Source organism: Octopus bimaculoides, chromosome 2 (genome assembly GCF_046866305.1).
Source record: "Octopus bimaculoides isolate indiv1 chromosome 2, ASM4686630v1, whole genome shotgun sequence".
Taxonomy (NCBI): domain Eukaryota; kingdom Metazoa; phylum Mollusca; class Cephalopoda; order Octopoda; family Octopodidae; genus Octopus; species Octopus bimaculoides.
The window spans coordinates 116,335,820-116,407,908 of record NC_142929.1 but is presented as its reverse complement, the minus strand read 5'-3'; the positions used below and the strand labels follow the sequence as shown (position 1 = coordinate 116,407,908).

Genomic DNA, 72,089 nt, shown 5'->3' with positions numbered 1-72,089 from the left:
ACTCAGGGAAAATAGAAAAGTCTTTTATATTTTGAGCCTATGCTCTTCGACAGAAAAGATTAAGAGGCAAAAAATGAAGAGAGAATGGAAAAAACAGTGAGAGAAAAAAAATGTGCAGAGTTCAACGGTCCAACATGGCGAGATGACTGGAAAAAAGAGATTGGAAGGGAGATAATAATAATAATGGTAATGGTGACCGCAACAAACTACAGTGTGCAAGTATATGTATGTGAGAATGGTGTGAGGTTACAGCTTATGCTCTCACTTGGCTTGCCGGGTCTTCTTACGTACTGCATATTTCCAAAGGTCCCGGTCACTAATGATTGCCTCGGTGAGGCCTAAAGTTCGAAGGTCTTGCTTCACCACCTCATCCCAGGTCTTCCGGGGTCTACCTCTTCCACAGGTTCCCTCAACTGTTAGGGTGTGGAATTTTTCACACAGCTATCCTCATCCATTCTTGCCACATGTCCATACCAGCACAGTCGTCTCTCTTGCACACCACAACTGATGCTTCTTAGGTTCAACTTTTCTCTCAAGGTACTTACACTCTGTTGAGTATGCACACTGACATTACACATCCATTGGAGCATACTGGCTTTGTTTCTTGCGAGCTTACGCATGTCCTCAGCAGTCACGGCACATGTTTCACTGCCATGTAGCATGGCTGTTCGTACACATGCGTCATACAGTCTGCCTTTTACTCTGAGTGAGAGGCCCTTTGTCACCAGCAGAGGTAATAGCTCTCTAAACTTTGCCCAGGCTATTCTTATTCTAGCAGCTACACTTTCAGCGCACCCTCCCCAGCTACAAACTTGGTCACCTAGGTAGCGGAAGCTATCAACTACTTCTAGTTTTTCTCCTTGGAGTGTGGCAAAGGTTGTTTTCTGCACATTCTCAGTGTTTATTGCTCCTGAGCATCTGCCACATACAAAAACTATCTTGCTAGTTAGCCTTCCTTTGATATTGCTGCACTTCTTAAATGTCCATAGCTTACACTGGATACATCTTATGGAGTTACTACCTATGCCTTTTCTGCAGATCGAGCAGGGCCATCTACCTGAAGGGGTTTGTGTCTTGTCTACCTTCCAACTTATTAGGACTTTGATTTTAGCTAGGTTGACTCTAAGGCCCTTCGATTCTTGTCCTTGCTTCCACACCTGAAACTTCTCTAGTTCTGATAGTGACTCAGCAATTAGGGCAAGGTCATCAGCATAGGGGAGCTCCCAGGGGCATCCTGCCGTCTTGAATTCCTGTGTTATTGCTTGTGAATTCTTGTGTTATTGCTTGAGATGAATTCCTCAACAAGTTGTTGAAGATAATGTTGAACAGTTACTCCCTTTTACAAAAGTTAGAATTGATTATCTAATATTAATTGTAAATTAGAATGATTTGGTGGTTGCAATGTCACTGGGCCTAATAACATATTATGGACAACTGTGTGAAAAAGTCTCACACCCTAGCAGTTGAGGGAACCTGTGGAAGAGGTAGACCCAGGAAGAACTGGGATGAGGTGGTGAAGCACGACCTTCAAACATTGGGCCTTACCGAGGCAATGACTAGTGACCGAGACTTTTTTTTACTTCATATTTTTTCTCTCTGTCCATTTGCTTTGTGAATATAAGAAGGGGTATATGAAATAAGTTGAAACAAATGTACAACTATGAATCCTTTCCATTTCCATAAAACTACAAGAATTTATGATTACCTACCTTAATGAAGGTGTGAAGACAGGTTGCAAGTGAAAGGCGGACACTAGTGTTATATTTTTTATCATCTTGTAATGACCTGACAAAGAAACAACTTTATTACAACGAGAGTTTCATTTATCTGTTCAGAGGAGCAGACAAGTAAAATATTAAAAGAAAGTTATCTTAACATGATTTCATATCTATGTGAGAATAATGAATATGTCTAGCTGGTTCTGATATGTATATGAGACGGTATTAGATGACAGCCCAACAGAGGTATATGATGGTGGTTTGGATCTGAGAGGGAAGCGAATGGTAGAGGTAGTAATGATGGTTATTGTGTGGACATGTGATAATAATGGGTGGTAGCAGAAGCAGAGGTAGGTGAGGGCAATATAGACATCTAGCAGTATGTAGAGTAAGGGTAGGTGTTGATGGTGGAATTATACTTAGAGCTGAAGCAGGGTATAGTAATATGGATACACTATGAGGATTATTTAAACAATATTCAGAGAATGTAGAAAATAAGTTAATGCAGATGTAAACCAAAAGGATAATATACAGACAAAAAGAAAAATATCAACAATAAAAGTATTAGCATGTTAAAGAATTGACTGATATAAAGTGGTGTGAAAATTATAGGCTATTAAAATGGTAATTTTTGTATAAAAAATTATATTTCAACAAAAGCAAATAACTTACCAAATAATTTTAAAGAGTTGCAGAGCATTGAGACGATTTTCTGAAATCTTTGATGTAGTGTCATGTTCATCTCCAGATAAATGGGGCAGGATCATCGAAAGGAAGTGAATACATTTCTGGCAGATAGCTGGGTCTCGCCAATGTTGTTTCATTATGTTCCTATTTGTTAGAGAAAGAGAGATAATGAGAGATAGCAGTTAAGAGTTAGGTGGTCATTGGATCACATACACATGATGTTAATCACACACATGATCATGATGATGATGCACATACAATTATATTCTGCTATTTTTGTATAGGTTTCAGCCATCTGGGTATATTTATGCTAGAGCATTCTGAAAGTATGTGTTTGTGTGTATGTGTTGCATGTGTGTGTGTGTGTGTGTATATATATATATATATATATACAAGGCCTGGCTCTCCATCAGTTATGACAATGAGTGTTCCAGTTGATTCAATCAATGGAACAGTCTGCTCAGGAAATTAATGTGCAAGTGGCTGAGCAATCCACAGACATACATACACTTAACATAGTTTACATGGAGATTCAGCATGGCACACAGAATGGGACAAGGCTGACTTTTGAATTACAGGTACAACTCATTTTTGCCAGCTGAGTGAACTGGAGCAGCATGAAATAAAGTGCTTTGCTCAAGGACACCAGGAATCGAAATCACGAGCTTATGATTGTGAACCAAATACCCTATTCATTAAGCAATGCTTTGTCAAGATGTATGTATACATCTTGACAAAGGACCAAGATCTGATGATATGAATTTCTCAAAAAGACCCACCCTCCTCTGCAAAACTGAGGACTGGAACTGCTATATTTGGGGTTCTCCCCTCATGTACTATTCCTACCTCTTGTCCTCCCCCAAAGCAAATGTATCATCTTTACTACACTTGCTACTTATGCCCCCACCACCACCACCACCACTTCTCAGGATCCCCCTACCATATCCTTTTAAACTTCTCCATTTTGGTAGTCTGCCCTCTCTCCCTCATTCACCTTCCCATACAATTTTAAAAAACACTCACCAGCCCTCTTCTACAAAGCTTGTACTTTGTGGGGTTATCTGAGCACCTTATCACTATTATCTAGGTCTTACAGCTCCTACTACTCATTTTCTCTCTCCCCAACACATTTATTTTCCCATTTTTTTTTTTTGGAGTAGCCATGCAGATTCCTCTGTAAGAACTTGTTCTGCATCACTTCTCTCATAGTAATTCCCTTGTCCCCTAGCATAAAACAAACCCACCACCTATCTTAGGACCTGTAGTCCTGCAAACTGCAAGGTGACCTCAATAGTGCGGATGACACAAAAAAAGTACGCAATCCATGCTGTAAAGTGTTTGGTGTTATGAAGACCATCCAGCCATAAAAACCATGTCAAAGCAGACATTGGAGCTCAATGTATTCCTTGGACACATCAAATTCTCTCAAACTGTCTAACCCATGCCAGCATGGAACATGGACATTAAATGATAATGATGATGATACACACACACACATTACTGTTTTCTCTTCTGGTAACAAAAGGTTTCTTTCTTAGATCAAAAGGCAGATTGTATGATGCTTGTGTACAAAGTGTGGTGCTGCAATATAGTGAAACACAATGCTTGAAGGCAGATTTACAAAGGCTAGAAAGAAAGAAAGCAAGTACACACTGCTCAAAACACATGAATTGAGAGAAAAACTGAACTGACCATGAGATAAATCAGATGAGGTGTGCAAGGCAAAAGACTGCGCAAGTGTAGACATGATGCATATGGATATTGTCAGTTGCATAAAGCAGTGCCATATACATTCAAAAGGATTGGTTGCATAGAAGAGGAAAGACTGAGGAAGATTTTGGGACCACAATTACTGGCAACCTGGCTGCTGGAGACCTATTCACCCACTTAAGTATGGCAAAATGAATATTAAAATGGGTGTGGTCATGGAGATTGAGATTTAGATCAACATTCAACACACCTCTACCATCACCTATCGGGGTGATGGGGAGATGGGTGGCAGAAAGATGAGTAACAGAGAGATAAGTGATAAAGCAATGAGCCAATGAGTATATGAGAGGGTCAAAGGTGCATGGAAGACAGCTGGTGTTGAGTTGACAGGAGACACACAAATATACCATGTGAATAAATATAGTAAATGGAAACTGTAAGAAGTCTGTCATAAGTGTGTGTGCAAGCGTATGAAGGTGTGTGACTATTGACATTCAACTGCATGATACCATCAGTTACATCCTTTACTGACATCATGACTAGTTGCTCGGCACTTTCAAAGCCCTATGGAATAAAAAGATCCTTTACTTTATAAACAGACAAAATCCTACCTCAAATAAACCCCTGTCCAACCCATGCTAGCATGGAAAAACAGATGCAGGCAAGGGTATGTGGTTAAGAAGTTTGCTTCCCAGCCACTGCATGGTTCCTTGGACAAATGTCTTCTACTATAGCATGGGGCCAACTAAGGCCTTGAGAATTGATTTTGAAAATGGAAACTGAAAGAAGTCCATTGTGTGTGTGTGTGTCCATGTTTTGACATCATGTGATAGTTGTAAATGGGTATTCCTGTCATACAAACAATATCATTCATTTCTGGTATTTTGTGAAAAATTGAGATGACCCAGCAAGTAAAGTGAGATCACAGCTGTAGCCTATACCAGTATCGCATAACCAGCCCATTTAAAAGAACCCTTGAATCATCGGGCAATATGCTGCGCTTGAGAAGACCTATTGAGTCAAGTAAAATTAAAAATCAAAATCAAAATCAAATCAAGATCGAAATCAAAATGGAAATTGTAGTTGTGCCACCTGTGCTGGTGGTGCGTAATAAGCACCATTCAAGCGTGGGTCGATGCCAGTGTCGCCTGACTGGCTCCCCGTACCAGTGGCACATAAAAAGCATCATCCGAGTATGGTCGATGCCAGTCCCCCTCCCTCAACTGGCTCCTGTGCCGGTGGCATGTAAAAAGCACCATCTGAACATGGTCGATGTCAGTGCTGCCTGACTGGCTCCTGTGCTGGTGGCATGTGAAAAGCACCCACTACACTCTTGGAGTGGTTGGTGCTAGGAAGAGCATCCAGCTGTAGAAACCTTGCCAGATCAGATTGGAGCCTGGTGCAGCCTACTGGCTTGCCAGTCTCCGGTCAAACTGTCCAACCCATGCCAGCATGGAAAACGGACGTGAAAAGATGATGATGATGTCAGGTAAGGATTGGTAATAAGAAGGGAATCTAGAAGAAAATCTGCCTCAATAAATTGTGTCCAACACATGCAAGCATAGAAAAGTGGATATTAAAACGATGATGATGATGTTGATGATGATGATGATGATAACATGCATGCACACATACACAAATACATATTAGCTACCATTTTGATTAAGTCTTACTTTTAAAAGAGTATTAAAAAAGTGGTAATTTTACCTGACTGTAAGCATCAAACATTCCAGATTAGAATCAGTGAGGTGTTGGTGTGTTGAGCAAAGTGTGGAGACAATAGTTTGAAACTTGCAAGAAACAAAGATTAGAAATCATTCAGTATATACATATAGCTTGTAAACCACTTGTAAACATTTTAGATATATCGTAACATGGAAGAATATATTTAGCAGGATATGTAATGTGGATTTGAAAGTCAGGTTATTTATATAGAGCATAAGACATGTATTATGAACCAAAGCATATCAATATCAAAAGTAGGCAAACAAAAGACTTGCCAAAAATCTCTACCACTTACCATTTGTAAATGAAATGATTTCATGATATTGAGATTTTCCAAGATTTCCATGATTTTATCCTGGAGGTTGTCAGAGAGGTATGATGTCTGCCGTTTGTTATAACTGTGCCACAAACACAATAGCTGCATAGCTTGGCAGCAGAGAGTTTCCTCAGGAGAAAGAACTTGAGAAAAGGCATCTGAAATGACGAAAGAATAAAAATAGAAATCGATGTAATGTGAAGTTATATTAGATGGTAGGATGAACTAGAAATTTAAAGGTGAAGAATTGAACATAAACTAATTCATTGAATATTTTAAATGTCTGTGGCTGTGTGCTGATTAACATGCTACTATTTGCTATTGTTCTATCCAAGTAAAATGGTGCTTATTTTATCGCCTCCAGAAGTATGAAAAACAAAGCTGTTCTCGGCAGAATTTTAACATAAAGACAGATGAAATGTCACTAAGTATTTTATTCAGTGTACTAATGATTCTGCCAGCTCACCACAGCAGCAGCAATCATCATAATTTTTTTTTTTTTACTTTACTTTCCTATGTACTCAACAGGTACCTGTTTCATTGGCCCTAAAAGGATGAAAAGGGAAGTCAACCTCAGCAGAATTTGAAGTCAGAACATGAAGATGAATGAAATGCCACTTATGCATTTTGCTCAGCATGATAATGATTCTGCCAGCTTGCACCTTAATAAATAACAATAATAACCCTTTTTACTACAGGCTCAAGTCCTGAAATTTTTCATGGGGGTGGGGGGTAAGTTAATTATATTGACTACAACTCCAAAGGAATGAAAGACTAAGTCAACTTCAATGGAATTTAGAAGAAGGAGGAGGAGATGACAGCATAAGCACAGAGTGAGTGACATATGTAACCTTTCAGAACTACCTTTTATGGCACTCTCCTTAAATTCATTATTTGTATCATCTTCTTCATCAAACATGTCATCTAGAGTATTGTTCCCTGAACAGGAAACAGGAGATTCACTTTCAAGTGTAAGAAACCTCTCTGACTGTCTATTCACAGAACTTGGAAGTATCTGGAGAAAATAGAAGAAACATTAAATATTTACTTAGTGATAAACATTGTAAAAAGTTGTGGATCTCTGTTGGTTATTTCATAATCAACTGAATGACCTGCTCAGTGAATCATTAGGTTGTTTCACTTGAAATGTCGTATTTGAAAGGTAACAATAAAATGTTTCAGAAGTGTTAGAGAACTGATTTATTTAATCAAAGTATGACCCATGTTCATTTATGACGTTTACATAATGTTTTGATAATGTCATATATTCCATTAAAAAAAAAAATTCATCTTTTACTGTGATAAACTGTCCAAAGGCTTCAATTACTTCTTCTCTATTCGAGAATGTTTTATTGCTTATGGAAACTTCAAAATGCTTAAATAAGTGATGATCAGTAGAAGAGATATCAGGGAGGAATAGGGAGGATGTTGCAAGATTTCATAATTCAGGCTTTGCAACTTTTGGACCATAGCTTGAGGAGGAGTGTAAGGATGTGCATTGTCATGGAGCGAAATTGGGCCATCTCTATTCACTAGTCTGGGTTGCTTCTTTTTCACATTCTCATGCATACAATCGATTTCCTGGCAATACGATGTTGCTGTTACCGTTTTTCCTTGTTGCAAAAATGAATAACGAATAACTCCCTTTGCAGACCACCATACAGTGACCACTAGCTTTTTAGGGTGCAATGGTGGGTTTGGGTTAGTGTTTAGGTGACTCTCCTGCATATAATGACTGTCCTGTTCTCCTACTGTTGTCAAAGAGTATCCATTTCTCATCACAGATAATGATTTGATGCAAAAATGGTCTTTTTCTAGTTGAGAAAGCAATAAGGAGCACCCAGTTTAATTTGTAAAGTGGCAGGCATTAAGAAAGGCATCCAGCTCTAGAAACCAAGCCAGAAATGGAATGTATATGTAGGACACGATCCACCAACACATCTGGGAAGGCAGTAACTGAATAAGAACTGACTTGGAAAGTGGCCAAATGTATGCCAATATGGAAAGCAATGTAACGATGATGATGATATATCAGTATCATTTTAACATCTGCTTTTCTGCATGCAAACATGGGTTAAACAAGACTTATGAGGTAATTTTTCTATAGTCAAATGCTCTTCCTGCTGCCAACTTACAATTGTAGGTACTATTTCTTCTGGTCCTTTATGATTTTGTAGCAGATATAAACAGTAACATTGTTTATGCAGTTTCAATGAATTTCATCTAAGCCATGCAAGCATGGTAAAAGTCATTAAAACAATGACGTGTGTGTGTGTGTGTGTGTGTGGAGAGAGAGAAAGGAGAGTGGTGGAAAGGAAGAGGAAGTAATGGCATAAGTGATTTACCTGTTCTTTGACCACAGCTATAAGACTGTCCAACACACCTTTTGGCATCAGAGAACGAAGTAAGTCAAAATACTGACATTTATAGGATTGATCAATGTTGTCAGCAGAGAAGTATTGGCAGAGAAGTGGTACAGCTTCATTGATGTACTTGCAGCGAACTTGGACATTTCTAGCCCTATGGAACAATTCTTCAAGTTTGGTCAGTGTTGTCTGTAGTTGGTTTGAGAGATTGGAATGTAATTCAGACAGTTCATTCATGCCTCTGTTGGCTACATAAGCAAGGCACTTTGAAAGGAGACAGCTGATGTAAGACGCTTTCTGAATACACCAGTTCTAAACATACATAAGAACAATAACAACCAAGGAATAAACATGTATCAGACAAAAACAACAAATGTAAACAGTTGGAAAGAAAAATTTAGAGAATCTCTTAAGATGAATGACACAATAATATTGCTGGTGGTGTGGCTTTTTTCTAGGGTAGTGGTGTTGCTGTTGATAGTGATGTTGCTATCCATAAAATTGGTATTACTATTGATTAACTAGTAGTGTTGCTATTGATGAGAGCTGTGGTGTTAGTGATGAGAGTAGTGGTGATGCTATTGATAGAGGAAGTGGTGTTGCTCTTAATGGATGTAGCAATACTACTTGTAGTGATGTTGTAGAGAGCTGAGTGGAGAGAGCAGTGGTGTTGCTTTTGACAGGTATATTGTGATTTACAGCTGTGGTTACTTCTGTGCAATGGAATCAATTCGTTCAGTAAAGGATTTATAACTCAGTAGATAGTGTTGCAGTTACTGATGTTGGCGTTTTAGATTTAGGTGTGACTTTTCTGTACATAAATAAGTTGCCAGTGAATGTGTAAATAATAATAATAATCTTTTCTACTGGAGGCACAAGGCCTCAAATTTGGCAGTGGGGGACTAGTCGACTGCATCGACCCCAGTGTTTCACTGGTACTTAATTTACTGACCCCAAAAGGATGAAAGGCAAAGTTGACCTCAGAACATAGCGATGGACGAAATACCAGTAAGCATTTCATCCGCTGTACTAACAATTCTGCCAGCTTGCCACCTAATAATAATAATAACGATGATGATGATGAGGGGGAGGAGGAGGATGAAGATGATGATGATGATGAGGAGGAGGATGAAGATGATGACGATGATGATGATATGCAAGAAAACTAAATTTAAAAATTAACAACTTACATCATCTGTGTTGAGATTCTGAATGTGCAAGACAAGTTTGTCAATGTGCATAAGAAAATGTTCTATCACAGTAAATAGAGGGCACTTAGCCATGTTTTGGTCATTATTTGTTGGGACTGCCACTGTGGAAGTTAATGTCTGGTCCTCGTAAAAATTCATCTTTAGATAAAGGGATTCCACAAGTGAAGGACTGGCATTGGAAGCTGTACTTAGAGGCAAATGATGGCAGAATGGATCAACAACAACTGGGCTAAGGAGGAGGGTAATGAGTAGTGAGGCAATGAGGTCACAGTCAGTCATCTCAAAGGATTGTTTCATTGATGACACAGTACTGGTTTCCTCATCCTTATCTTCCCATGAGGGAAGTAACCAGTCAATTAATGCTTTGCGTAGAAAATACAGGTGATTGCTAGGATTGCTGATGCTGGGTCTCGTAACAACACTAACCCATCCAGTTAAAAGTTCTGACTGGTAGTACTCAGGTAAATCATAGAAATGACAATAAGTTGCCAGGAACTGGACAGAATCTTTAGTTGGGGTCATGTAAAACGAGGTAAAGAATTTCCAGATGTCTTCACGAAAATTTACACAATGGTGATGAAGAAGTGTTGACATTAGCTTGAAGTTGCTGTCTTGACAATGTTGCAGGCTTATCTTCCTGTGGAGAACAGAAATATTGTTAGTCTAAAGGAACAATATTGAAATTGCATGGACAATTATCACAAGTATAATCATAACAACCATCAAAAACGAAGTCACAAAACACAATTTCTAATCCTAGATGTTCCAATGATATTCTAGATAGCATCACAAATACTTTAACAAAGTATCATCAGCAAAGCCATAGAAAGTATTATAGTCATAGAAATCATCATAGTCATAGAAAGCATTATAGTCATAGAAATTATCATAGTCATAGAAAGCATCATAGTCATAGAAAGCATTATAGTCATAGAAAGCATTATTGTCATAGAAATTATCATAGTCATAGAAAGCATTATAGTCATAGAAAGTATCATAAATGAAATCAAATGCATAGAAGGTAGCATAAATATTCATACAAGTTATCATAAGTAGTCAAAGAAGGAAACTTACTTGAGGCAATTATCCCAAACTTTGGTCCATATATCAGCATATTCTGTTGTCAACACAGAAGCCAAGATCTGGAGACAGCTTAGTAATAATTCTGTGACATCACATCTTTACATTAGGAGAGATAGATAGATAAATAGTTAGATAGACAAGTTACTTGACAGTTCAATATACAGGGCAGTAGACAGTCAGAAAAATACACAATTAGAAAGATGGACAGGCAGTTAAATAAAAAAAATTAGACAGAAAGATAACAAGATAGACAAACAATTAGTTAAATAAATAGATTAGATTAGATAGAAAGATGGATAAATGGGTGTTTGGCTGGAGACACACACACACAAAACAGTTCCCCAAATAAGATCTCTGCATCAATGGTCTCTATCTCTTCTGTTTCACATGAAGAATGCTTTCTAGGCATTGATAAAAACATATATGAAGATGCTGTGAATAAAGATAGTGTGAACCAAGAAAATTACGTCAAACTTAGAAAACTGTGTCAGTTAGAATTCTCATACAAGACAATATCCTAAATGTATTCACAGTACCAGGGCTGATACAAACATTTGGATGCTTGACTAGTCTATAGGGGAAATCCACTGAGAGCTATTCTATTGGACAGCTGTCTAATCATTAAAACAGTGTTGTAATGATGCAGCATTAAGTGCTGCAGCATGCATTTGTTGATCTTGGGAAATTCTCATTTCCCTTCTCTCTTGAAACTCCATTTGACATGCTACAGCATGCCTTTGATCTTGAGAAAGTCTCTTCTCCCTTCTCTTGAGACTCTTGCCTTCAGTTTTCTACAATCCTCCTTGCTTTATACTTGTTTCTGGAGAATTAAATGTTAATTTAAGGGTAAATATGTAATTGTAAATACCTTGCAACCGCTGCGATAATTATTATCTGATAACTGAACGGTAAATGTGTATTTTTATGTACTTTGAACCTGCCACCTCATTGGTTTTTTGTCAAGAATTTCACCTCCAGCCGTTCATTATGTCAGTCAACACATACACTGACATACCATTCCACTGTGGTGGCCGTAAAGACGGAAAGTTGCCAATGCATAATGTTGTTCACAATAGGATGTAAATTACTCATTTATTTCATATTTAAACCCATAATAACTGGTGCACTTGGGTTTGTGATTAAATACCCAAGTTACAAACTTGAAAAGCGAGGGTTTTCAGAAAAAAAAATCAACCAGCTAAAATACAACCTTTTCTTCAGTTGAAAATGTAAAATTGTTTTTGTTATCTACATTCTAAAGATGGAACTTTGTATCTTTCTTAGAAACCAACTAATTCCTTATAGCAAGACTTCAAATAATTGAAAATTGAAGAGAACATGCATAGACACTTAGAAAGACAATAAATCAGAGGGGCAATTATGTACTGCTCTGTCAGTGTTATGTTAAAATGGTAGCAGTATTGCATGCATTTTACATACTGATTAAGACTATTTAAGGTGGCTACCTGTTCAATGTCAGAGCTAGGTAATTCAGCTGAATAAAGCTTCTGAATATAAATAACTATGTACAACTATAGTGACATCATTAGTTAGTCAGTGATGAAGAAATGACAGGCTTGCCTGCAATGCTTAATTGCTACAGCAAGAAGAAACAAGATATCTTTTGGGCACTTGAAACTGAAGGATAGAATGCAGATATGATTCAAATGAGACTCAAAAATGGCATTAAATCATTTAAACAGCATGCAAAAGCATTAAAATAAAAATATCTTCTATCAGGTGATCCAAAATATAATGCTTGCATTAAATTCATTCTGCAACTTGCAAAAAAAAAAAACATGTTATGCATGGTATTGATGTGACAAACATTGATAGTTCAACATTAATTCATGAAACTGAAGCTCCAGGACAATTTGGGAAATTAAGTGGATCTAAGGCTAACATTCTTCCCCCCAAAAATATCAGGCTGTGTTATTTTGAAGTGAGATCATTGCCAATACACATTACACTGTTAATCATAATGAAGCTAAAGAAACTAATTAATGAAGATCTTTTAGAAACGGTTCTTCCTGGGAGGAGCAACCTTCTAAAAGAGGAACCTCGCCTTTACTAACTGTGCAAAAGGTGGATGGAGATCTCAGCATATATTGAGTCAAGTAGGCATAAATGAAAGAATTTGTTTAGATTCAACTCCAAATACTGAACTGATATGTAAGATGTCCAACATGTTCTAGAATAAAACTAAGACCACATTGTGCAGCAGTCATGCAATGGTAATGTAAGAAGTAGCAGTACTACAGTATTTAATCATGATCTTTTTGTATTTTTAGGACTTTAATGTTCAGTGTATTTTGCTTTTTTGATGATGGCAGGGTATGGTTTTTAGTAGATCAAGTGGCCTTGAAGAGACTCCCATGGTTATTAATGGCACATTAATTGTAGATAGAGATCAAATTGGTGTTACTAGTGATTAGTAGTTATATAGTGTGATTAGTAATGATATAGTATGTGCAGCAGTGGTATAGAGTGTTTAATGGTGGTGTAGTATATTTGTATAGTGGTGGCATAATGTGGTCAGCGGTGATGTAGTAAGGCTAGTGATGATATAGTATATTTAGTGGTGATATAATGTAGTTAGTGGTGATACTGTGTGTGTTTAATGGTTTAGTCTGTGTATAGTAGTATAGTGTAGTTAGTAGAGGCACAGTGTGTCTAATAGTGATATAATTTGTTTAGTGCTGATAGAGTGCAGTTGATAATAATATAATGTAGCAAATGATGGTAGTGTGATTTTTAGGGGTACAGCATAGTTTGTAGTGCTATAGCTTGATCTTATACATCTAATGAGAATAATGAAATGAAAGTATAACTGTACCATATTTTGGTAACTTGGCAATGTTACTGTGGTAACACAGCAGTCATGTAGTTGTAATACAGTGGTAATTCAGTACAGGTAATAAAAGAAATATTTGTTAGTAGTGGTATGGTTATCGTTATAGTTAGTATGGTGTTATAATTGGATAGTACATAATATGGTTAAAAGTTACACAGCGTAGATATATTAATGTTTAACAGAGTGCTGTCAGTAATAACACTGTCATTAGATGCTACTAACTACAGTTTTATTAGTGTTGATACAGTGTTGCAAGGTGCATGTAATTACTGCTGCCAACACTAATCTAGTAAGTTTATATATATACTCTATCTTACCTTTTAGCGTCAGACTGAAACTGTGAAAGGACCTGTAATAAGGGCTGTGCCTCTCCATCTTGGAAATCTGAGGGATGCCTCTCTAACAAGCAGTGCATTAGCTGGAGCCTGAAAACATAAATGGCAATAGAAATGAGTGGAATAGGGTGAATGGGGTACATAATAGCAAAATACAGTAACAAAGTGCAGGGTTGTAATTAATAACAGACAACTGGAAGCAATAAGTTGTGCTAGAAAAGTGAAGGAACTTTACTAACAGTGATAAAGCTTCAAGTCTTATCCCTTAGATGATTATTCCAACCGCTAACTCTACTTACCTATATATATATATATATATATATATATATATATATATATATATATATATATATGATGGGTTTCTTTCAGTTTCCCTCTACCAAATCCATTCACAAGGCTTTGGTCAGCCCAAGGCTATAGTAGAAGACACTTACTTGCCCAAGGTGCTATGCAGTGGGACTGAACCCAGAACCATGTGGTTGGGAAGCAAGCTTCTTACCACACCTGCACCTATAGTAATAAAAGTAATAACTATTCTAAAACAGTGTAGTTATAATAACTTTACTATTGCCAGTTTGAGATATTTTTATAAGCTAGTCAGAGGAAGAGGAGGAGCAGTACCCATGACCTTTGTAGGTTATCCCATACCAGTAAAACTGAAACATTTGATGTCCAGCTCAAACATCTGCAAGTCAATGTGTGAAGGAAAATCAGCCATCTAATCTGATATTTTGGAAAAGATGAAATTCAGCACTCAAAGACCAAGAGCGGCTGGCATGTTAAGCTCCACCCAATGACCTTACAGAGAAACAAGCAGCTATGAGCAAATATGTTTTTTGAGGAGGGTGTAGTTATAACAGCCAGAAATAAACAAAGTGGCATGGCACTTACAGTAGAGGATTATGTGATGGTGGTATGAAGTAGGTTAGTTAACTGTCATAGCAATGAATGGTTTGAATAATCTGGTGACTGGAAGTGGTCAACAAAGATGATGGTAGCAACAATAATGATGAGAAGAAAAATGATAAAGAGGATTGAACGACTGGTATCTTACCAAGGAATAACTTTCTTGTTTGCTCCCACAGAACTAATTTTCTCTCTCAATTCTGATAAACCAGATTCCAGACGCTGTTTCTTGGCAACAATCTCTGACTCAGAATCATGAGTAGAAGTAGAGGAACTGGTCATATAGAACATCTGTAGAAACAAAAGCAAATAAGCAATAATAAATTTGATTTAAGAAAAGAAAATGTCAAAAAATTAGTCATATTATCCCGCTTGCAGGATTTGAGAATGTATCATAGTTTATGTTTTATGTCTTTCCCACAGATAAGTATTTAACTGTAAATGAGACCAGTTTCATTTTTACTCAACAAAATGAACAAGCAGTTTTTTCACAAATGCAACCCCTGTACATATAAACATATATTACTGCATATATGCACAAGGAACAGAAAAAAAAAGAAAAGAAATAAGTCAACTTTAGGAGGTCACCAACATACCTGGTGATAAAGGTCAGCAGCAAACTGTACCAAATCCTTGCCCAAAACTGTAACAGAGTCACGAGAACTGAAGAAGAGAAACAGAAAAGGTGGTGGTTTGTAGTGGTGGTGAGAGAGATTTGATGGTAGAGGAAAGGTTATTTAGGAAGCAAGAAGAGCAAGAGAGAATTGAGAAAGAGTGCCAGAAAAAATGAGGAAGATATAAAGAAAGAAAACAGAAGGAAAATGGTAAAAAAAATGAAGGGCTGAATGAGAGAAGTAAGAACAAACACAAATAAAAGAGTGCAAGAAGAAAAGACAAAAATAAAGAAGAAAAAGAAAAGAGTAGAAAGAAGGTTAGAATTGATCCCTCAAGCTTTAGGATCTACACACTGACTTGAACCTGGAAGTTTGGTGTAGTTTGCAGACTCCTGATCTAGATATTTCTAAATAACAATTCAATATCATAAGGAGAGGCAGCAATTCTGTAATATCATTGTTCAACAGTAAAAGTTTCACAATAGGAAGCAGTTTTTGCAGCTAGATATAGACTATAGAAGAGGCCATGGTATTACTGCATAATCCCAAAACTTAAACTTAAATAAATGCAATCAACACTGAATATTATAGAAACTTTGTAAAAGCAAAATAACTGAAATTTTTTTCATACAGATAATCAATTTTGGCTCTCATGCTATGAGATAAAGCTGTTTACAGTCAGTGAATGACTCCTAGATGTTATTTTAGTTGTTGGACATATTCCTTAACTAAATGTGTGATTTCAGCCTAAATCTCTATAAAAAGTTTAATCTATATAGTTAATGTAGCAGATGGTTGTAAGTATTAATCATTTGACTTATTAAATATATTATACGGACCTTGATGACAACGTGTGACGAGAATTGCATTCCTCCAGGTAATTATGAACTATTTTATACATTTTCTTCAGCTGAGACTTGAAAAAAATAAAGAAATAGACATTAATCATAACAACAATTATGATATGATGATAATGGTAATGAATTGTAGGTAGCATGAAACTGAATTATTTCCACTTCATGATTGATATAGATTCCTTAGATGTAAAGTCATGTTTTAGGTTAGCAATAGATCATTTGTAGATTTATATTAATTCAAAAAGATAATAGTCTGAGAGGAAAAAGAGACATATTCATAGCTTTTCCACACACTATGCACACTGGAGGATAGGAATAACTAGATTTTGCTTTTTATAGTTTGTTAGTTTTAACATATATAGAACAGAATAAGATGGAAAAGTGAAGGGCTAGACTAATCTGTGTTAACTTAAATGGTTTCAGTATTTTAGTGTTCAAAAGTTCCATAACATTCTGTGGTCTCATGTTCCATTACCGACACTTCTGGTAGTTTAAATTTCCCTCAACATACAGAGTAAACCTCTTTCGTCATACATACAAATGCAAACTTTCCAAAGTAACATATCTCTACTGATCTCTGTTTTATGAAATACATTACCCTTCTATTTCAATGATAACTCATGTATATGCACACTGGTATATGTGAGGCATATAAGTATGCAAGATCACGTATGTATGAGCATAGATAGCTAAATGTGTGTATGTGGACACAACACTGGGAAGAACATGTGATAAGCAAAAAAATGATATGTATGAATGTGTGTGTGTGTGTGTGTGTGTGTGTGTGTGTGTGTGTGTGTGTGTGTGTGTGTGTGAGCAAACATGTTACCTCAAATGACACTAAACTATTAACAAAGAAAGAATATATTGTGAGTGTGTGTATGTAGATGACTATATGTGTTTGTGATTATGGAACTATCGTCTATGATAGGTGACTTTTCTATAACTAATTAAATTTTGCACCCTTAACCTTCCCAACAATGACAAATGGATGTCTTCTCACTTTCCACACAGTCCAATCTGCTGCAAAAGCACCCTCCTCTTCTGTTCTGGCACCAGATGGATTATGGATACGTAGTTGGAAACTCAGAAACACCAGAATTTGTTGCTGAAAGAAACAAAAGCAATGTAAATAAATGAAAATAAAACAGATCACATTTCAAACAAACATTAACTATAATACAGAGATAAGGGATAAAATTGATATTAAGTACAGCCATAAATACTTAAGTGCAGTATATTTAGGCATTACTGTCATTGCCATTTGAATAGTCTCTTTTCCATATTGAACTTGGAGTGATGTCATACAAGAATGAAAGGTACCAACTAACTCAACTGATAAAATAAATAAAGTTACTATATAAAGTTAATAATATACATACATAAGCAGCTGCTTATAAAAAAGAATATACATAGCTCTCAAAAGAAGGTCCTGGTTTCAAACCCATTGCATGACACCTTGGACAAATAACTTTTACTGTAACCTTTGGTTAAACAATACTTTGTGAGTGGAGTTTGGGTAAACAGAAACTCTGTGTGTGTGTGTGTGTGTGTGTGTGTGTGTGTGTGTGTGTGTGTGTGTGTGTGTGTGCGTGCGTGTGTACATCAGCTTTTCCATATTGGCATAGACTGAGTTTGTTATTATGGTCAGATTGCATTTGGAGTAACTACACTTAAGATGGGTTAAGGATCATGTCTTGCTAATATGCAACTATGCACATCTATATGCACGTCTATGTATATATATCTATACATAACAACTATACATATTTACACACATGCATCTGTATCCTTGTTTATGTTGTGTCCCTTTATGTCCAGTAACATGGCAGTCAATAATATAAGTACCTGATTGAAATATGTAAAGAGACTGATATGACAAACTAAACCAGTGAAGAAGGTGCATGAACATATCCACAGTCTAATGGCTTAAGCCAGTAAAAGAATAGATATAAACAACAATTTAGTGATATATTGAAAAAAAAACCCCAAAAAACAATTACTTGTAGCTGGTTTTGTTGACTCCAGAAGTTGAGCAGAAGTTGTATTGCTGACTCGCCTAACAGACACATCTGGTGTTGGTTATTTATAGCTGATTGTTGCACAAAAAGATTTGCTGACAGCAATATGTATTCAAGCACTTTCATATTTGCCTTCTTATTGCTGAAATATGAAAACAAGTGAGCTTGTCTTTTACAAGTTTAGATATTCCAATATTTTAACATATAATAATCCAGCTCTTCAGAGCTCAGCTCCTGTCAAACCATTCAATCCATGCCAGCATGCAAAACGGATGTTAAATAATGATGATGATGATGATGCAGCAGTATAATCCAATAATGGTTTAGAATGAAGAAACTGTACATATAAAATAAATAATAGTTCTCTGTTTAAACCCAGCTTAAGGATATGTATACATACAATCATCATCATAATTTTTATTGTTTTTCATGCCTGCATAGGTTAGTCAGATCTTCAACACAGCGTTCTGCCAACTGTAGTGTTCTTTCATCATTTCCTTTGGGAGGTTCAACTTCCTGAGATCAGTTTTCACCACTTTGGTTGACATTTTCTTTAATTTTCCACAAGTTCCTTCCACACAAATTTTCTAGCATTTTTTTTTACTCACCTTTCATTATCCATATACATTACATATTCATACCATGTAGCTATATCTTGTGCATACTACAAGTTATTCATATACCCTTGGCTCATTTGTGATATGTCACTCATGGACATTAACATTACATATTTGGCAGATCATACTTGCTTCATTCCTTTCTAACCTGCACACATCCACTGCATTCACTACCTACATCTCACCAGCAAAAATGACTATGAGATCAAAATCACACATAAATGGCTCCTTTTCCCAGAAAACGAAAGATTTGGTAGCTATTTCTAGCACATGCTACTACCAAGTAAAAGCTATTTGTCATAAAGAACCTAGCATTATCGCAAATACCTGTTATGTGGTAGCAGGGCGTGCTAGAAACAGCAGCCAAATCTTTCCTTTTTCTGAGGAAAGGAGCCGTTTACGCATGATTTTGATGTCACATTCATTGAAAGCATATGAAATAACCTGGAAAAGTAAAAAAAAACCCGCAAAGCAAAACTCTGTTGGTGGGGTCCTCGGAGTTTCCTGGGAAACTCCAAGGTCTCCACCACCCCTACTCTCTTTCTTTGCTGGAAGAAAGTGGCTTGCAGTGGGTTTGGTGGTGAGATATGTTGAATGCATTTGAAAAAAACCTGTGGAAAAAATTATTTCATACCGAAGTACAAACGGGTCCTTTACGAAATATTTACCCAAGATCGGGACAGGCATGCAAATAGAAGAATCGATGAGACTGATAAAGCAAGGGCTGAGCATCTGGCAGAACAGAGGGAAAAAGATAGAAACAGGAGAAATCAGGAATCAGACACTCAGAGAGCTTAGTGTCTGGCGAAACAGAGGGAAAGAGACAAAAGCAGGAGACCTCATGAATTGGATGTTCGTGTGAATACAAATAGTATATAACAAGTTTCATGTAAATCGGACCATGGGTTACCGATATACGCAGTTTTTTCAGGTACTTTTATAAATAGCGAAACCAGCATATAATGGGAAAAATGCTTTGAAAGTAAGGTACCATCGAAATGTGAATACAAGCGGAATAACACAAGTTTTGTGTAAATTGGACCACAGATTCCTGAGCTACGTGGTTTTTTCAGGTACCTTGAACTATTGGTGACCCAACGGGTCACAGATAGTCTAGTATCAACCCTACATTTAAAAGAATGGTAGAAGAGTAGTGAATGGCAGGGAGTGTTGCTGGTAACGTGCAGAACATGGGACTGCAGATGATGATGGTGGTGGTGAAGCTGCAACTAGTGATGATGTTGACGCAATACTGTTGCATATAAAGATAAAACAGCATTCTATCGTAATGATTAAAAATATAAGAGAGCAAATATGAAAAAAAAAAAAACAACAAAAGGAGTAAGAATTAAAACGTGCAGATTGGTGTACCTTGGTGTTTTGAAGAAATTCAAGTAAAAGTGAAGAAGTTCATCTGTTGGTAGCTCAGTCTGTAAAGAGACAGCCTGCATTAATGCATAGATAAGTCTTGTCACTAACAAATTATTCAGGCTATTGTTGTCCGACTGGAATATATCACAGTAAATGGAGAGAAGATCTGAAAAAGAAGGATAAGACTTAATAAATGACTGTGTGGCTAATGAAGTTAGCTTTGAAATGTTGTGGTTTTGGCTTTGAATCTACTGTGTGATATCTTGGACAATAATAATCCTTTCTACTATAGGGACAAGGCCTGAAATTTGGAGGCGGGAGATAGTGGATTACATCGACCTCAGTGTTTCACTCATTCTTAATTTATTGACCCTGAATGGATTAAAGGCAAAGTCAACCTCGGCAGAATTTGAACTCAGAACGTAGTGGCAGGTGAAATACCACTAAGCATTTTGCCCAGTATGCTAATGATTCTGCCAGCTCACCTTGGATGATGATGATGATGATGATGATGATGATGATGATGATGATGATGATGATTGTGTGTGTGTGTGTGTGCGCGCGCTTAAGAAATTCACTTCCCAGCCACAGGGTTTCAGGTTCAGTTCCAGTGCATGGCATCTTTGGCAAGTGTTTTCTAGCCTAGCCCTGTGTCAATCAAAGCCTTGTGAGTGGATTTGGTAGACGAAAATTGAAAGAAATCTCTCATATATATATATATGTATTTGTATGCTTGTGTCTCTTTGTCGTGGCCTTCATGATAGTTATAAATGACTGTTATTGTCATACAAACAATATCATTCATTTTCAATACCCTGCAAAAACATGTCTGGCCATGGGGAAATATTATAATGCTTGCAAACAGATGAGGGTTGATAACAGGAAGAGTATCCAACCATAGAAAATCTACTTCAATAAGTTCCATCTAACCCATGCAAGCATGGAAAAGCAGACATGAAAACAATGATGTATGTGTATTTATGTATATATATGCACGTGTGTGTGTGTGTGTGTGTGTGTGTGTGTGTGTGCGTGCGTGCGTGTGTGTGTGTGTGTGTGTGTGTGTGTGTGTGTGTGTGTGTCCAGTTAATATCAATGACTTAACGTGGGCATTTTGCCTATGTTAGTAATCAATATTAAAGAAAGAAGTATACCAGGTAAAACTTACCAGGCCACAAATTTGGGGAAATGTGGTTTATGTCATTGATGTATTTACGTATTGACAATATGTCCTTCAGTAGTAGACTGCTGTAAATAAGACCAAATGATTCTCTTAAGAAGTCCTCTTTCAATACATGGCTGATATGTTTCACAATTGTTTCACATTTCAATAAACAACCACCTGAAAAACAACAAATTCAGAACTTCAAGAAAAACAATTTAAAACCATTTTTTTTTTTAAGTTGAATTCATTGAGGAATACAACCGAGAGTTTAGTTTCTCATTCACATGCTTTTGCCACCAGTCACAATTACTGATGACTAATTTTACTCAATTCTGCTGGAGTTCATGTATAAGGTATGGAAGTAAACTAAGTGTCTCTTGCCCACCAACTGTTTCTAGAGCCAAGTTATATACAATATTACAGAGTATTTGATTATGTGGAGTAGATATAATAGTAAGGACATGTGAGGTGTATTTGGGTGTGTCAGGCACATATGCAAGATGGAGCATGCTGAGTGAAGTATAGTGTGGCAGTGAGGGCATATATGATGCAGAATGTGACATGTCATTTTATACAGAATAGCAAGTGGCAGTCACAGGGTGTTCAGGGAGGGGGGGGGGGGGCAATCTAGGCAGGACATATTTGCAGTCTAACCTGTTTAAGTATGTCCAAGAGGTAAAATCTCTTCCAGCATGGGTTGAATAGTTATCAAAATTTGTTTAATAATATTGTTTTCACAGTTAGACATTCACTCAAAATACCAATATATAATGATATAGTCTAACAAGAAATTTGTTTCTATATCAACATAGTTCACCACAATAAGCATCAGTAAAATCCCTTCAAAATTTTAATCACTTAAAGCACAACACTGGCCAATAACAACAGAGAGGGAAAAAAAATTCTCAAGACAACAAAATCTTCCAGAGACTAACAATAATGTTAGTTTACCAGTGGAAAGTACTTCAAAGTGGTTATCCCTCATATAGAAAATTTCTGTTTCTACAATATGTTATTTCAACCTCCAGTAATATCAATTTGACATGTCCACTTGTACTGATCTTAATGACATATACATGACAGCTATAACCACACCACTGCCACCACCAACACCAAAACCAATACGCTGCTGCCATTACCACCACCACCAACAACAACAATTATGAAAATAACTTACGCTTATTAGCAGTATTGACGACAAATTTGAAGAGAGAAGCAGTCTCTCGTTTCTTGTTTGAGGTCACTTGACTAGATGCTGAGGCCCTTGATTTCCTGATAGAATCACTCTCAATATAGACATATTGTATGACATTCTATAAGAGAAAGAACATAGATGGATAAAACTGTAGAAACACTTAGTGACATGAAATAATGTTATACACAATATATGCTATATCAAACCCTTCACCTCACACCGAAAGTCATCCTTCTAGAAATCCCTCCTTGCTCATATTTTTCCTGCAGTTATTGATTCAAGAAAAAAACATGAAACTACATTGACCTCATTGGTCTCAGAAAGCCACCAATGCATGGATGAAGGCAAGCATGTTGTACTATGATTGTGTTATAGTATTTGAATTACTGGATACAATTTTTATATAATTGTACAAAAAAGTTCCTCAGCATAACAGTTGTTTCTTGATTGATTTCAAAGTACACATTTATAGTATGTTTGCCGAGACCATCAACAAACATACTATAAATAACAGGCAAATATATTTGCCAAGAGTCACAGATGAAAGTAATCTACTAAAGCTTATAGATTTTAAAGAAACCAAACAACCAGCACTTATACTTGTTGTAGAAGCCAAACATAGAGTATGTGTTTTTGTAACCACCAACAACCATCAGCAGAGTAATAATTAGTACTTTTGCTTGAAAGTGAGGTAAGTAAAAATAAGTGTATTGACCCCACAGCCAAAGTCTCAACACCACCGTTTTCTCCTTTCTTCCTCCTGAGACAAAGAAGAAGGGCCAACACGTTAGAGCCTTTGGTAAATGAACTTATTAAACTTGCCAATTAATTAATTGTTGTCAACACAGACAATCACTAGGTTTCCTCAAATCTCAGAGATAAGTATCTCATCTTCAACTGAGCTAATTTTCAACAAAGCCTCCACAGAATTATAATGAAGTACTAGAAGATAGCTACAGCAAAAAGAGGCTGTAAAACAAAAGATAGGAGGACATGGGTTAAAATAAACATATCATATAACATAATTGCTAAAAGATGTGTAATACAACACTTCATAAAAAATATTTACTGAAATAACTGTGAGGTATGATTCAACAAAATGACTCAACTGTTGTCAAACAAGAATAACTGTCTGAAGAAGTGTTGGATCAAACATTATTCCATAATATATCATTGAGAAACACACACACACACACACGCTGCCTCATGCCTCTTTCAATGAGCTAAGAGTGAAACTGTAATAATAGGTGATATATACCTTCAGGATCTCATTCCAGTACTTTGGCTTACTATCTAGCTCTTCTATCACAGATTTCTTTTTCAACAGTTCTCGCAGCTGAACAACATTTTCCTGATTGGTACATTTGGAGAAATGAGTTAACGTTTGTTTTAAAATAAATAAATTTGTATAAATTATAAATGGAAGAGGCTCACATATGTAATATACTTGAATGACTTTGATCAGTTGAAATTATCTAGGTAATTAGGAGACAAAAACTCTTTCTGGGGGTGGTATACTAGAAATCTAAAATCAAACAAGGGAGATAAATTCAATAAAATCAGCTGATTGAAAAATATTTGGATGATACATGTATATGGGAGTAGAACTGGTTCATCCTAATTCTGTATTGTCCAAAAGCTGATCTTATTGAAGTTATTTTCCTTAAGTTTTCCTTCACTTCCCAAGAGAATTTTTGTTAACAAAAACTTTCAGTAGATCAAAACTTTCCAACTCACTATATAACATATCATGAGTTCGTACCACATTTGTATTTAATATGCAGAATGCTCCTCTAAGTATTTAACTTCAGACATATTGCTACATAATTTAATTTAACCTTATATTCTATGAGTTGATAATGCATAACACTGTTGTTTCAACTGATAACTCAGAGTTACACTAACTGATAACATGTAGCAGTTTTGCAAAAGACAAGATAATATTATTTAACAAATGTTCTGGACTGGCCCTTGTGCGGGTGACACATGAAATGTTTCGAGCGGGATCGTTGCCAGTGCCCCTGGACTGGCTCATGTGCGGGCGACACATGAAATCTTTCGAGCGAGACCGTTGCCAGTGCCCCTGGACTGGCTCTTGTGCGGGTGACACATGAAATGTTTTGAGCGGGATCGTTGCCAGTGCCCATAGACTGGCTCATGTGCGGGAGACACATGAAATCTTTCGAGCGGGATCGATGCCAGTGCCCCTGGACTGGCTCATGTGCGGGCGACACATGAAATCTTTCAAGCGAGATCGTTGCTGGTGCCCCTGGGCCGGCTTGCGGGTGACACATGAGGTTTTTCGAGCGAGGTCGTTGCCGGTGCCCTCGGGCTGGCTCGTGTGCGGGCGACACATGAGACTTTTTCGAGCGGGATCGTTTGCCAGTGCCCCCGGACTGGCTCATGTGCAGGCGACACATGAAATCTTTCGAACGGGATCGTTGCCAGTGCCCCTGGACTGGCTCATGTGCGGGCGACACATGATATCTTTCGTGCGAGATCGTTGCCAGTGCCCATGGACTGGCTCTTGTGTGAGTGACACATGAGGTTTTTCGAGCGAGATCGTTGCCGGTGCCCCTGGACTGGCTCTTGTGCGGGTGGCACATAAAAGACACCATTTCGAGTGTGGCCGTTTTCGTGCGGGTGACACGTAAAAGCACCCACTACACTCTCTGAGTGGTTGGCGTTAGGAAGGGCATCCAGCTGTAGAAACTCTGCCAAATTAGATTGGAGCCTGGTGTTGCCATCCGGTTTCACCAGTCCTCAGTTAAATCGTCCAAACCCATGCTAGCATGGAAGGCGGACGTTAAATGATGATGATGATGATGATGATGATGTTCAACATTGCATGATGTCATTTTAAAATGGAAGACTATCTAAGAGGATTTTATGCTTTCACCAATTTCTTCTGCACAAAACTGGAGTGGTTAAAGTGCTGGATTTCTTAAACTAGACAGTTTATACAGAATGACTGACCTCAAACAGAGCAGCTGAAACTGAAATAATTACAAGTTCACTGTGTAGAAGTTATTGTTTAGAAGTTGCTGTTCATTGTAAAGTAACTACTTCATCAAGAATAATGTCAGTCATTCAACATATATTGGCATAAATGACAAATATAAAATAAAGAAAAATAAAAAAGTAAACGATCATTAACGAGACTACTGTAATGTATGTCATACCTTCCTCTCAGTGACTTTAGAAGTTGTCAGGCCCTGGCTGATGGTGTATGCCTTCAATGTTGCCATCTTTCCTTTGACAGCAAATCTAAAAGACTGAGAAAGCATTTTGTTAATCAAACTTTTCTGCCACATATCTTAAATGAACATGAAAGCATTTAATTGACAGGCATAGTTCCCAGCTGAGGTGATTTCTAAACCATGATGAAAAGAGAGCTACTCACATTTTACAATGTTAAAGCAAGCTTTGTTACATACATAAAAAAAAACTAACAGTGTGGTAGACCTTAATCTCCAAAGTAAAGGATCATCATCATCGTCTTTTAACATTAATCTACCATGCTAGCATGGTTTGGACTGTTTGATAGGATCTGACAATGTCTGCTTTGGCATGGGCTCTATGGCTGGATGCCCTTCCTAACACCAACCATTTGACAGAGTGTACTAAGTGCTTTTTTTTGTGATACCAGCACTAATGAGGTCACCATATAGCTTGCAAGACTAAGATCCTCATTAGTAGAGAGAGAGGCATCCTTATGCTTGATGATGAAAGGTTAGAGTATGAAGGAAGGCAAGAACAAGTTTCTTTCTATAGAAGAGATACATAGCTGCTCATCATTGCCATCTTTATTTCTCAGAAAGAGAAATAAAGATGGTAGTGATGAGATGTTTGGGGTGGGGCATAGGAAAGGTAGAACAGTAAGAGAGGCTAGATTGAGTTAGCATGAGGGTACAGAGCAGTGTTTCCCAAACTTTTTGCACCAAATTGCAACATCACCTTCCTATCAACCCAAAAATGCTCCATCATCCACCTGTGTAAAAAAAAAAAAACTCTGACACAACCCTCACCAACACTAAGTCCTCAAGTGAATCCCCCTTCTATCATTTGACACACACACACTATATAGTAGACTCGTTGCCCAGTTTGGACTTAAATATACATAGTTTACAAATCCCTTATTGTGGGTTTAGTTTTGTCATTAATGTGAATAAAATTCTAACGTTAGTTCTATATTATGCAGCCAGATTAACTTTGGTAAACTTGCATTTTCCTTCACACTGAGTTTTATTTTCCCCATTTTGAACCATTGATCAGAACTACTGATGCAAAAATAATTAATGATTGTATTATAAAGGAAAAGAAAACAACTTTTTAATGAGTACCACGTATCTGGTGCAATGCAGCTAGTGCAGATACATTCGGTTTCAAACTTGTCAACTTTAGCTGCAAGTCTCTTTCACTCTCTACTGACAGACAACCTTTTTCTACACTATCAACTACTAACCAGCGAGCCATCCTTGTTGTTACTATCACTAGAATTGCTAGTGCCTCTTTAACAACATGTCAGGCAAACGAATAATATATGTAAATGATATTTCTTTCTTCTTGGTGTTGATTCTTCGATGTTTACTGGTTATTCCAATGCGAGAACCTTTAAGTGTTACATCTACATGCTACATTTAGTAGTGGGCTACATCATATCGAATTGATATGGCGTATCACATCCAACCCGCTACATATACATACACACATACATACATACAAACATACATATATACATGCATGTATGTATGTGTGTATATATATATATATATATATATATATATATACACACACATAGTGAAACTATTAAAAGTAAAACAATATAAAAGTGAAACAAAATACAAATATGTCTAACATATTGTTGAACAGAAAGGAGAGGAGAGAGTGAAGGAGTGAGAGAATATTTGCACTCAATTATAGGACATTTTATGAAAAGACAATTTTCATATTTGAATATAATATACTGTTTTACAAAATTAAATTAGAAAATTGGGCAAAACAGAGAAAATGATTGAAAAACTTAAAAAGAAAACAAAAGAGAAAAAAGAAAAGAAACAAACCAAAACAATTCAAAGATTAAGCTGTTGAAGTGTTGGATGCACGATTCGAATCGGTAAGATGAGCTAACTCTGAGCAAATATTGAAGCTTAGGGATCAAGAGATAATTCCTAAATATGAAAAAAATTTGATGGGGTTCAATAGCTTCAATATTTTTCAGCAATTGCTCAAGGGCAGCCACCTTCAACTGGAAGATGGACTCAAAGGCAAGGTCAGTGTTTGGGGCACCTAGAGAGCACCAAGCTGATGAGGGAGGGACTGCAATGGAAGGGAAGAACTCTGCAAAAAGGTCAAAAGTTGGTTGATGTTGGTTGAGGATCCAGAGTTCACATTTGGAGCTGTTTACTTGCAGACCCCAGCGGTCAAGCTCCCCAACCATCATGTTTGCAATGGCGAGAACCCTGTCCGGAGGTCCCCCCGAAACAAGCATCATCAAAATACCAGACATTGAGGTCAAGCTAGACCTCCATCTTGGTGATGTCAATAATGCCCAGTGCGAACAGAGCGGAACCGAGTGGGTCCCAATTTGGTGCCCACTCCTAGCTGAATGGGGTAAAATTCCTACTCCAATATGCTAGAGACCGATTGTAAGCACAGCTTTGCGGTGAGACGGCGAAGGGTGAAGCCGACCACTCCATCGAAGCTTTCACTTTCATTCTTGGAGTTTTGGGATGTAATACGGAACCAATGCCAAAGGGTGATCTTTCAATTTTAGCACAGTGTATATGACTTCTTAAAGCACGTGTATTTGTCTATGTTTCTGAAGAAGACCGTTGCTTTCCGTAAAATTTTTAAATTTTTTTTACATATGTGGAGTGAGGGGGAAAGGGGATCTTTTGAAGTCGGCGTAAAAGCGAAAGAGACAGAGAGAGCGTGATTGGATCAGGGAAGTTCTTTTAACTAATTTTGCCATTTAATTTGATTTGGTTGAGCCGTTTGAGAATGCATTGGGCAGACAGATACAAAGTATTATATAAATATATATATATATATATACAGAGAGAGAGAGAGACAGACAGACAGACAGACATAATGGGTGTACGTGTGTATTTGTGTGCGTGTGACTGACCACAAATACATAGAGCTGAACACGGTGCGCGAAAAGTAAATAAAAAAAATTACGGCAATTAACTAATAATTATGATCCCATATGATCAAGTTTGACGTTTATCCGGGTTAAAACGAAAGAAAATTTTGAAAATATAAAAAAATATATATATTAACAAAATAGATGACAACCACCTGAAGCCGATGGTGAACGGACTTGAATGGAGTTAACCGATATATAAATATGTAATAAAGAGAGAAAATAGAAATAAACAAAAACTGTACACTCCAATCGATTTATCTTATGAGTAGTTACATGTAGAGAAAACCACGAGAATCAGAGGAAATTATAGTCGGTGTACATAGGCAAAAAGTGTTTCTTACCAACAACACACTTCACATTTCTTCGTTTTGAAACCCTAGAACCAACCAAGTTTCACTATTGATTGCGAACAAAATTGTTAATGACATCAAATAAGGAAATATGACAACAGCTAAGTTAGCAAAATATTTTATCGTTGTTTATCAACAAATCAACCAAAGCTGGTAACAAAGTTAACCGAGTTTACTTACCTGTATATTTCTTCTATATTAATGGTGTTTGTCAAGGCTGTCGATGGTGAAGGGAGTATATTTAATAGGAAGTAATAATATAAGAAGTATGTACAATTGCTACATATAAATGATTTAAGAAAATAATTAACCTAATTCAACGAGGGAGGGGGAAACTAAACACACAAGTGTTGTTATATATATTTAATGGTATTTCCTATATTGCGTACAATTTTTGGTCGCTTTGAATATACCGGGTGAGAATGGCAGCCAAGCAAAATAGGGGAGATAACTCTACATAATTCTCTTGAATACTTCATACACGAACCATTCCATTTCATACCACACGGTGCTCTTAGTCCCGAATTACCCACAGTTTTTACCTAACCACTATCATATACTTGTACGCTACTATCACGCTTAATTTTAGATTGTCTTTATTTTTCTGTAGCGGATCCCAAGTATTAATTATTTTATTTTACTTGTTTCAGTCATTAGTCAGCGGCCATGCTGGGACACCACCTTGAAGAATTTTTAATCGAATGAATCGATCCCAGTACTTTTTTTAAAGCCGAGTACATATTTTATCGATCTCTTTAGCCGATCCGCTAGGGTACGGGAACGTAAATATAACAACACTGATTGTGAAGCGGTGATGGGAGACAAACACAAACACACAAACAAACATATACGATGGCCTGCTTTCAGTTTCCGTCTACCAAATCCACTCACAAGGCTTTGATTGACTCTTGGCTATAGTAGAACACACTTGCCCAAGGTTCCATGCAGTGGGGCTGAACCCAGAGCCAATGTGATTGGGAAGCAAGCTTCTTACCACACAGCTATACCTGCGTCTAGAATGAACAAAACGTTTATTAAAAAGTAAAAAAATAGTCTTTGTGTGTGGTAGGTGCACAAGAATAATAAACACTAGAAATGTATAGAAAACAGACTCCGCCAAATGCTAGTGAGGAATACCTAGAAATAGTTATCTAGGTGACTAAGTCAGTAGTGGAGGTGGATGCTAAAATAAGAATAGGCTGGAAAAAGGTCAGAGAGCTACATCTGTTGGTAACTAAGGGCTTCTCCCTCAGAGTGAAAGATTGTATGATGCTTGTTTGTGAACAGCCATGCTACATGGCAGTGAAATGTGGGCTGTGACCACTGACGACATGCATAGACTTGAAAGGAATGAAGCTAGTATACTTTGCTGGATGTGTTTTGCCAATGTACATGTATGACAGTGTAAGTGTCTTGAGAGAAAAGTTGGGCATAAGAGGCATCAGATGTAGTGTGCAAGAAACATGACTGTGTTGGTATGGCTATGTGATGCATATGGATGAAGACAGTGGTGTAAAGAAGTGCCAATCTCTAACTGTGGATGGAACCTGTGGAAGAGGTAGATCCAGGAAGATATAGGGTAAAGTGGTGAAGCATAACCTTTGAATGTTGGGCCTCATGGAGGTGATGACAAGTGACCAAGACCTTTGGCAGTATGCTGTGCTTGAGAAGACTCGTCAAGGCAAGTGAAATTGTAATCATGGCTAATGCTGGTATCACACGACTGGCACCCATGCCAGTGGCACATAAAAGCATGTTAAAAGCACCCTTTACACTCTTGGAGTAGTTGGTGTTAGAAAGGACATCCGGCCATAGAAACCAAGCCAAACCAAAAATGGATGTCAGAAACATCTAGATAAGATCCCAGGAGAAATCCAAAAGATTATGCTGACAACTACTACCCACATCCTTAGAAAAACCCTACCCATTTAAATGTCTATGTTGTATTACATGAAGATATTTTGCTACTGCCTTTGCCATTTCCCCTCCCTAAGCTTTCAGTCATACTGTAACATCTCTTATCTTTCACTCATCCTAGGATGCTACACCTATTCTACAGATCAAGCAGGGTCATCTACCTGAAGGTATTTGTGAATTGTCTGCTTCCCTACTTACTAAGACTTTGGTTTTCGCTAGGTTAACTCTACCTCACAGAGACAATGTGGCTGATGCTAGTGTCACATAACTAGCAGCCATACTGGCAGCACGTAAAAAGTTCCTTTCGAATTGCCTCATGGAAGCAATGACAAATGATCAAGACCTTTGGCATTATGCTGTGCTTGAGAAGAAAACCCATCAAGCCATGTGAAATCATAGTTGTGGCAGATACTGGTGTCACACAACTGGCACTCATGCCGATAGCATGTAAAAGCACCCATTACACTCTTTGAGTGCTTGGCGATAGGAAGGGCATCCAGCTGTAGAAACCATGCTAAATCAGATTGAAGTTTGGGCAGCTCCTCAGCTTACCAGCCCTGGTCAAACCATCCAACCCATACCAGCTTGGACAATGGACGTTAAATGATGATGACAATGATGACAAGCTTCTTCCAGTTTCTGTCTACCAAATCTACTCACAAGGCTTTGGTCACCTCAGAGCTATAGTAGAACATACTTGTCTAAGGTGCCACACAGGGGGACTGAACCTAGAACCATGTGGTTGGGCAGCAAGCTTCTTACCACACAGCCACTTCTGTGCTTATCTGTTTTACTTGTTTCAGTTATTTGACTTTGACCTTTAGTCGAACAAATTGATCCCAAGACTTATTCTTTGTAAGGCTAGTACTTATTCTATCAGTCTCTTTAACTGAACGGCTAAGTTACGGGGACATAAACACACCAACATCAGTTGTCCAGCGACAGTGGGGGTGGGGGAGACAAACACAGACACACAAACAAATACACACACACATATATATGTGTGAAAAGATTGAATTATATTTTGTCCTTTAATTTGGAGGATTCTAAAAAAAAAAAAAAAAATTCTAATATTGATTCTTCATATTTTGCTGGTAGCTTACTGGCAAAAGTTTGTGAATATGAAAATAATACTTGTATATGGTATGTTATGTGAATTTCTGGAAAGGTATCCCACAAAATTCAACAAATTTGTTAAAAATGGAGAAGAGATGTTAAAATTTAAGAGAAATTCAATTCAAGCATACAAACGTTTCAAACAGCGATATTAAAACATGCAAATTCACATATATATATGTATACAGCGGGCTTCTTTCAGTTTCCTTCTACCAAATCCACTCACAAGGCTTTGGTCGGCTCAAGGCTATAGTAGAAGACACTTGTCCAAAGTGCCACGCAGTGGGACTGAAGCTGGAACCATGTGGTTGGTAAGCAAGCAACTTACTACACAGCCACGCCTGCGATCTCATCATCATCATTTAACGTCTGTTTTCCATGCTGGCATGGGTTGGATGGTTCAACTGGAGTCTCTGAAGCCAAGAGGCTGCACCAGGCTTCAATCTGATCTGGCAGTGTTTCTACAGCTAGATGCCCTTCCTAATGCCAACCAATCTGAGAGTGTAGTGGGTGCTTTTTATGTGTCACCGGCACGAAAGCCAGTCAAAGCAGCACTGGCATCAGCCATGTTCAGATGGTACTTTCTACATGCTACCGGCACGGGGGTCAGAACTACAATTTCCATTTGGTTTGATTTTGGTATTGCTGTTGATGTTGATGTACTTGACTCAATAGGTTTCCTCAAGCATGGTATGTCACCCTAAGAACCAAGGTACTTTTGAGTGGGCTGGTTATGCGACACTGGTGTAGGCTACAGCTGTGGACTCACTTTATTTGCCGGGTTTTCTCAGTCACAGTATACCTCCAGAGGTCTTGGTCTTTTGTCATTGCCTCTGTGAGGCCCAATGTTTGAAGCTCATGCTTGACCACCTCATCCCATGTCTTCCTGGGTTTCCTTCTATTGTTTGGGAGCGGTACTTCTTCACACAGCTTTCCTCATCCATCTGTTGATGGTGTGGTCGCCAGCATCTCTGGATCTCAACCCTATCGAAAGTGTTTGGTCCAACATTAAACAAGATGTTTATGCTGATGAACGCCAATTTACATCAAAAGATGTCTTCTGGGCAACCATCAAAGCTGCAGTAGATGCAGTCCAACCTGCTACTATTAAGGAATTGACAGATTCCATGACTAATAGGGTTTTTGAAGTTATTTGTTGAAATAGCACTCATGTGGATAAATAATTCATTATGTCAATAAATGTTATAATGTCATGGTTTTCTGTTAAATACATACTCAGTGTATGCTTAATATGTATCATTACCCTTCATTTTCTGATAAAAAAATGTCTAGATGGGCTATTTTCATTCAAAAGCTATTAGCGTGGTTCACCCCAAAACTGAAGAATCTGAAATAAAAAAGGATGTTACACAAAATAATGAAAACATAACAATGGTGTTGCCATAGTGTGCAAACCAGCTGGGAAAAGTTTTTTCAAAACTAATTCATAGGAAACCAAGAAACCCTAAATTTTACTCCTAAACTATTAGTGTGGTTCTGGATGTATATATACATACACACACACACCATCATCATTGCTTCATATCTACTTTCCATGCAGGCAGGAATTGAGTAAGTCATCACAATCTGAGTCACTTATTTTAAGTTACTGCTCTCCAAGATGAGTTGGATGATTACACCTCACTCATTTCATTTTAAACTTGGTTCCTATGCTTGGCTGTCCTTATTAACACCAGATACTTTACAGTGTACAGGGTACATTTTATTGAGACATCAGCACAAGAGAGGTTGCCATGTCCTTTGCAAACTAAAGTGTTCTCTTAACTCCACACTTTACTAACTGTATTGGTGCATTTTATGGCATCATCATTAGAGAAGTTGCCATGTTCGTGACAAGACAAAAGGGCCCAGTTGACTCTATACCTTTGCTCACTTGCCAACCATTATACAGAGTGCATTTAGCATGGATATATTTCAGGTGAGAAACATAATCATTAATGAGAAAATCAATAAACAGGAACTTCCAAACAAAAATACCTTGTGGTATTTGCTCTGTATGAAGTGTACCCTATTCCCCATCATATTCACAATTGAAATTACAATAAATCAGTAATTGGCTTGTTAGAAAACTGTAGCCAATGACACTGTTGTTTACAAAATATATGTGTTGATGCTTTATATTCCACAATGAGCTGAGAGATAAAGAATATACTGTAGTTGTGTTATTCATCTATACTATTATCATACAATAATAATGTTTTAAAAGAAAACAACTATATCTACAAATGATAAAGAAAATGAAGACAATTAGAATATATCACAATTTAATAAATCAAAACAGCCTGTCTATAAATATCTTTCTTTGCTCTATGTTTTTTGTCAATTGGTTAATGCCAATTTTAAGAAAGTCCTGAGAGAAAAACTGGGTGATTTATTGGAAAGCATTAACGGAATAATGAAAATCTCTGTGTCATTCGTCCATTTTTAGTTAAAAGAGCTTCTTGGATATCTTCATAATTTGGCAGTTTATTCAGAGAGCCATATGCTGCTATTGCTGGTCTGCTGGTAAGCATTCGAGAAGCTGCACGCTGGATATCTTGAGCAGTGATTTTGCCTGGAAAACATTATGGTAAGTTGTTAAAGGATTATAATATACACAAATATTCTCATCATCATCAATTTTATTTAGTTTTTCCATTTTATTACTGTTTTTCCTAGGTTTGATGAATATTGTTGATGTAATGTCCTACTGTTGAATGTCCTTCTTGTCACCAAGCTTTACTTGTTCACATATATGCTGTTCATTTTGACTTTTGCATAACAGATTACACAACAGGTGGAAATTTTTTATAGCAGGCACAAACAATGGCACTGCCACCTAAATGGTGACACAGTTTGACATGAAATGCATGGGATGTAGGTTGTTGTTTAGAGCATAACCTGACATTTAATAAATTACATGTTAAAAATTCATATTTCTAAATTAACTATCAAGCATGTAGCTGCCAAAATTCAGTGTATTCTCAACACAATATCATCAATATCATCCAACTTAATACAACTATTTACTTACTGATTTCATCGTAAAAATACTGAGGTGGTTTGCGGTGATCGTTTGCTAAAACTTGACGTGCTACATCTTCAAAGACAACAGGACGAGCTTCCAAATTCATCATTAACATAGACTGGAGTTGAGTCTTGGCTCGATTTAATTCCTCCTAGAAAATATACATGAATTGCAATTGAGATATATGAAACAGAACACTAAAAGCGTTTTTAATATATAAACTTCATAGTTACTACCATAACAATAATGTACAACCAGGGTCATAGTGGCTACTGTCTGGAGACATGAAATAGCACACCAGTTACCCCAGCTATGAACTACAATAAAAGTCCACAAATTTGTGGAGAAGGATTGATTAAATTGACATCAGTACATGACAGACAGTTTATTAAAATATTTGTAGTTTTAGTAGATTGAAAATAATTATGTGGGTCAGAAAAAATATAGTTAGGAATGAAATAAGAGATGGAGATATAAGAAAATCTTTCTCACCTCACTTACTGAACCAGCAGTTAGAACCATTTCTCGAACAATGACTTCAACAACATGGCGCAGCTGGAAAAAGAGAGTTAAAATATCTAATGTCATAATACCACTAAGTTTAAATGACAACACAATAGATATAGCAAGGTCTAAATGATACACAGTACCAATAATGGAGATATGTAAAGAAAAATGAGGAAATGCGTGCAGAGTATCAGACAACTGGAGAGTGGAATCAAGAAGGAATGTATATGGCAGAAGACTCCGTAGCAGTTTGATAGTTTTTGTTATCTATGCTACAAGCAGTTGGACAAGGTGGTAACAAGGTTTTTCTCTCCTAGAGTAAAGAGAAGATTGTTTGATGCATGTGTATGAAATGTGATGCTGAATGCAGAGAATTTGCAAAAACTAGAAAGAAATGAAGTGAGTGTGTTATCCTGTGTGTGCAATGTTAGTATGCAAAAATAAGCCAGAAAAAAGATGTGGCATGCAAAGAGAACACTGTTGTCATGGGCATGTGATGTATATGAAAATATGTAAGTTATATAAAGAAGTGCTGAGCACCCAAACAAGGAATCTATGGAAAAAAGGAGTCCTAGGAAGACATGAGATGAAGTGGTGGAGACAATAATCTCAAAGGTCCTGGAAAGCAAACAATAAGTGCTAATAAATTCAGTGGCTTTGTTGTTTTCAATATACAAGGAACAATGGTATGTAAATACCTTACTTGGAAAGTAGAAAGTAAGAGGCTGTAGTAAATCTACAAGTATTGTCTAACTCAAGCGAGCATAAAAATGTGGGTGAAGGAACAATGATGAAAGTGTGAAAATGAGAAAAATGAAGGTAACAGAAAATATATTTGATACAATGTTAATGAACTTCTACAAGTGTTCAGTTTTATATTTATTTATCAAACAAAAGTGTTATATAAATTGTACTGAATTTTTACAAAGAATGTATTAATATAATTTACTTACTTGTGATGGATGTGCACTGGCATGAATACAAAACAGACCAGTGTCATCGTAAGCATGGTTATAGGCTGTAGCATTGAACATCCAATGATGTCTGTTGAACAGTGAATCAAAGATAAACAGATTAATATGCAGAACATTTACTTCTGTTGGACTATTTTCAGAAATATTTTCAATATTTATAGAAGTAACAATTACTCCTTTGGCTATATATACTTGTCTCCTAGCTACTCCCTTGGCTATATATACTTGTCTCCTAGCATCCCTTTTGGCTATCTGATACATTATCCTGTGACCTCCACTCTTCCAGGCCTTCCAAGCCTGTTCCTTTGCTCTAATGGCCCTGTCTACAGTACTGTTCCATCACCATGTTACCCTAGGTTTACAAGGGACTTGGCACCAGCTACAGATTTGGTCTGTGGCACTCAGTAAGCTGTCTCGCAGGAATTTCCAGCTGCCTTCTATGTCACAGGACTGTAGCTCCTCCTCCCTATCATCAAATTTGTTGATGGATACAAAAGTGAAAGAGAAGAATCTGAAGTGTGAGATTTTTGGAAGCTCCCAGAGATGAGAGGATCTTGGATTTGAAAAAAATTGGCAATGAAACTATTTGTGTTGCCTTCAAATTTTTTTTATCTAAATTAAATGCATTTGTGAACAATAACCTCATTGGATGTTTGAGCTTAATGACTGGGGCAACAGGCAATCAATGACATTAGGAAGGGCATCCAGCCATAGAAACCATGCTAAAGCTGATATTGGAGCTCAACACAGCAAGTCCTGCAACTTGCTGGATCCAGTCAAACTGTCCAACTTATGCCAGCACAGAAAATGGATGTTAAATGATGATAGATCAGTTAATCTAATAAAAACTGAAAATAGAATAAAAATCTTCATCACAGAAAATATGTTAGGTGCTTTTTTGTCTTTTCCAGCTGTCTTTCATAGAGTTCCTAAATATATGGTATTATTAACCAATGGTGCAGGCATGGTTTTGTGGTTAAGAAGTTGCTTGTCAACCACATGGTTCCAGGTTCAATTGCAATGTACTATACTTTGGACAAGTATCTTCATTCATAGCACTGAATTGACAAATCCCTTATATACAGAATTTGGATGACAGAAAGTAAGCAGAAGCTTATTGTGTATGTATATATGTTTGCACAAATGTAAAAATGTATGTATGTATAAAAAAAACCCAATAAATCATTGTTTTGAATAGAAATCCCTAGTGATATTTATTCAAACTCTCATCGTTCTCACTGTCAGAAATGCACTGAATTGGTAACTGGCCCACTGGAAGCCTGTAACCATTGACGCTATGGCTCCAAAAATATAATAAAAGAAAAAAAACCTATTTTAATGTAGTTATTTTGGGTTACAATTGCTCTAAATAATATATTGAAGATCTAAATTGATTCAGATAATTGAAATTTCACCATCAAGCAATACTTTATAGTTACAGTATCATTATCATTTATTGTCGATACTATCCAGAATCAACTCAAGGCACCTAGTTTAGAATTTCTTTCTATTTTGTCTTGCATGTATAGAAGAATTCATTTCTTTAGCAAAGTATGACATTGAGATAGAAATATTTTCTGCAACCAAGTGTCCTTTATAACCATTCAACTAAGATGTCAACTTGGTACACTTAGGTGAGAAAACCAATATACCTTGTGTAGGAGAACACATTGGTTACAGCTGTCAAGCTAGCTATATAATACTTAAATTAATTAAACATGAATATGTGTTGTTTGGCAGTAATTGTATGCGTGTGTGTGTGTGTGTGTGTGTGTGTATAATGTTTAGGCAGGTATGTAGTGTGTTTGGCAATCAATAAATCTGTAAGACAAAATCAGCAATACTTACTTATTCAAAACATTGAGGTAGAGTCGTGTGTACATGCCTTTTCCAGGGCCACCAGCTGAAAACGAACCTCCACCTCCCATCATCATGTTCAGCACACAGAAAGCAATGAAGTCATCATCTTTGTGAGAACAGCTTTCAAGACCCAGGACAAAATGAGCCAATTCTGGCATAGGTGTGGGTCCTAAACTGATATTAGACAAGTCTTTCTCAACCTGAATCAACAAAATAAGACATTTCAATATCACCTAAATCAGCTCTTTCACTGAAATGAATAGCATACTTTAATACCATATTCAATTATTTCACTGATATAAGAGTTGTATTTCATAAATGAACTGCATCGAGAAAAGAATTTGTAACAGTGACATTATTTTTCATTTTCAATTTAATGAAACTTTTTCAATGTTATTCTTTTCTACTCTAGGCACAAGGCCCAAAATTTTTGGGGACGGGGTCAGTCAATTAGATTGACTCCAGTACGCAACTGGTACTTAAGTTTATCGACCTCGAAAGAATGAAAGGCAAAGTTGACCTCAGTGGAATTTGAACTCTGAATGTAAAGACAGACGAAATACCGCTAAGCATTTCGCCCTAAGTGCTAATGTCTCTCTGCCAGCTCGTCACCTTATTTTTTCAATGTTATTGAAATCAAAATAGAATAACTTACTAAAATAATGATTTAGTTTCTGGATATTGCTATTTATAGAGAGACAGAACTCATAGCAGCTACACCCTTAATATTGCTACAGTATTTATGCTTATAATTTTCACTTTAAATACTGTTGATATATACGTATTTATTTTCTCCAAATTAGTTTGACATAAAATGAAAAAAAAGAAGTACTTTAACAATGTTTTCATCAAAAAAAAAAAAAAACGTTCTTTAAGAAAAAATTCAAAATAGAAGCATTCCACCAGAGGCTTTCTAAAAATGGTAAAACTAGTAATCACTAACAATACAACTTGAATGATTGATAGCTTATAAAATGTTTTAATGCATTAAGGATGGCATCTTCAATGAATGTATGTCAGATGGTCACTCATATTGGCTAGATACAAAAAAATATGGGCAATACTACATTTAAAGACCATTACAAATCACTGTTGATAAGATCAGTGGAGCTGCAGACAAATTATTTTCCAGCTTCATCCCATCAATACTGACTTTCATCCCATCAAGATTGATAAAATAAGTACTGGTGCTGATGTAACCAACTACATGTGACACCAAAATGTAGAGCCTTATGCTTATGCCATTATTATTAATATGAGAGCGGTGGATTGGCAGAACCATTAGAGCATAAAACAAAATGCTTTTCGTAATTGTTTCCATTTTTTTAATACATTCTGAGTTCAACTTTGCCTTTCATCCTTCCAGGGTTAATAAAATAAAGTGCCTGTCAAGTACTGATGTGCATATAATCAACTGCTTCTTGTCTCTCAAATTGCTGGCCTCGTGCCTATGTAAAAAATAGCAGGTACTTGTCTCTTGTTCAACTCTGTCTACAATTTGGAAGGACACATTGGTTATCCTAGATATTATATGAGCAAAAAAGAAGGCAGTGAGCTGGACAAAATGCTTCATGGCATTTCTTCTGGTTATTTATGTTCTGAGTTCAAATGCCACCAAGGTCAACTTCCCCTTTCATCCTATAAGTACCAGTCAAGTACTGGAGTCCATGTAATTGACTGGCCCCCACTGCCCATAAAATTGCTGGTTTTGTACCAAAATTAGAAAGAATTATATGTATAAAAAATAACAAAAAAATGTGGAATACATCTGATGAAAGGTTTGCTCAAGCTGAGCTGACCTGGGTTAAATAGTAATCATAATAGTGGTATAGCTTTTACAGTATCTATTACAGAAATGAGATTCTAAGCTGTAGGAATGTGAGATTTACCTTGACAAGGCCTCCAGTGTACTGTGCTATAGATTTGTCTGCACCATTGGTGGGTTTAATTAAAGACATGTCTTCACTCCAGGAAGGCGTAACACTGAGGAAATATTCTTCTGCTAAAGCTACTAGAGCCTCATGGTCCATACCAACACCAGCCAGTACCATACGGTCAGGTGTATGATGATTGTGAAGATATGTATAGAGTAATTCTTTGTTAATGATGGAAACATTTTCACTTGGGCAAATCTTTGGCAGACCTAAAGTATTATTTTGAAAAGCAGCCTAAAAATAGATAACAAATCTCCAAAAATAAGGTTTAAGAAAATATAAGTAAGTTTAAGAAAAAATAGTTTAAGAGAAAATAAGTAAGTTTAAGAAATATACAAATATATAATTTCTGATGATTAGATTCATGAATTCTAAGACAAGATATGTAAGGATTATGTCAAACAATTCATGAATCAGTATTGGATACTGAACACGTCCTGCAATTTTGAGTAAATAAATTTCTTTTAATTCAATCAACCACAACAAAAAGTATCAGTTCAACATTGTCAGAGTGTGGTAAACTCAACAGAAAACAACCTATTAATCAAAAACAGACATCCAAATAAATATTGAAAGGGTTTTTCTTTTCCTACTTTAGAATATTTTCATGTGCATACATGTGCATGCACATGCATACACACAACACACAAGCAAAATAAAAGCATGAACAAAATGTCCAAATTATCTAGTTAGATAATTTTTCAAAATACTTTTTAGGTGCAGCTACACCTGTGCTTATATATATGTAGATGCAGGCAAGACTGTGTGGTAAGAAGTTTGCTTCCCAACCACAGGATTTTGGGTTCAGCCCCACTGCATGGCACCTTGAGCAAGTGTCTTCTATAGCACCAGGCCTTTTAAGTGGAATTGGTAATTAGAAACTGAAAGAAGCCTCATCATCATCATCATTTAACATCTGTTTTCCATGCATGGCTTGGATGGTTTGACAGGAGCTGGTAAGCGAGAAGATGGCACCAAGCTCTACCGGTCTGCTCTAGCATGGTCTTTAGAGCTGGATGCCCTTCCTAATGCCAACCACTTTACAGAGTGTAATGGGTGCTTTTTATGTCACCAGCACTACCGAGGGAGGTCACCAAGTAACTTGCAAGACAAAGCTCCCTCAACTGAGATGGGGAGTAGTATTGGGGGAGGTAGTAGCTATGTGCCAGGTGATGAGAGGTTTGAATATGAATAGATTTCTGTCTTGCTACAGAGGAGAGAATGGTTGTGTGTGTGTGTGTGTGTGTGTGTGTGTGTGTGTGTGAGTGAGAGAAAGAGAGAGGTGGGGGATAGTGGCAATGTGTCAGGACATGTTCTCAAGGTAAAAGGAAGTGAATATAAATAAAATGGTAGAGTATTGCCCAAGGTGCATGAGCAGGGAGTTCATAAATGTGCAGAGGGGGAGAGGGGAGAAAAATCAGTGAGTAAAGAAACATAGATATATGTATGTGTGCGTGTGTGTTTGTGTCTCCTTGTCTTGATATTACTTGAAGGTTGTCAAATGTATGTCACTGCTATACAAGCTGTACCAAATTTTTTCTTATCTGCTTCCCCACTGGCTAAATAAAGCTGTGTCCTAGTTTCCCTTCTGGCAGTCTGATACAATTACCTGCTACCACCATTCTTCCAGTCCTTCCAAGCCTGTTTCTTTTCCTTAATGGCCCTGTCAACAACACTGTTTCACTACCATGTTACCTTGGGTCGAGAGGGGACTTTGCACCATTCACAGATTTGGTCAATGGCCCTCAGCAAGTTGTCCCGTAGAAACCCCCAGTTGTCTTCCACATCATGTGATGCTATAACCCCCTCTATTTTGTCAAAAACTTTGAGTAATACATCTCTAAATCTCTGTCCATTCGCAGGATCTTTAAGCTTCCAGACCCTTCTCCTATATGCAGGTTGTCTTCTGGGCATCCATTTAGCCCTGATCCCGAAGTCGCTAACTACTAGTCTATGTTGTGGGATACATTCTTCACCTGGGAAGGGTTTGGCATTCATAAGTAGTCATCTTTCCCTTTTCCTGGCGAGGATGTAGTCAATTTGACTAGTGTGTCTACCAGATCAGGAGGTGACTGGCAGGTTTCCTGAAGTTAGTATTGCAAACCATAAGATCATTTGCATCACAGAACTCCAGCAGCCTGGTTCCCTCCTTATTGCGGGAATCAAAACCATAGCTTCCATGTACGCCATGGAAGCCCCCCGCATGTTGTCCAGCATGCCCATTGAAGTCACCAGCCACAAAGAGAAGGTCCCTATCATTCGTCAACGTGGTTGTCATAAAATCGGTCTTTCTGTCCATCAGGTAGTCCTGGCTGAGGAGCATAGGCCGAGATAATGGTTGCTAAGACGATAAGTAGGCTAGTCCAATACATATAAACAGTGGACGTGATAGCTAGTCATGGAAACGTCGCGTGGAGTATGCTGGAGCCGTCGGTAGACTAGACGTCAAGTTCTGTCGAGTCCAGTCGTCGGAAGTGAGAGTTCGGTAGTTGAGTAGAGGAAAATGTTATTGGCGAAGGCACGCTGTCCGAACATGCGATATAACAGTGGCGACGAGGTTTCGAATAGTACCGAAATGGAAGAGTTACTGAAAGCTGTTGTCAAACAACATGAGCGGCAACAGCAGCAACTACAGATGTTAACAGAATTGTTACTGCAGTGGAGAAATACGACAGAATCATTTTCAGTGGACTCTGACACGGACTTGTGACACATTCACCTTATTACATAGTGTATTCAGTGGTAGATCCCACAGGTCGAATTCTTCCATTAAATCTGTCTTGAACAAATTCATTGTATTCTTAGATACCATTAGTCTACTGTTACGTGTCATGTTTTGCGAAACAGCAATGCTGCCAGTGTCAGGGAATAACATGATAATAGTGAGATAGAATTGAAAATCTTAGAGCTTTCAGTCAGCCAATTTGTGATAAAATTAGAGAAATGAATAAGTGACGATGTGACAAAATTAAATAAATGAATGAATAAGTGACGATAGTAAATGTGCATGAAAGAGGGAGAATTGGATCAAGTGAAGGGAACTTAAGTTTGATTTTAAAACATAACAGCGTGGAAGATGAAACTATGTTTACATAGGTAATGAAATACATAGAATAATGAAAAGAACAAATAAGGGGATTATGATCTGTGCAGGAAGGGAGGTGTTAGATTTCTTATCTGAATATCTTCTGGATTTGTATTCTTTTGGCAGGGCTGTAAGAGATTATGATTGTTTAAGTAATGATGAGAAAATATAAATCAATGCTTGTTATATATAGCAAGCTACACTTACAGAATGGATATATTCCATTAACAGTGGTTCTGGTTCTGGTTTCATATTTAAAGATTCAAGTTCAAAGTTGATCATACACCTAACATCTTCCAACTGAAAAAAAAAAAAGTTTCTCAAAGAGAGTGATAATTATAATGTATCAACAACATTGGTACATATAATTAGTAGGGAATAAACAATATATAGAACAGAAAAAACAACAATTACCATCAAAAACAAGTGTGCAGTATATATACAATAATATATCAATGATGATGACTTTCCTAAATACAAGCTCTCTTTTTTATAAAGGTGAAGAGGCACAACCAAAGAGATTACAGATCAGCCTATTATTGCATGGCTAAGAAGTTTGTTTCATATTTTGATTCCACTGTGTGGTACCTAGGGCAAATGTTTTGCAGCAAAGCACAAGGCTGATTAACCTGGCTATCAGCTTGCTTCAATATATACAACTTTTTGCTATAATTAAAATAAAACCAAACGCAAACTCTACAGTATTGTTTGACCAGCTAGAAATAGCAATTAAAACCTTCGTAAGTCACATTCTCTACAATTTAAAAAGAAAGTGTATGTTAATGTAGTTTTGGTTATATGAAAAGATGACATGGTCATGGCTGGAATGCCTATGATCATAGATAGGTCTGCCTGATTAGAGCTCTTATTTACATAGTACCACAAACCATTCACTTCTTTCGATTATACAAGCTACATGTCCAACAAAGAAAGCTTTGTTTTGGTCACGTTCAACCTGCTTAAAATAACAGCCATATCTCCCTTAAGTCACATCCAACTGTCTTACAAAATGAAAGATACAGATGATCTAGCCATTAATATTAAAAAAAAAAAGGTAAAAACCTGGAACACTTTTGATCATAGTGGTGCTCAATCATAAGGTTGCTTGGGGCTAAAACAACTAAGCTGAACTCTTCTTGTTTCCTTAGTATATTTCAGTTATATTCTTTCCAATTTATGCAGATATACTCATATACAGGTACACTGTGTAGTTCCTCTGCCTATATATATACATATTAGGTAAGTTCTGTAGTTCCACTGCACATATACAGATATTCTGATACATAAATATTATGTGTAGTTACATTGTCCATATAGATATACTATGTGGTTACACTGCCCTTCTATAAATATACTGTGTTAATGCTCCCTTTCAGCATGGTAAAAGTATCACAAGATCCTACTTTATTCCTTCTCTTTAGAAATCAATAATTAAACACTATTGTAGTAGCTATGCAATAATATTTTGACAGTTTATTTCAACCAACATTTTAAAAATTTAATTTTTTTACTTATTTTTCTATGAAGAGTACCACAATGCTATTTCAACCACCATCACCATCACTGCCAATCTACATTTTACTTTTTTCTTTAACACCCAGGATATTTCAACTTTTCTCAATAAACTCCAAATTCCTGACAATTCATTTTTTTTTTATTGTTTCCTTGGGTTTTGTTTTGCTAGTTTGGGGGTCAGCAGTAGTTTTCAAATGACATTTTTTCCAAATATTTTCAATAGTTTAAAAGTTAATAGCACATGCGTAGACACTAAAATTATGAAGATTTCTATTAGATTAATCAGAAGTTATTATCTTAAGTGACAATATTAAACTAATTACCAATTTTAAAATGTCAGTGTATTATGGACAAATGATAGCTGAGATGATATGAATAAAGACAAACCTCGTCCTGTGTAAGTCTTGGTTTTAAAACCACTTCTGACAGAATGTCAATAACAGATGGAAGACTGGCAGTTTTAGCTGACATGGCATATATTAGTGTGTCTCTGAAATAACAAGTTTTAGGCATATAAATATATTAAGTTCTACTTTTCATGCTATCTTCATGTGTGTGCATGTGATGAGTATATGATGAGCATATTTGTGTGTGTGTAGAAATAACAGCCATATATCCTTCAAATCACATTCTACTGTCATAAAATAAAAGATAAATTGAAAAATATAGTCCTTGATACACTATCATCTTTATCTCATCACAGGCAGTGATTTACAACTCAAAGCTAACTTGTTTCGATGCCTCTCACAACACACAATAATATGGTGCATTTATTCTAAAAACTGGGACATACATATCCCAGTTTTTAGAATAACTACATCATCATCATTATTTGAAAAAAAAAACAAAAAATGTGAGAGTCATAGATGAAAGGCTTTTGATTATAGATCTGTTTGATTGAGATATATCTGGAGCAGTCTTTCAAAGATGATTATTTTTGAAAACAACATGGTGGTGCACAATATTTAATCTAAATCTTAAGGAATTGTGTAATAAATTTAATAAAATGTTAGAGATTTGTGAACTTGTAAAAACAGACTACTTAGCAATGAGAACACCTCTATATGATTACCTGATTTGCTAAAAGTAGCAGTCAAATTTTATCTCAGATTACACCTTAGTGTCTTAACCTGCAGGATAATGTTCTGGAAACATTATGCTTTAAAAAAGACAGGATGATCAGAGCGTTAATGTTCAGTCAGACGAATCAGGACCGACCCGGGACCCAATAACAACAACTGGCTGCTAGCAACTCACCTGGAACCTTGACAATCACTGATTCCACCATGTTTCTCAAGTTCCTGTAGAATATCATCTCGGTTTTTGAATTTGGCAGTTGACTAAAAGTAAACAAAATAGAAGACAAGAATAAACAATCACAATAGTTCGCGCACAACTTAGTGAAAAAGATATCAAAACTGGTTGACAGGATTAAATAGAATTATTACTATAATCATTGAAACTAGAATTTAAATCTGTTTTTTTTTTACATTAGTATATAGAAGCTGGATCAGCTTCACTGACTCAATGGAGGGGAGCACAATTTTCTATGTTTCAAAATAAAGGATTTAGCACAGTGATTTTCAACCTCTTTTTGATACACAGTATACTGAATAAGGCACTATAATGTTATGGTGCACCATAGCATCTCTACTCTCCCTCCACTGCCATCAGTGTTACACTTCTTTCAGTCTTCATAGTATTTCCTCTCACCCCATAAATGCAACCTTCTGGAATCCTATCCCCGGCTACATACTGACCAACAGATGCTTTAACAGAACACTACCTAAATCAATCTCACTAGTCTTGCAAAAGTGTTTGCAAAAGTGACAGTCATTGTCATTCTGTCTCTGACCAACTCACCAAAGCAAAAAGTAATTTATGTTACTTAATTGTTTAGCTGTTAATACGTACTGGAATCAGATAATGTTACCGATAAAATGTTGTATAAAACAGACAATATTACAAACAGATTAATGGAATTGCTTAGTTTTAAGATATACATTTACAAAAACGAACCCAATTTGGTTTACAGAAATACATAGAAATAGAAATATAAATAAAATATTGGAAAATAACAAACCATAAAAGCCATCTTCTCAGTAAAATGTGAGATGCCACTTGGGTAAGCCACTTCATATCGAGAGCCAGAGTTTATAACCACTGTAGAACAAAAAGAACACTTAATAAGACTACAATGATACAGGGCTTTATACAATGAAGATCTTGATTGTGTACAATTGAAGGAATAAGGCTCCTATGGCAGAGTACTGTATGAGATTTCACCAACTGAGAACTAGCAACAAGTTAACAAGAGAGCCTTTACATTATCACTTGCTCTGCCAGAAACAGCAGCCAAATATGTCTCATGTCATGTCCTATTGTCCTAAGAAAAGGGAGGACATACTGGACAATGTAGTCTGCATAAGTCATAGCATGAATGTCACTGATCATAGGCCAGCTCAGTCAAAGACAACTTGGAGCTAGACAATAATAACAACTGGTTATAAACACACCAGGGAACAATATATTTGCAAAGTAAAGAGAACATGTTTTTTGAATTAAGAAAAAAGAGAGAGAATGAAAAAGATTAAGGTCTGAATGAAATTTGATAATACTCACCACCAACTGTACAAAATTGACCAAATTTATCTTGAGATGCTACTCGCAGACCATTTGCCAGAACTGAAACTTTAGTCTCTTGCTTTTCACCTGATACCCTAGCATATTTCCCATCAGGAACATGAGGCACAGGGGACGATAATGGTATTGTTAAAATATCCTGGCATTTGTTTGACTGGGAAGAAAATGCCCTAAAATTAAAGAAAAAACACCAAAAACTTATAAGTGGAAACATTTTTATATGTATTAAAATTTCAAATCTTTTTCATTTGAAAATGAGGCACAATGGCTGTGAGGAGGAACTGCTTGACAAAGGAACACATTATAAGGATTTAATTGCCACCACTGTTACTGCTATAACCACTACCACCTTGTGATGGTACAGAATTTCAGTCAGGTTTCACTCTAACTTCTTGGTTAAATTGTTAATGAAAGAAAGGGTAACTAACTACAAAAAAAAAAAAAAATCAACTGTTTCAATTAAAATCATCCCAGACATATTAGAGAGGAGAAATATTAAAATTTTAATTTGTTGAAAAGTATTTTGCCTTGTGACTGGAATTTGGAAGATAGTAATTGTGCAAAAGCATGGCATATATACACCTATGTGTGTGTGTGTATCTTAATTAATGAATGACAAAAGAACAGGAGAGAAACAACTGTGCTAAGAAGCAGTGATTACATAACTCCTGTTCTTTTGTCATTCATCAATTGATTTAATACTCTGTATTCTAATACTTTACCCTAAAGCATAAGTATATTGATCTGATTATTAGTAGCACTGTGCCTAAGTGAAATCATAAAATATATATTTAGTTGGAGGAACAGGTGTGTGGTAAAGAAGTTTACAAACCCAACCACATGGTTTTGGGTGCAGTACCACTATGTGCTACCTTAGGCAAATGTCCTATAGCACTGGGTCGACCAAAGCCTTGTAAATGGATTTGGTAGATGGAAACTGAAAGAAACCTGTTGTATTTATATTTATTTTTATATGTGTATATGCAGTTTGGTTTTGTACCTGGGAAGAGTACCACAGATACCATCTTCCTAATGAGACAGCTGCAGGAAAAGTACTTGGCCAAAAGTAAGCCATTGTACTTAGCCGTTGTTGACCTGGAGAAAGCTTTTGACAGAGTTCCCCGCTCTGTTATATGGTGGTCTCTAAGGAGGTTAGAAGTAGAGGAGTGGCTTGTTAGAGCTGTACAAGCCATGTACAGTGGTGCTGTCAGTAAGGTGAGAGTTAGCCATGAATACAGGGATGAATTTAGTGTTCAGGTAGGGGTTCACCAGGGCTCAGTTCTCAACCCACTCTTATTCCTTATAGTCCTCCAGACCATAACAGAGGAATTCAAAACTGGATACCTGTAGGAACTGCTATATGCTGATGACCTTGCTCTTATTGCAGAATCTGTAGCAGAATTGGAGGAAACAAAACCTGCAATCAAAGTTAACCAAGCAAAGACCAAAGTTGTTGTTAGTAAAAAAGAAGACAAAACTCTCTTTACAACAATGAATCCATTCTGCCCAGCATACTTTAACTCTCCCAATTCCTCACCTATTGTCATAATTTTTTTTCTTATCCCCTCTTTCAGTGATGATAGTTCTTTCAGCAGTGAGTTACAGAGTGCCCTCACTAGTGCAGGTGGCATGAACAAAGCACCTAGTACACTCTGTCAACATGTTGGTGTTAAGAAGGGCATCCAGCCATAGAATCAAGCCAAATGTGGTCCTCTGACCTGTTAAACCATCTAATTCATGCCAATATGGAAAACATATAAAATGATACCCCTCCCAATCTATTCCTGTCAAACTTTCTCAGCTACTCATCTTCATAATGCCTACATCTTCCCCACCCCCTCTGACTATGACACTTTTGCTAAGCTGCTATAATTATGAGAGCTGAACTGTATGTATTCCTTCCACCTTTTTGTGCAGCCAGTAATCCTTCTTCTTGGAATGACTTCCTTTGCTACACATCCTACTCTCTCAACACTGTTATTAAAATATATATCCACTGTTTTTGTATGTGGCAGATGTTCAGGAGCAATAAACACTGAAAATGTGCAGAAAACAACTTTGGCCACATGCCAGGGAGAAATACAAGACTTAGTTGATAGCTTCCGCTATCTAGGTGACCAAGTTAGTAGTGGGGGAGGGTGCACTGAATGTGTAGCTGCTAGAATAAGAATAGCCTGGGCAAAGTTCAGAGAGCTCTTACCTCTGCTGGTGACAAGGAGCCTCTCACTCAGAGTAAAAGGCAGACTGTATGACGCATGTGTACGAACAGGCATGCTTCATGGCAGTGAAACATGGGCCGTGACTGCTGAGGACATGTGTAAGCTTGCAAGAAACGAAGCCAGTATGCTCCGATGGATGTGTAATGTCAGTGTGCATACTAGACAGAAAGTAAGTACCTTGAGAGAAAAACTGAACCTAAGAAGCATCAGTTGTGGTGTGCAAGAGAGACAATGTGGCGAGAATGGATGAGGATAGCTGTGTCAAAAAGTCCCACACCCTAGCGGTTGAGGGAACCTGTGGAAGAGGTAGGCCCAGGAAGACCTGGGATGAGGTGGTGAGGCATGACCTTCGAACATTGGGCCTCACCAAGGCGATGACTTCTGACCGAGACCTTTGGAAATATGCTGTGCGTGAGAAGACCCGGCAAGCCAAGTGAGACCTAAATCCAAGGCCTCTGCCAGGGGTGTAGCCAGCCCACTTATGTGTACCTTCCTTCATTGGACACTAAACTCCGCTTGCGAAGACCTGTTGAGGCAAGTGAGTGACTCCTGTGCAGGTGACACATAAAATACACCATTTTGAGCGTGGCCGTTGCCAGTACTGCCTGACTGGCCTTCGTGCCGGTGGCACGTAAAAGCACCCACTACACTCTCGGAGTGGTTGGCATTAGGAAGGGCATCCAGCTGTAGAAACTCTGCCAAATCAGATTGGAGCCTGGTGTAGCCATCTGGTTTACCAATCCTCAGTCAAATCGTCCAACTCATGTTAGCATGGAAAGCGGACGTTAAACGATGATGATGATGATGACTGATGCCCATTTCCTCTGAACACTCATCTCTGCTATCAATGCCCCTTTTTATAACTCAGTATATCCATCCCTACATATGCTTGACTGTTGTCACTGTATACCTGTTTCACCCCCTACCAACCCACCAAACTATCTTCAATTCTTTTCCTCCATTCTCTATCTACTGACCCTGATGCCTCGTCTCCACCATCCTTTTTTCCTTTCCTGCTGGGGTAGCTGTGTACCTTCCCAACAGCAAAACACCTGTTCATCTTTCCTACTTTAAGCTCTCTGGCACAAAGCCACATCCCTCAATAAAACACCTCCACTCTGTGAAAGGATTCTTGTGTAGTGAGTTACTTGTTGCCCCACCACCACTACTGTTGGAGCTATGAAAAAAAAAGCACCAAGTTCATTCTGTAAAGTGGTTGGTGTTAGGAAAGGCATCCAATTATAGAAACTATGGTAAAAAAAGGAACATACAGAAGAGCTGTAGCCCTTGGATACATTTAGGAGGGTTAAAACTGCAAATAAGAACTGCAGTTGACTAGTCTCATCTATGATAGGAGAGGTAAAATGATGATCATATATATATGTATAGTATATACATGAATGTACGTGAGACTGTATTTGTGTATACCAGTACACTGATTTGCCAGTTCCTGTCAAGTCATCCAACCCATGCCAGCATGGAAAACAGACACTTAACACATTATACATAATGCACCTGCCCAGACAACATTGATTCAATGAAGTGGGTGAGCTAATGTACAGCACATACATTTCATCACTATAAACAAATCTTTTGTGCAGGTCGTTTGGCAAATGCTGAACAGTCATATGTCATCTTAGAGGGAGAGCCTATCATATGTATGTGTGTGTATATATATATATATATATAAACACCTTTTGAGCATTGGGCCTCACAGAGGCAATGACAGATGACCGAGACCTTTGGCAATATGCTGTGCTTGTGAAGAAGACCCATCAAGCCAAGTGAAATCGTAGTCATGGCAGATGCTGGTGTCATGCAACTGGCACCCATGCTGGTGGCACATAAAATTACCCATTACACTCTTACAATGGTTGGCATTAGGAAGGGCATCTAGCTGTAGAAACCATGCCAAATCAGTCTGGAGTCTGGTGCAGCCCTGGTCAAACCATCCAACCCATGCCAGTATGGACAATGGATGCTAAATGATGATATCTTTTGTCAACATGAAGAAAGCCTTTAACAGGGTCTCCTGTTCCCTTATCTGGTAGTCTATGTGGAAGCTATGGATAAATGAGTGGTTACTAAGAGTCATATAAACCATGTACAGAAATGCTGCAGGTAAGGTGAAGGTTGGCAATGAGCATAGCAATAAATTCAGTGTACAGGTAGGAGTCCACCAAAGCTCAGTTGTCAGTCCCCTCCAGTTTATCTTAGTCCTCTAGGCCTCAACAGAAGAATTCAAGACTGGTTGTCCTTGGGAGCTTCTCTACACTGATGACCTTGTCCTTACAGCTGAATCACTACTTCACCTAGAGAAGAAATTTCAAGTGTGGAAACAAGGTCTGGAATTTAAGGGCCTTAGGGCTAATTTAGCAAAAGCAAAGTCTTAGTAAGTGTGTCTGTATGTATATATATATATATATATATATATATATATATACACACCCACCTTTTACTTGTTTCAGTCATTAGACCACAGCTATGCTGAGGTACCACCTTGAAGAATTTTAGATGAACGAATCAACCCCACCACTTCTTTTTTTTAAAGCCTGGTACTTATTCTAATGGTCTCTTGCCAACCCGCTAAGTTACAGGCATGTAAACACACCAACACTGGTAGTCAAGTGGTGGTGAATGACAAACACAGATATACACACAGATATTATTATTATTATTATCTGTCTGTCTGCCTGCCTCCATGCATGCATGCATATATGTATACACACACACGTGTATATATATATATATATATATATATATATATAATTTCAGAGACTAGCTTTTGAGTCAATTGTACACAATACTATAAGTAGATTAATACATAAAGAAGGGGAAAAAAATAATATTAATTTATAGTCATTATTTATTTAGGAGATGGTAATGCCTGTGATCTTCGCAGCTTTTGGTGAAATCTTGAAATCTATGTGGTTCACGTTAAGACAATAAATGATTTAAAATTTAGCATAAGACAACGGATTTTGTAAGAGGGGATTAAACAGTTGTTTAATCACCCAGAGATATGATACATTATCGATTTCGGCAAGATTTGAACTCACAAACAGGTACCAAACTAGTTTTGGTAAAGCAGCTTCTATTTTGGCCATCTCACACTTCTCCGTAGAACTATTAACCAAAATCACACTTTGATTACTAAATTTTTATACCTAAAAATTGTTAGTAATGTCTGTAAAAGATGATTGTAATAGTATGTTACCTATCAACTATTTTCTCTTTATGTTTCTCGTATTCCACAAATGACCTTGGGAAAAGCATGCAGAGCACAACTTCACACCTCTCGTCATAAACCTCGTTGGAGAATCATTATAGTTATTAATTAATGATGGGAGTTATAGTTATTAATTAATGATCAGTTTTATATGTAATTAAAAATGAACAAAATAAATATTGTATATTGAATGAAAAAAAGTTGGGTGGGAAGATTCGAGTAGAAGTGAAATATAAATTGTAAACGAGTTGTATTTTTTATTACAGATCGAATTGTGTAAATATAACTATATACAACTGAGACGTTTGACATCTCTCACTCGCAATCTTTTTCATATTTCAGGAGCAACAAAATACAAGTAGCAGCCGTAATTAACGAAAAATAATAAACAGATGTAACAAAAACCTTGTCTTCGGTGAGCGACATTGCTAATAATAATAAAACAAGTGTGATAGTCGCAAAGCGATCGCCCTATCTGCTAGAAATAGCAGCCAGATGTTCCTAAAATTATATCTTATAGTTTTATAAAGGACGGGATAGTCACGGCTGGATCATCTTTAATTACAAGCCTGCTCAGTCAAGGCTAAACTGGTTAAGTTTCAACAACACCAGCGGGAGTCTCTGAAATCGTACGAACAGCTAGAGATAGCAGCTAACACCCCTCTCAAATCATTTACCCCATCGTCTTAAATTATAAAGACTACATTGAACGATATACTCCGAGGGGTATACAAAGACGAGCTGGTCATGACTGGTAAAAAAAAAGACATGTATATACCTATATATATATAAAGTTAGGAAGAGAAAAAATATGTTGATCTCACCTAAAAAGTGATCTGGAAGGATGAAATTTCGTAGCTAACAAATAAGCATGCTTAGCAGCCATGATCGAGACTGCCGTAAATCAAGTCGTGTCCTTGTCCGCTTTTACTATCGTTAATTAAAACGGAACTGTTAAATAGTGAAACTTTAAGTTTTATAAATATTTTAAAATAAATTTATGTGATTTTTCCCTTTTGAATGCTTTAAATAAAGATCATTTTTGATAAAAAGTTTTGTTTATGAGATAATTATTTTTTAGATTATTATGCTACAGCTGTAAATGAACGATAACATGAATGAGAACATATCCACTTGATCAGTCAACCTGCTAAAAATAGCAGCTAAATCACCTTCAAAAGACATGATGTCATCTAAAAGAACCAAGACTTTGGAAAAGATGGAAAGTGTAGCCTAGAATAAAGATAGGGTGAGTCATTGTTAGAATGTCTTTGATCGGAAGACTTCTCTTAGGTTTAAACAATCACTATAACAGCTGTTATGTTACAAACCTTACTCGTGGGTGCCCTTGGAAAATCTAAGGGTGACAAATATTCAGTTTTGAAATGGATTATTTGAATAAAATTCATACTCCTCTTTTTTTATTTTAATAATAATAATAATAATAATAAAGTTGTCTTCATTAACTCCTAAGAGTTGATAAAAATATTGCGGACAGTACATGTCATTCTCAATAGGCGCATGTTGTTCATTCAGACTAAGCTCGCTATTCTCCCCCCCCCCCCCACCACTACCACCTTTCAACAAATTTACTTGCGGATAGCATTTCTTTTTCTCACTTTCCTTTTTAAGTAAAACTTGATGGTGGGGGTTTGGCCAAAGAGGAACATGTCTTTAGTCTTTTTAAGCTGGTCAACCACGCAACCTCTTTTGCTATAGCCATCTGACTGATAAACACTGACTGTCCTCGGCCAAAGGAAAGCAGCGGGTGGATCTTCATGATGGACTCAACTGACAGCCCAAACCGTCCTACTCGTGACAGCAGGTGTTTGATATAACTAAGTCAGCAATACTCGGGCACTGGGTGAATGCATGCAGAACAGTTTCGTCGCTCAGAGCGAATCGTGGTCAGGCTCAGCTGACGGCACTTTTGTGCCTGTAGAATTTATTTTCAGCCTGATAGGGGTTTCAGGTAAATATGCCTGGGCACTGGCTCAAAAATTTTCCGGAGCAGACCAGCCAGTTGGTCTTCATCGACTCACAGAGTTTCCCAGAGGGCGTTGTCACTTTTATTCTTCACTAACCCATTTTTAAATGCCAGTGTGGAGCTTCCACCGACCGCATTGTCTGACTGGTAGAGGGCTGTGAGCTCATGACATCATTCCAGAAACCAAGCGCCCTACCTCGGTTTTTGCTTGACCCAGAACTGTAGCTCTATCAAAGAGATGAACTGTGGAAAGACTCATTTGACAAACGGTGACCGCACCTATTCACCGTCAAGAATTGTTGGATATGTCGCAGCCTCAGCGCATGTCTGCGCATCATCAGCCACAGCATGCCCAGTCCCCCACTCAACAGGTGTTGATGGCAATTGGAGCCCCTGACCAGTGGAACATGCTCCTTCCATAGAAAGTGGAACAGCAGGTGCTCCAGCCCGGTCGGGTGTAAAATGAGGCAAGGTACGATGGTGTGGACATAATACATCACAGAAGTGATGTAAGCATTCGCTACCTCCAGCCGACTTTCAGGGATAGCTTTCTTTGGACCCACTTCTGAGTGGGACTGACCAACCTGCTCGTCCCAGTTTCTCTCCACTTGGAGATCTAGACCAAATCAGATCTCGAGAAATTTAACCACGCCATCCGTCCGGAGTCCTACGACGTTGTAGGACGGCATGCACGTACCTCTTCAGGTGCCGAACTGCAGAACTATTAATTTTCTTTCTTGAGTTTTGCAGTACTGATCACTTTGATGCGCCTGGTATCCGACACTATGACAGTGACATCGTCAACTCATGTTGTCACGAATCTTTCGCATCCTAGTTCGTGTGACATTCTCCTTCAGTGTCTCTGGTTTCTGCAAGAGCCATTGTATACGGAAGAAACAAGAAGGGACAACTTTGATGGACTGAGTTTATAATACGGAAAGGTTCCGATAGGCGACCATTCACCCTAACTGCCGAACAGATGTCGCTGAACGTTGCGATGATTCAGTCGAAGAAAACGGTACCGAAAGCAAGTGATGTGAGGACAAGTATTGGTAGTTGACTCTAACATATATCTTGAGGTTGATTTTGTCGTGGATAGATCTTTAGATGGTGCAGGTCGATATGAGCCACCTATATGACTCTCAGAAGGCTGTAATTTTGCTGGTAGTAAACCTGGATGAAAAACATATACAAGCGAGGTTGTAACTTAAACACGTTTATTGTGGCCACACGTATATACACAATGGAATAATAAATAGAACGGTTGGTGTGTAAAGGCGATGGTCTTCTGTGCCATGCTCCTATCTGCTAGCTGGTGGGTGTTGAGAGAGGCTAGGTCACATCTTTACAGTTCGAGGTCCCAGTGCGGAAAGAGATAAGGTCACGTGTCTGAACCTTAATGTTGTGTAACGCCCTCTATCTCTGTATAGCCAGCTTGGTTACCCGTTTTCAAGTGGGGTAATGCGCCTACAGAGGCCCCCTCTTAGACTGGAAATGGTCGATTAATAGTAGTGTACTAGTAGTGTACAGAGAAGAATGAACTATGGCAAAACAGTTGTATGAACAATTGAAAAAATAACCCTAACCCTAACTCTAAAACCCGAACCCTAACCCTAAAACCATAAAGCTAAAACCAGTACAAACGCACGAACGATGCCATAAATAACAGTACTGCCGATAGTTGTTGTTGACAAACAATGGCAGTAATTTTATTCAAGGGAAAAGATCCCATTACACCACCAGAACGTGTTGCTGACAAACCACAGCAGTAATTGTTTTCACCTAAATAGACGTCATTGATTGGTTGAAATTACCGAAATACGATAACTTTAGCATGAAATAACTCCGAAAAGAATGAATTTTCTTAAAAACGCCAAGAGTAAATGATGTTTTAAATGACACATTCTACCAGTATACGAAATTTGAAAGTGTTTAGTTACAAAAAAATATTTTTTCTATATGCCGGCCAAAAGGAAAGGATCCCAGTCTCAGGCCAACCAAAGCCTTGTGAGTTGATGTAGTAGATGGAAACTGGAAGAAGGTCGTCGTGTGTGTGTGAGAGAGAGAGAGAGAGAGAGAGAGAGAGAGAGAGACCCATCACTGCTAGAAGCTGGCGTTGGTTTGTTTATGTCCCCCATAACTTAGCGGTTTGTCAAAAGGGATCGATAGAATAAGTACCAGGCTTAAAAAATAAATATTAAGGTTGATTTGTTCCACTAAACTCTTCAAGGCAGTGCCCCAGCATAGCTGCAATCTAATGACCGAAACAAGTAAAACATAAAAGATACAGATAATATGGCTGAGGAAAAGTACCCCAAAGCAGCGTTTTACTTACTAAATACATAGAGTAAGGTCCTAAATATGTAAGATCATGAGTTGAAAAGAATTTGATTATTAAAGCAATTACTGGACAAAAACTCCCTCTCATAATGTTTCAAATCTATAAACAATATGCAAGGAAAATAAGTCCAATAAGATTAGCTAATCGAAAATTTTGAAACACATACATAGATGATGCATATGGGGGTGGATTGTTAAAGTTAACTGGTCATAGTAACAAACGTGCTTCGGTCTTACTAGATTTCTTTTAATTTTACTGAAGCGAATGAGATTTGAACACAGAAATGCTGTAGGGTAGAATTTACTGTTAATGATTTATAGTTGAATATAGTAAATGTAGTTGTGGTCTACCATATAAATGTGAAATGACAGAAATGAGACCCACCACTCAATCTTCTGTCAAAGAAGCTCCCCGTGACAAAACATAGGTTATTGTGTGCACAATTTTACTTCTACTTATGCTACTCAATTTACTATAGTTAAATAAAATTTAGAGTTAAGAGGGGATGAAATAATTTAGAAAGCGTAAAGGAAAAAAAAAAAAGAAAAAGAAAATAACGTTAAATTAAAATTATGTCCCTAATGATAATTAAAAAGATAGTGATAATCCTTATTAAGATAATTGAGGCAGCAGCTTAAGAAGTCAAGCTGGTTATAAATCGAACGGAGCTTGTTTCGCGATCTTTGGTAATTTCATTTTAATTGTTTATAAACTTCTTCAGCAATTGAAATTCTTGCTTAGGATCTTTTAATGTTTGGCTGCCAAGATTTTATTGAAAATTTGAAAATTTGGTACATTAATGTACTTTTCCAAGCTGAATTGCTGGAGCTATTTCACTTTTTCCTGAAAAAGCTTTTAAAGTTACAGAGGTTTAAAGTTTGATCATTTTTCACCCAGTTAGGAAACAGGATTTGGAAGCAGTCATTTTCTGCGTGGCTATGTCAACATTCTGAAAATAGCCTGTGTTGTCAATATTTGTATTTTACACGCGGAAAATGAATTAACAACACGTCTTTTGTAATTTTAAGCATTCAATATGCATTTAATGCGATAAACAGCACATTACAAATTAAATATTTTTAAAAAACAATCATTTTGTTGACCCAAACAACATATCTTTTGTAATTTTAAGCATTCAATATGCATTTAATGTGATAAACAACACATTACAGATTAAATAGTTGGTTTGGCTGCCCACATTTCAAAAATTAAAGTTTATCGAAAATGGGGAAACCTAGGTATATAGAGGGGATGGAGGACAATAGAATAGCAATGATACAGTGAGCAGGGCAGTGAGAACAAAATAGCATAGTACATGAAAACGAGAAAATGTGAGGAAGAGAAGAGATGTATTTTGTTTTGTTAGGGGAGGGTGTGTGAAAATTTTTATTGTTGTTACATGTGGGCACTTCTAGAACTCAGTTTCACTGAAGTGGGTGGGTTTTTTCAAGAACCTCATATTGTCAGACATCTCAGTCCATTGTCATCTCCTCCATGAGCCCAACATCCTCAGATCGGTCCTCACCACTTCATCCCATGTCTTCCTGGGACTCCATCTTCCACAAGTGCCATTCACTTTCAGTGATCAACACTTCTTTATACAGCTGTCTTCATTCATACGCATCACATGTTCAAACCAACATAGTCTTCTCTCTTGCATGCTGTATCTTTTCTCTCAATACATTTGCACTTTGTTGTACGTGCACACTGATGTTGTACATCCAACAGACCATACTACCTTCATTTCTCTCCAGTCTATGCATGTATTCTGCATTCAGAGTCCATGTCTCACTACCATGGAGTATAGCTGTTTGCACTCAATCATCATACAGTTTACTTTTCACTCTAAGAGAGAGTCCTTTTGTTGCCGACAGAGATAATAGCTCTCTGAACTTCCTCCATACTATTTTTATTCTAGAAACAGTACTTTCGGAGCATCCTCCACCATTGCCAATTTGGTCATCTAGGTAACAACCTCAAGGGAGCCTCCTGGCATTTGAGAGAGTCTAAGTCCTGTGTGCGCTTCGTGTTTATTGTTCTTGCACATCTACCACACACAAAGACTACTTTATCTGGTTTTTGCTTCCATACCTGAAATTTCTTCTCCACTTCTGCTACAGATTCTGCAGTAAGAGTGATATCATCAGCATATAGAAGTTCCCATGGGCATCCAGTTTTGAATTCCTCTGTTATGGCCTGGAAGACTATGATAAATAAGAATGGACTGAGAACTGAGCCCTGGGTACTTGTATGCTAAATTCATCATTATATTCATGACCGACTCTCAACCTATTGACAGCACCACTGCACGTGGCTTGTACGGCTCTAACAAGCCAGTCCTCTACTCCTAACTTCCTTAGATAACAGAAAACAGAGTGAGGGATTCTGTCAAAAACTTTCTCCGGGTCAGCAAAAGCCAAGTAAAATGGCTTACTTTTGGCCAAGTACTTTTGCTGCAGCGAAAATGGCATCAGTGGTACTCTTCCCAGGCAAGAGACCAAACTGCATCTCATCTAGCCTAAATCTATTCCAAATCAATTGAGCTATAACTCTCTCTGTAACTTTCATGACCTGGTCCAGCAATTTGATACTTCTGTAGTTGTTTCTGTCTAAGGCATTACCTTTACTGCTGTAGCAGCCAACTATATATATAACACGACTATACCAGTCACCTTCTTGAATAACCTGATTAACTATACGAATGAGTAGGCTGATATTTTAATCATCTCGGCAGTGATTCCTGATAGTCCAGGGGCTTTCCTTGTCTTCATATTCTTAATTGTCTTATCTATTATACTGCTGTCAATTCTGATGGCTGGTCCCTCAGTTGGTTTAATATTTGAGAGAAATTCAATTCTTTTCCCAAATAAATTGCACTTCATATTCGAGGTTCCGATGAAGCTATAAGGTGTTATTCAGGTACTCAACTATGAGTACACTGCATCTTTTAGCAGAAACAGCTGTAAGCTAATGAAGTTCATATGATAATCGATTATTCCTTTTGTGGTGTTATGGGCTGTGATGAGCTGTGTGTTGTGGTGGAGAGAGGTGAGGCAAACAGAGGTGAAGCCAGACCGGAAGGGCCAGATCGGAAGTCGGCGACACGCGGTCGAAGGCTAGCACGTCGGGGCAGTCAGAAAACAGAGAGGTTACGAGAAAGACGTGTTCTGATCAGGAGCGATCGTGTACTCTGCTGCGGTCGACAAGGTAAGGTCCAACGTTTCATTCTGTCTTTTTGGTAGAAATGGACTATATGTAATCTGAACCTCCCCCCCCCTTATTTATTAATTTTTTTTACGGAATCCCACGTTTTAGGCTATGGAGATTCCGATTCTGAAAAAAAAAATTTTGAAAAATGTCAATCCCCCCCCCACCAAGCAGGCTATTTACATGCTAGAAATAACAGCCAAATCTCACAAAACTAGTGTTAGGGTTAGGGTTAGGGTTAGGGTCAGGGTTAGGGTTAGGGTCAGGGTTACGGTCAGGGTTAGGGTTAGGGTTAGGGTTTGAGTTAGGGTTAGGTTTACCCTGTGGATCTATATAAAACCGGGGGGGGGGGGGAATCGAAATTTTGAAATTGAGATTTTTGAAAATTTTTTTTCAGAATCGGAATCTCCATGGCCTAAAACGTGGGATGCCGTAAAAAAAAAAAAAAATTTAAAAGGCGGGGTATACCCAGATTACATATACTCCATCTCCACCGTCTTTTTTCCTCCATCACACCACACCTTTGATATCTCATTTTCTTATTACCGCACTGTACTCGACCAACGCTTTGCTCTGAAGCATATGTATATTGAGTTCTACACCAGAATATTAGGCTGGCAATGCTTAAGCGAAATATTAAATACATATATACATGATGGCCGTCCACTTGTGACCGAGGAAGACCATCGCGGCGAAAGTAAAGAATACGTACACCCGGTGTTTAGAGTTAGGGTTTGGGTTTTTGTATACTTATTCTTCACCTACGCCGACCATTAGGAACATTGTGCGCTCTAGGACTATACATACGTACATAAAAAAACACACTCAGACATACCTACCTACATGCATACATACATACGCACATAGACAGACAGATAGGCAGACAGACTGACACGAAACCTCGGTTTCTTTGATAACAGCAACAAAATTTTCATATCTTTATGATACTCTGGTTTCAAATTTTGTCAAAGTCGTCTTCAACTTTTATCGTTCCCATAAAATATTTAACCAGATTCGTTAGTAGGTTGCTCATAATTTGAAGTGAATTTCGACGAAAGTAATAGTATGTTGACTAATTCCAAACGAATGATAGTTAAGTGTTAATATATTTGATGCAGGGAGCATAAAAAAAGTTAACTAGAAATAAAATATGTAGTGAAGAAAAACTAAAATTGATAATCGTATCAATAACTGTAAAAAGATAAAAAAGTTTTAATCAGGAAAATAAACAAAAACAACCCGAGTCTACATACAAATAACTATAACAGCGTAAGAGAGTTTATGGGCATGCGCGGGCTCCATAGCAACCGGGTGTTCTTAAAAAACAAACAATCACACAGAGCAAACGAATTTATCAAATAATGATATGGACATGCGCAGGCTTCCCTAGCAACAGCGTGTTCTCAGTTCAGCAATCGTACAGGTTATTCGTCAATAATGGATTCAGAAAACCTAATACTGGATATAAATTTTTTTGCTAGCTCTGGAATTATACTGAGTCCTGAACAAAAATCTTCTCTACAGTCTTCGTTGACTATTTTGAAGTATGAGAATAAATTTCACAAAGTCTATTTTTGGGGTAAAATTAAAACACTCCGAGGCAAAGCTTATTTTATCGCTCAAGGAGTTTCTCAGGATGAATTTTCTCCGCTCAAGAAATATTTTTATTGGTAAGTTCCTGTATTCTAAATATTTCATGATTAACAGATGTCTAAATGATAATTAAAAAAAAATTTTGTTGCATATACAAGTGACATACATAAGTCCAAAAGTGTTAAGAAAACGTGTTTAGGATAAAGAGAAAAAAAGCAAATAATGATATAAATAATAATGGTTACAAATATTGACATAAGATTAGCAGTTTTAAGGGGGAAGGGAGAAGTCAGTTCCATCAACTCCAGTACTTCACTGGAACTTATTCCATCGATCAGGAAAGGATGAAAGACAAAGTCGAACTCGGTGGAATTTGAACTCAGGACATAGAGATGGACGAAATGTCGCTAAGCATTTTGTTCGGCGTGCTAATGGTTCTTATTTCTTTATTGCCCACAAGGGGCCAAACATAGAGGGGACGAACAAGGACAAAGAGATTAAGTCGATTACATCAACCCCGGTGCGTAATTGGTACTTAATTTATCGACCCCGAAAGGATGAAAGGCAAAACCGACCTCGACGGAATTTGAACTCAGAACGTAGCAGTAGACGAAATACTACTAAGCATTTCGCCCGGCGTGCTAACGTTTCTGCCAGCTCGCCGCCTTAATGACATAATAACAGACTAGATCCTAGGCGTTTATTTTTGTACAATACAATACGAACCAATGAAGGGACCTCTTGATGGTCTCTTGACTTGCTAGAAATTGTAGCCAAATTCACCCAAGTCATAACTTATACGATTGTAATCAACTATACCCATGCCATTTTAAGGAGCTCACCTATATGGATTTATGAATTTTCTCGAGAAAAATGTAGGCCCTTATATTAAAAATAACAGAATGGTGACAGCTGGAATACTTTTACTTATAGGATGGTTTGATGAAGATTGACTAAGGGATAAACAATAACAACTACTAAATCTCTCTTTTTTCTTTTTTTGTTTTGTTTTGTTAACTTATTAGTACGAGATAGAGTTAGTAGAACACAAATTCCAAAAACATTTCTGAAAATTCCGTTTTTGGTGCCTTATAATTTAACACACTCACCGGTAAAATTTCCACTTATTTCTTTTTTTTAATTTCTGAAAGTACAAAAAAAAAAAAAATTTACAACTGGTGGTCAAAACTCTGTCCAAACCCTACAGTCATAAAAAAAAAAATAGGGCGTGGATATTTATAGGGTTAAACATAACAGGCAACGAAAAGAGCCATCACCACCACACTATGTTCTATCTTCAATAAAGAGGATATTTTATAGACCGACTCGACCTAGGGCAACCAATATTGCTTACCTATGTGAGTTTATAGCATCTAGCTCTGCCCGAGATTCTGGAACAAACTTAGTATTTCATCACTCTAGGGTTTATAAAATGAGTATCACTAATAGACCAATTAGAATAGACTATACCCTCAAAATAAATTTATCCATAGATTTCCTGAGAGAAAAAAATTCGAACTTCTTTCTATTCAAAAGAGAACATCCAGCCATCCATACATACTGACTGACTGACTGAAAGAAGACAGAAACTGCGTTATTGCTAACTGCGAGAGGATGTCTTCTAGATATTATCTTTCCATGTGACATGATGTGGTGGCCATAATGGTCTGGAACAGGATAGCGAAAGAGAAAACACCTCCAAAGTTAACTATATTGAGACCGATGGGTCAAAAGAATATTGGTAGAACTTAAAAATTAAAACAACCACCAAGTTGAAACATGTTGTGTGGGACCACAAGGAAATGTATGTTCTGTTGTGGAAATCAGTTACCCTCTAGACACCAATGTATCAATGGTATCAAAAGTTCCCCTAATTAGTTCTGTAGTAAGCCAACAGATGGCAGCACATGGTTGCTTGGACATTGAGAGCTGGCAGTGACCTGCATGATGTAGTGTGCTGAGTGACATCACTGTGTTTACTTTGCAAGTTGTGAAATTCGTGCTTTTATGATCACATGTATACTGCAGTCTGTGATTTTGTTGTGGACAAGAAGTTGGAACAAAGAGCCAATGTGAAATTTTGTGTTAAACTTGGAAAGTCTGCTACAGTGACATTGAGCATGTTTCAGCAAGCTTATGGCGACAAGGCAATGAGTCATACACAATGTTTCAAATGGCATGGGTGCTTCAAAGGTGGAGGAGCATCCCTGGAAGATGATGAGCAATCTGGAAGACCTGCCATGAGTGTTACACTCGGAAATATGGTATTGTGGATTGAGAATTTGTCCCTCAGGACCAGATTATCAATCGAGAGTTCTACTGACATTTTGAATTGTTTGAGGGAGGACATTTGGTGAAAGTGACTGGATCTGTGGAGCATGAAGAATTGGATTCTTCATCAAGCTCCCCTCATGATTTCCTTGCTAAAAACAACATGGTATCATGTCTGCACCCACCCTATTTGCTAGATTTAGCACCTGTGGACTCCTATCTCTTCCCCAAGATGAAAATGTAGTTCGAAGGTTGTTGAGATCCAGAGTGAATTGCAGAAAGTCCTTGACTTGCTTACGGAAAACAACTTCAAGGCTGGATTCCAAATGTGGCAGGAATGCTGGGACAGGCATGAAGTGGATTCGATCCACCTTAGCCAAATTTAAATTAACAGTTCAACAGAACTTTTCTCACGGGGGGGGGGGGCAATGGTTTTTCTCCGACAGCAGTTTTACATTTGCCAAATTGCCTTTAGTTAGGCCGAAATAATGTCTTCACCACTTGACCCTTATAACCTCTTCCACTTCAGCAAAAGCTAGAATAGTGATATCACAGTACCACTAATGAAGCCCATTGTTCTCAATGATATGGCTATCCTTCAGGATAGTTATAAAAGCAAGAACTCCCAAGCAAAACCCAAGCAGTCACTTGGTGACGACGGAGCGAGGCGGCTGGTGACAACTCAATTAGTTAGGGAATGGACTGCTAGAATCATGATCACAAGGAAGGCAGCTACTAAAGACAATAGTCAGTGAGAGAAATGAAATTTACTATCAGCAACTGTGAGACAACACTCTCACTAGCTCTACACTCTCTCACTAGCCCTACACACTCTCACTAGCTCTAATTCTGTTCTCTTACAACATCATTCTATCACTATCTGTGGATTACTACTAACAACGTGTACACAAAATTATACAAAGAAAAATTCTACCACATCTAACTTTCTTTCGCATGCTCTCGGATGTTATAACCTACCTGTCGAGGTAAGGTATTTTTCAATGAAACGGTAAATAAATATTTTCTTAAAACTTCATGCATTGTCCATCTTTCACATCTTACAACTTGCCGTTATAACAATGAATTTTTATCATTACAATTGGTGACCCTCGACTTCAACTAAAAACTTAACTGTTACATACGTAAATAAAAATGAGTTAAGAGAAATAACTCAGATTTTGAGATGGATCTGACTGCAATTTCTAGCAGACCAATTGATCACGTAGAGATTTTTTATTGATTTATAATGTTAGCTGTGTCCTTATCGAGGTTTTGTTCTCAAAAGTGTAATATTAGTGGTGTTCTCATTAGTGTAATGTTAGTATTGTACTCAACCCTTTGAGCCTACCCCACCACACATTTTATCTATAGATGTTCATGCTGGACATCAACAACATTTAGGAGTATTTATGTCATCATTATCCATTGTGTCCTTTCTTAAAGACATTAATGTTTAACTTGAAGGAGATTTGGCTGCTATTTCTAGCAGAATGAGTGACTATATAGAGGCTTCATCATTACTCTTGTGTAATCAGGTGTAGTGTTGATGTTGTTCTTGTGGTATAATGTTGGTGCTGTTCATGTTACTTTATTGATAAAACAACTCCCATTGATTTTTCAAACTAATAATAGCGGAACACTGAGAAGAACTTGTTTGTTTACTCACAGCATGGACTGTGTTCATTGGGTTGTTATGCCTTCTGTGGAATCAGAAACAATGAAACTGAGTAGAAATGTCAGGGGAAGATTTACAGGTGATGTGAGCAATGAATTTAAGTTAAAAAAAGACGGGGTTGATGAGGAAGAGGAAGAGCATGAGGTAAGTATAAAGATATTCTTTTATTCTTTTACTGATTCCAGTCATTGGATCGTGACCATGCTTTAGCACCACCTTTAGTGTTTAATTTGTTTCCAATCTGCTGTGAAACATGTTTAGTTATGGGGGAATATTACCTTACTTGGGGAAACATAAAGGTTGGTGAAGGAAGGACACCCAACTCTAGAAATACTGCCTCAACAAATTTTGTCCAAACAATGCAAGCATGAAAAGTGGAAGTTAAAACAATGACGATGATGATGAGGATGATGACAATGATGATGATTTGAGAGAGAGAGAGAAGAAGAGAGGGATGTCAACAATGTGTAAAAGAGAAGGGTGATGATGATAATGATGAATGTATATATATATATATATATACAGAGAGAGAGAGAGATGGATAGCAACGAAGATGGAAAGGGTAGAGGTGAGAAAGAAGGCTAACAATATAGCAGGATAATGAGATGGGGATTGAATACGGATAGATCCATTGTTATCCCTCATTACACTGTGATAGGAAAGAGAGTGATAAATATGAGGGTAACAAAGAGAGAGGAGGGCAGTGGAATTCTATTCAAAAACAATATTGCAATCCTAAGAAAAAGAAAATATGCCATGTGCTTTTTTTATGTACTTATTCATGTTACCAATTTAAAGGAGATGGTGAAAGAAGAAGATCGCCTGGCATCTGTCGTGTTGGATATTGACGATGATGTGAGAATAGTTCCAAGGGGCAGTTTTATGTATACACCAACAGGGAAAGTTGTGTTAAATCCCAGTTTTAAGGGTAAGTTTGTCCATTATTTTATATGTGTCATCTCTCTAACTTAAAACATGCTTATAAGGGAAAATCTATGGAGTCACCAAACTTGCAAGAAGTAGCAGCCAGTTCTCCCTTAGATGACACTCTGCTGTCATTAAATGACGTGATCTTAGATACAATATTCTTTAGTTTGTTTCAGTCTTTGAACTGCAGCCATGCTGGGGAATAATCTTCAAGAGTTTTAGTCTACTGTACTGACCCAGAATTTATTTCATTCAAGTGCTTAATATTGATTTCTGTTTGTCAAGTCACTAAGTTTTTACTTTTTTTGATATATGTTATGTTTTAATACCGAATTATTTTGGCGACAATACAACACAATATGTACTCAAAAATGCACGCTGATTAAAGCAGAACTTAAAAAATCCACATGCAAAAAGTATCACACCATTTACAAAACAAACCAGTATGCAAATTAGAGAACAGTCAAAAGTTTTCACTTTAAAAGAACACGAGGTGAACACACGAAATAAAGCAGAATCACTAAACTTAGTTCGATACTTAATCAGAACATAGAATTAAATTAGAGCAATATAACAATGTATGAATATACACCAGTACACACAAGCACAGATATGGATACAGAGAGACACATACTCATAGTACACATGACATGTAAATATTCCTACACACACACACATGTATACCTACACAATACACACAATGCACATTCACACACACACATACATACATGCATACATACACACACATACATTGTGAAGCTACAGTGGAAAACACCCAATATCTCATGTAGTGGGATCAAACATGTAGCAGCCACATGGCTGCTAAGCAAATAATTTCTTTACTTGGCTATACCTATGTCAAAAAAAAAAAAAATTGATGGCATAGGTATGCTTGATCAGCATACCTGGGAGCTGAACAACAACAACAACAACAGCAGCAATGAGCTGTGTTGATATTGCCATTGGTAATATTTGAAGATGATAATAACTAAAATACTATTTATAACTATACCTGTAGAAAAACTAGGAGGCAAAGACTATAGTCCTAGGCTGATCAAAGCCTTGCAAGTGGATTTTAAGAGAGAAACTGAAAGAAGCCTGATGTTTATATTTATGTGAATGTGAGTGTGCATGTGTTTGTGTCTCCTTGTCATGACATTATATGACTGTTGTAAATGAATGTCATTTATTTGCAATATTCTGTGGAAACATCTCTGGCCATGGGGAAATATTACCTTTCTTGGAAATATGTATGGGTTGGCAACAGGAAGAGCATCTGGCCATAGGAAATCTGCCTCAATAAACTCAATCCAACCCATGCAAACATGGAAAAATGGACATTAAAACGAAGATGATAAAATGTTTCCTTTGCAGGATATTGCTAACAGCCCCTTTCTTCTATGGGCACAAGGCTTGAAATTTTGGATGAAGGGGCTTGTCAATTACATTGAGACTAGTGCTCAACTGATACTATTTCCTTGGCCCCAAAATGATGAAAGGCAAATTTGACCATGGTGGAATTTGAAAACAAAACATGAAAACAGAAAAAAATGTCACTAAGCATTTTGTCCTGTGTGCTAATGATTCTGCCAGCTTACCACTGTAGGACACTGCTAGTAATACTTGTTATATATCCTGGTTTTAAAATTAGTAAACTGCAGTCCTTTGTGTCATAAGAGGTAACTAAAAGGGCTAGTGACAGGAAGAGCATTTGGTCATAAACACTGCTTCATTCTTGTCCCAGCATGAAAAAATTGGCATAGAGGTCATACAACAGTGACAACAACCAAACCACCAACAACAACAACAGTAAAATAAGAGTCAAACCTCTACATTTTTTTTGTCATCTTTACAAATTAGATCAAGTTGAGCTATGACCTGTGCTGAGGGCTAGCATAGAATGGATGGTGGAAAATTTGAACTTTTGGTCTTCTATTTAATTATCATGTTCGATACTTAGTCCATGTTCTATTTAATTGTTATGTTTTATTAATTATCATTTGTATTTAATTAATCAGGATGATATTGAATTATATTTTCTATCTAATTATGATCTATTCTATTAATCAACCTCTTTTTTTTTTTTTTTTCTAAGGATTGTTTGCAAATGATGCTTCTAAACTTTATTCATACATGCACTTCCGACCAGCTGTTCTACTGAGTAAGAAACCCATAATTGAAAGATCAAATATGGACAGATCCTTGGATTTCATGGATATTATTGAAGATGATATTCCAAAAGGTAAAATGCAGTTTAAGCCATTAGTTTGACAAATAGTGTTTTGTATCTAGTGTTTAAGTAAATAGATTAAACAGCTACATATAATTATAATTTTGAAATAATTTTGTATTCCTTCTCAGATCAGTCAATGAAAGCATTTCAGGATTATAGAATATCTTATTCAGAGCAATAATCTCTTGTTTATGCAACTTGTTTAAAATATTGTATTTTGTATATGAATACAGTTACATATGAAAAGATAAATATTTGCCTTTGTTTCAATCTCAGCCTTCTCATTTCAGGCTGCTGGAGTTTTCAGTTCGAGCGTGGCTGTGGTATGGTTGTAATCCGAAGCTTACTTTGGCCTGGATATACATTCTTTACAAAACCTGGAACACCAAAATTTGGTTCACTTTATTTTGGCACTGGAGAAAAAAACCTTGATCTGCCATTCATGTTGTAAAAAAAAAAGTGAGCTGAATGAATTGTTTCAAATAAAACACCACGAATACAGTTATAACTTAGCCATTTATCATCAGTTCATCCAGCCATTTATTTATTGATTCCGTCCCAGCAAGATATCTTTTTTTTTATCTATCTATTGGCCTACCTGTTTGCCAATGAATCTGTCAACCTCTGAACCTACCTACCTATCTACCTACATAATAACCTATCTATAATACATATCTATATACCTATTTCTCTATGCAAGTTTTGTAGTTGCTTTAACTCATTAAAGTTACAACAATATTGACAGCTTCATATTTTTATTTGTGTGCGAACCTGTGTGTGTGTGTGTGTGTGTGTGTGTGTGTGTGTGTGTGTGTGTGTGAGAGAGAGATGGCAGTGGATTGGTAGTGTCATTAAGGCTTTAGACAAAATGCTTTGCAGTATTAGTTTTGATTCTTTACATTCAGAGTTTAATGTTATGACATCAGAATCATACCCTAACCCTAACCCAAGCTGAATCAGTCTTTGCTTCCATTGGACAACACTAATGTTATAGAGTTGAATTGCTGTTTGGGCATCTCATGACCTTCCATAAAAAAAACCCCTGCCCAAACCTGCATCCTGGAGAAAGATTTTCCAGTTGTAAGTACTGGGTCAACTCTGACTGATGGAGGCGTTAACTCTTTAGCATTTAGATTATTCCGTCCAATGAAATGCATATTTGAATTAATCATGCATTATCTTGTATCTTTGAGATTTTGATGATATGATTGCCTATTTTAAGAATAACATTGTCAGGAAGAGGTGAGAGGCTGAATCTAGCCAGTTTGAATATCAAACAGGTAGAACATTTGGGCCAGATATGGCCAGTTTAAATACTAGAGGGTTAAATGTATTGTGTCTCACAAAGGCAATGACACGTGACCGAGACCCTTGGAGATATGCTGTGCTTGAGAAGACCCGGCAAGCCAAGTGAGACTGTAACCGTGACCTATGCCAGTGCAGCATAACCAGCCCATTTAAGAGCACCCTTCAATCATTGGGCAATAAACTGCACTTGTGAAGACCTGATGAGTCAAGTGAAGTCATTGTTGTGGCCGATGACAGTACTGCCTGATTAGCACCCATGCTGGTGGCAGGTAAAAAGCACCATTCGAGCGTGGTCACTGCCAGTGCCAGCTGACTGGTCCCATGCCGGTGGCACATAAAAAGCACCATTCGAGCATGGTCATTGCCAGTGCTGCCTAACTGGTTCCCATGGTAGTGGCATGTAAAAAGCACCATTCAAGCATGGTCAATGCCAGTACTGTCTGACTAGCCCTCATGCCGGTGGCACGTAAAAAGCAACCACTACACTCTCAGAGTGGTTGGCATTAGGAAGGGCATCCAGCTGTAGAAACTGTGCCAGATTGGATTGGAGCCTGGTGCAGCCTTCTGGCTTGCCAGCTCTCAGTCAAACCGTCCAATCCATGCCAGCATGGAAAATGGATGTTAAACGACAATGATCTCACAAGTGTGCGTTTTTGTTTGTTTTGGATGTTTTATGATTTGTTGTTGTTTATCCTTATATCAGCTCTGAGCATTCAGATATCTTTTTTTCCAGATATAATCTAAGACTTCATTACCCAGTGTTAATTTTCTTTCCTTAGAGTATGGTTTGAGTGAGATTTGGCTATTATTTCTACCAGGATTCATTAGTTTATTTGTAATTTATTGTAATCAGTTACTGAAATGTTGATTGCTGTTGACAGCATATGAATGAGCTATTGATTTCTCAGCTAGTTGTGTTGAATGGTAGTAATTGTTAAATGCTTAAACATTTGAAAGTCAAACTGTCTTCCTTTAGTTTACAATTTTTTCAGTCGATGTGAAAAAGAAAATCTTAAGTGTTGATGTTTTGTATGTGCTGTTTTACTCAATGCTATTACAAATTTCTTTAACCTTTTCATATCATAATGTGTGAGAAGATTGTTGCATTATGTAAAGGTAAAATCTCTTTCGTTTCCTAGCAAAGAATGAAAATCTGTTATGACTGCTAAATATTTTCCAAACTTTAGCCTAAATTTTACAACTCTAAGGAATGACATCTCAAAGTTTTTGGATTTTGTAAAGCTAAACAGTATTTTGAAACTATTATC

At 37.3% G+C, this 72,089-nt stretch overlaps 3 protein-coding genes across 6 annotated transcripts in view; 1 reads left to right on the top strand and 2 right to left on the bottom strand.

Annotated features, from left to right (window-relative positions):
* The window catches only part of LOC106881129 (serine-protein kinase ATM), an 88,459-nt gene extending 58,763 nt beyond the window's left edge, over window positions 1-29,696 (bottom strand). The window contains exons 1-20 of one of the 3 annotated variants that reach the window (XM_014931398.3): window positions 29,433-29,696; window positions 25,934-26,026; window positions 24,010-24,102; window positions 22,734-22,869; window positions 21,560-21,733; window positions 20,392-20,557; window positions 18,386-18,545; window positions 17,386-17,490; window positions 16,365-16,441; window positions 15,508-15,574; window positions 15,060-15,202; window positions 13,988-14,095; window positions 10,808-10,912; window positions 9,713-10,370; window positions 8,502-8,834; window positions 7,021-7,171; window positions 6,136-6,314; window positions 5,823-5,905; window positions 2,391-2,549; window positions 1,710-1,785 (exon numbers count right to left, since the gene is read on the bottom strand). In XM_014931398.3, coding sequence (XP_014786884.2) covers window positions 1,710-1,785; window positions 2,391-2,549; window positions 5,823-5,905; window positions 6,136-6,314; window positions 7,021-7,171; window positions 8,502-8,834; window positions 9,713-10,370; window positions 10,808-10,912; window positions 13,988-14,095; window positions 15,060-15,202; window positions 15,508-15,574; window positions 16,365-16,441; window positions 17,386-17,490; window positions 18,386-18,545; window positions 20,392-20,557; window positions 21,560-21,733; window positions 22,734-22,869; window positions 24,010-24,102; window positions 25,934-25,999 — 3,039 coding nt within the window. In that variant the 5' untranslated portion in view covers window positions 26,000-26,026; window positions 29,433-29,696. Of the gene's footprint in view, window positions 1-1,709; window positions 1,786-2,390; window positions 2,550-5,822; window positions 5,906-6,135; window positions 6,315-7,020; window positions 7,172-8,501; window positions 8,835-9,712; window positions 10,371-10,807; window positions 10,913-13,987; window positions 14,096-15,059; window positions 15,203-15,507; window positions 15,575-16,364; window positions 16,442-17,385; window positions 17,491-18,385; window positions 18,546-20,391; window positions 20,558-21,559; window positions 21,734-22,733; window positions 22,870-24,009; window positions 24,103-25,933; window positions 26,027-29,243; window positions 29,290-29,432 lie in introns of those variants that run through there. The other 2 variants (XM_014931399.3, XM_089347528.1) reach the window with 2 other exon arrangements.
* Window positions 29,697-34,553: 4,857 nt separating this feature from the next.
* On the bottom strand, window positions 34,554-54,185 carry LOC106881124 (mitochondrial-processing peptidase subunit alpha). The gene is made up of 12 exons (XM_089347526.1): window positions 54,104-54,185; window positions 47,811-48,001; window positions 47,272-47,351; window positions 46,446-46,528; window positions 45,576-45,678; window positions 43,881-43,973; window positions 40,544-40,822; window positions 38,643-38,854; window positions 36,774-36,864; window positions 35,806-35,868; window positions 35,320-35,464; window positions 34,554-34,860 (listed from the first exon to the last, which is right to left on the bottom strand). The coding sequence occupies exons 1-12, from the start codon at window positions 54,163-54,165 to the stop codon at window positions 34,691-34,693; spliced, it is 1,572 nt and encodes a 523-aa protein (XP_089203652.1). The 5' UTR covers window positions 54,166-54,185; the 3' UTR covers window positions 34,554-34,690.
* A 7,948-nt stretch (window positions 54,186-62,133) lies between these two features.
* LOC106881126 (radial spoke head protein 9 homolog) lies at window positions 62,134-70,251 on the top strand. 2 transcript variants are annotated; one of them, XM_014931387.3, is made up of 5 exons: window positions 62,134-62,484; window positions 66,311-66,497; window positions 67,152-67,281; window positions 69,376-69,522; window positions 69,804-70,251. In XM_014931387.3, the coding sequence occupies exons 1-5, from the start codon at window positions 62,252-62,254 to the stop codon at window positions 69,962-69,964; spliced, it is 858 nt and encodes a 285-aa protein (XP_014786873.1). In that variant the 5' UTR covers window positions 62,134-62,251; the 3' UTR covers window positions 69,965-70,251. The 2 variants fall into 2 exon arrangements, with proteins under 2 accessions (XP_014786873.1, XP_014786874.1); XM_014931388.3 differs by having other exon boundaries at window positions 62,136-62,484; window positions 66,347-66,497.
* Window positions 70,252-72,089: the final 1,838 nt, after the last annotated feature.

Excerpts from the sequence above, each read along its gene's own strand:
- LOC106881126 (XM_014931387.3), top strand. The coding sequence starts at position 62,252 with ATGGATTCAGAAAACCTAATACTGGATATAAATTTTTTTGCTAGCTCT. Across the intron at positions 62,485-66,310 it reads CTCAAGAAATATTTTTATTG|CGGAACACTGAGAAGAACTT; the intron begins GTAAGTTCCTGT and ends AACTAATAATAG. Across the intron at positions 66,498-67,151 it reads AGGAAGAGGAAGAGCATGAG|GAGATGGTGAAAGAAGAAGA; the intron begins GTAAGTATAAAG and ends ACCAATTTAAAG.
- LOC106881124 (XM_089347526.1), bottom strand. The coding sequence starts at position 54,165 with ATGGCTGCTAAGCATGCTTATTTGTTAGCTACGAAATTTCATCCTTCC. Across the intron at positions 48,002-54,103 it reads CCTTCCAGATCACTTTTTAG|GGCATTTTCTTCCCAGTCAA; the intron begins GTGAGATCAACA and ends CTTTAATTTTAG. Across the intron at positions 40,823-43,880 it reads TAATGGAATATATCCATTCT|GCTGCTTTTCAAAATAATAC; the intron begins GTAAGTGTAGCT and ends ATCTATTTTTAG.